At 39.7% G+C, this 72,089-nt stretch overlaps 2 protein-coding genes across 2 annotated transcripts in view; both read right to left on the bottom strand.

The window, feature by feature from the left end:
• LOC122644575 (ubiquitin C-terminal hydrolase 22-like) overlaps positions 1 to 1,217 on the bottom strand; it is a 2,905-nt gene extending 1,688 nt beyond the window's left edge. The window contains exon 1 of the mRNA XM_043837953.1: positions 421 to 1,217. Coding sequence (XP_043693888.1) covers positions 421 to 1,190 — 770 coding nt within the window. The 5' untranslated portion in view covers positions 1,191 to 1,217. The remainder of the gene's footprint in view (positions 1 to 420) is intronic.
• A 22,011-nt stretch (positions 1,218 to 23,228) lies between these two features.
• Positions 23,229 to 44,880, bottom strand: LOC122646141 (monogalactosyldiacylglycerol synthase, chloroplastic-like). The gene is made up of 8 exons (XM_043839634.1): positions 44,138 to 44,880; positions 43,866 to 44,038; positions 26,386 to 26,547; positions 26,160 to 26,301; positions 25,411 to 25,635; positions 24,419 to 24,481; positions 24,260 to 24,334; positions 23,229 to 23,520 (listed from the first exon to the last, which is right to left on the bottom strand). Exons 1-8 carry the CDS (start codon positions 44,630 to 44,632, stop codon positions 23,281 to 23,283), a joined length of 1,575 nt encoding a protein of 524 aa, XP_043695569.1. The 5' UTR covers positions 44,633 to 44,880; the 3' UTR covers positions 23,229 to 23,280.
• Between the last annotated feature and the right edge of the window lie 27,209 nt (positions 44,881 to 72,089).

Raw genomic sequence — 72,089 nt, 5'->3', positions numbered from 1 at the left:
GTCAAGTTTGGTTTCAATCTTCTAATGCAATGGAAAGAAACAAACGAATTAAAGACCAGTATGTTGAATTCTTGTGAAGAAGTAAGAATAATATTCTGCAAAACAACTATATCACAGAGTACCGAAGATCTGCAATTGAAGGGTTTCAATTCTTAAAACAATACATTACATGCAATGCCACAAAGTCATTTTATTACTAAATAAGCTTAATTATTCGATAGATGTATCAATCTAATAATTAAATTCTACATCAGTAAGGACTAGAAAAAAATCTTATAATGCATAAGAGATTTCAAAATCTCACAAATCATAACCGATGCTACAATCTATCTTATGTTGGAATTGATCACCCAAGATAATGAAATTTAGAACTATTAACCTAATACTATGAGTAATGGCATGAATAGATTAAAGCTTCACCTGTAAAGAAACCGAGCAGGACTAAAAGGTGTCGGATCCCCAGAATAGACAGCAGAGAAAATGTCGATGATGTCGCAACGCAAGCACGGTTTATCCAATGAGCTCTTCCGAGAAGTTCTACATCTATGCCGATCAGTAAGGAAGTAATTCCTCAAAGGGGGTGCATGGAGCAAAGCTTGCAAGACTGAATTCATGAAACAGGTGTTGCCAAGATTGCTCAATCCCCTCAAACCCCAAGGGAAACACGAATTCGGTCCCCGACCCAATTTCAAAACCAAGTCTTTTGCATTCATATAATCTCTCACAGCCTTAGAGATCACCTTCCTCCTCTTATTGCAATTCTCTTTATCACCGCCATTGCTGTTTCTGGGTATCTCCATGGTCTGTTTAAACATAACCGCCTTATCAAAGTCAGGATCATATACCTGATCACAGCATAGACAGCAAAAGAGCTCTGCTCTTTCCATGTCCACAGCAATCTCATGACCAATCTCAGTTTGGGAATGTAAGAAGGCGTGGTTTGAATCGGGTAAATTACAACATGAAACAGTGGAACAGATCAAACAGAAATACAATCTCCCTTGATATCCAGAACAAAAACTGCATCTGGGTATCTTTGTTTGGCTTCTGTCCATGGCTGTTCTTCCATTTGGATTCGTATTGAGGCTCTTCTGGAGGGAATTGTAACCACTCAATCCATGTTTTAGCTTGTAATCCGCTAGATGTTTACAGGGTTCTGGGTTGGTATATGTGGGGTTTCTACCTGACATATTGATACAGATCGATAGACACCTCAAAATTGGCCAGAAGATGATTACGTTTGAGAAAAGGAGATTAAAAAGAAACGATTTTGAAAACGTAATTATGGGTTTCTGGGTGCACAGAATTCTGGGTTCAGATTGAATCGAAAATCAAAGAACCGCAGAGTTCAGTTTTCAATCTCTCGTAGTGTCTTCGAAGGTACCTCATGAGTTACAGTAAACCGACTATGGGTTTCTACATATGGAATGAAGCCATAGAGGACAGGGTTCTTGTTCATCAAATGTGGCAGAAAAGTACTGTTCTACTTCTACAACAAAGGGTTCCACAAGGTGTGGGACAGGGATCTAGACCGTTAATTTTGTGCCACGTGTCACCATCTAAAACATGTTGGATGAATCAGCTCACTAACCTAACCATAGAAGGACCATAAAAGGACGAAAGTTTTAGCTAATGGTCAGAGAAAGTGTGATACTTGCATCTGGTCAACCAAAATGAACGGTCTAGATTGAAGAAGGTAAGCAAAGTAATAGATAATCACTCCACCCAATTCCATAATCTAACCTATAGTTTTAAAAACTAGATATGCCGACCGGAAGATTGAACCCAACTTCATAAAATGGTTAGAGGTTCGGACCACAAGAAAGCTCAATTTGTTCAGAATTGGTCAAACCAAATTGTTCAACCTTAATGGTGGAGAGTTTTGGGTCAAACTAGACCTGTTGAATGGTCTGAACATGTTGGATGAAGCAGTGTTGATCCATGACTGACACAAACCGGGTTGACGGTTTGCATATCAGATCGGGTCTACTTTACATTATAGATTTTCTTAAAGTGATCTCAGGTTTGAGTTTGGAAACAATCTTTCAACGAAAGCAGGGGTAAGAGCTGAACCCACCCAAACCCTACAATGGTGAGAACCTCGTAGCCCTTAAATATTTTAACAACTAAAGGATTGCAGTTGAATTTTTTTTTTTTGGTAAACTAGTTTGCAGTGGAACTCAGTGTGCTGCTTTAATGGTTTTATTGGTATTGTCAGCCATCGGCATGCGTTAAGCATTTCATTCATGTCCGAACTCTCAATTGGGTAATGTCTTTAATTTCTATCATGAATGGCTTCTTGTCTTTAATTTCTATCATGAATGGCTTCTTTTACTTTTAACCCCACCCCCCACCCCGAAAATAAAATGCCTCTTCTTTTTTTTTTTGGTATTGATACTAAGCCATTTGAAAATTTGAACCAACCTCAACGCTTTCTGCACATGCCCTCAATAGGAAGTCATCAATCCGTATCTTTAAAGTGAAGATTTCTTGGGAGAAAGAATGTTCTTTGTAGGACTGCAATAGGGTCACATTAGGTTGAGCCTTTTAAAATCCTAACTTAACCCAGAATCCCCTTAGCTGGGCCCAAGCCCGATCCGGCCCTGACTCAGGGCCAAAAAGACTCAACCCTGATCGGGCCAGGCTGATTCTGATTGGCCCTGATAGCCAAGTTGGGAAGGGAGATGCATGTGTTGGCCAGGCTAAGAAAGGGAGATGCATGGGCTGGCCAAGCTGGTAAAAAGAAGAATAAAGGACAAAGAAGACGAAGAAGAAGAACAAAAAAAAATAAAAAATAAAAATAAATAAAAATAAAATAAAAAGAAAGGAAGAAAGAATAGGAAGAAGAAGACAGGGCCGGGCCTGGCTTAGGCCGAGGCCTCAATCCTGACCCAGCCTGGCCCTTGACTCAGGGCCAAAAATTCCCAATCCTGCCCAAGGCCAAGGTATCTCAACCCAAGCCCTGTTCAGGCTTAGGACGGGCTTGGGCCATCAGGGCCAAACTTGCACCTCTACTTCCCCGGCTCTATCTCTCTCTTTCTATTGTAGGAGGCTGATATGTCATTTCATAGGAGGGAGAAGAGACATAGACATAGGGAGGCACTAGGATACATTACTGTAGAAAACAAGCACTTAAAATGATGCAGAAAAGAATGGAAATTACAAATAATAATCACACAATCAAGCACAAGGATTATACGGTTCGACAAGACTACCTACATCCATGGTGAGATGAGATTTGCTTTACTATCAATAGAGGGTTATAGTCGCTCATCCTTACACCTCTCTCAAATTGCATTTAAATCATATATAAAATTTTTACCGAAATATACCATACGGGTTCTTAACAACCCTTTGAAATCAACCCACAAATCCGAACAATGGACTACAAGACATCACGCCCCCAACAACTACGCATCCTTCTTTTGACCAAATTTCATAGGTTTAGTCTCAAGCCATCCAATCTTCTTTTCTCTCTTTTGGTACTAAAAACCGAAAGGGTTTCAACATGAGAACTTCCATCCATTTGATGCATTGATGGTACAAGAATAATGAATGAACCCACCACCATAGTCATCCTCTACACTGTACACAATCAGTCTGGATATAGTGAGTTCGTTCTTCAAGGGTTCAAAATTATAGTAAAAGGAGACTTCACTATTAGATCAACCCCTCATCCCGAATTTTTATCCTCTCCTGTTACAGTGCTGTAACGCATCGTGCAGTGCTGCAGAGGCCATGTGGCACATCACCCCCATTACTAGGAGAGACCTTGTAAATGGAGAGTCTTCATCATCAGCCTAGTTTAATGTATCAAGCTACTGAGTATACAGATAAGGTCACCCAATCAAGATCCATGGGTGGAAAATCAGGGCAATGGCCGATCTCGTACAGCCGTTATCCGGGGATCGAATCGAAAGCAAATTGGTGACAATTAAGATTTTTGCACATCGGAACGATGCTAATCATCTACTCAATATGGAAAAAGAATCTTCATTTGATTGATCTAAAAGTGTGGGCAATATCAGACGGTTTTAGAATCATTCCAGTCAAATGGATTAACCAGATCAGGTTAGAACAATAGACAGTAATAGCATGTTGTTCAACATAGTTCTGAAAACCAGATGAGACTGAACCAGGCATCTCATGATCTCAAGGGCTTGCTTCAAGGCAAACCCAGGTTTGATTAAAAAAAATGGAAAATCCAACCAAAACCAAGCCAAATAACCATTTCTTAACAGGTTTAGTCATGGGTCATTCTAGAACCTGCCCTTTAGTGGTTTAACTCCGATTAAATGATCCAAATTACAACACCAAGTCAGTAAAGTAGAAAACTAAGCACAAAAGTCCATAGTCCCATTACTATTCTATAAACAAGCTCACCTCCAAGAGGCTTTTGCTAATCTTGGCTAATGAATAATGAGATTTGGTCCTACTGCAAATAGTTTGATCTCTGATAGTAGCTCATCTCAGTATAGAAATCCAAGATGGAAGCCAAAAGAAGGGTTTTCTTGGATTTGAAGCAAGAAGGGAACACATAGTATGTTCCCAAAAACCAGTGCCTCCTGAACTTTTCCAGGTGATTTACATGCTTCAGAAGTATCATTAGAAATGATTTCACAACACAACATGCTTATCCATCATGCATTGCTTGCAATCCATATCATGATACACAGCCTAAATTTTACAAACAAAATGATACTCCATGAGCACTATGTGTTGGAACTAGGGGTATCCCACCATCTCTACCATTTTAAACAATGGGCAGCCTGTGAATAAGATGTTAAAGGTGATGATTTTCACAAATTATTCCCCCCCCCCCTCCCAAAAAAAAAAAAAGTAACTATAAGAGTAACTGAATTACAAAAATTTACAATATTAACATTAAAGTAAAGCATAACAGGAAAAATGTCATTGATTAGGTTGATCATTCGGAGTCGTCCTGCTGGATTTGATGGTAAAATTGGATCATAGCATCACTAGAAAGTTTGTTTGGTTTACTTTAGATGGAAGCCCGCCAGGAAATGAGCAGTAAGACAATGCATTGGATTGGGAGGGTTGGAAAGAAGCCATACTCCCTAATTGTACTATTTATAGTCTCAAACATCCTAAGGGAGAGGCAAACTGATATTCTCTTTTACAAGCGAACTGCTCATAATGTGTTGCAGACCTAGATTGTGTCCAGGGACTCTGTTTTCCTCTAATGTGAGAGATGAGCACAGAACCATGGTGACCTTCCTTTTCTTTTCCACAATCAGTTGTGGGTTTTGCCTCCCATTGGTTGTATCTTATCTGTACACTTCTCAGTTTGTCTCAATATAGAGCTGTTCTTTATTCTCTGCCATCTCACACCCCTCCCCCCCCCAAACAAAAACAAAAAAAAAAAAATAAATAAATAAAAGAAGAAATGATCTAGCAGTAAGTCGGACAGTATATCATCTGGTCTTCACAATCCTTAAGTCTCCATGCTGAAGCAACTATTTTTGGTGATGTTAAACTTTTCAAATCCCTAACCTGCTAACCATACCTGTTTTGCCTAGTGCTGTACCCACCATGGAGGTTAGGGACAGAATTTCTCCCCACAACTGCTGGAGGTGAACCAGTTCGAAACCAAAAATGCCAATCCAGACTAAGCCTTTGAAGTTGCAGGGTATTCATTCTGTAGTCTCATGTTCAAACTGAGCTGCTCATTCTTGTTCATAGAAACAATATAAGGATGTATGAAATTATTTCTGGACAGATAAAAGAAGTTAGTTGGTGAAGATAAGATTAGATGAACTGTCCCAAGGAACTATATTTATTTTGGGGAATTCTAATGACAATAGGACTGATATTAGAATTGCTTGAACCTTTGAATCTATTATACCAAATCTACCATAAAATGCAAATCTTTCTGCAGGAGGATATTTTAATCAAGCATAAGACCCTCTCTTGGATTGAAGTTACATACTGCAAATAACTCCTTCCACATGTGTTTCAGAGGTCTGCTCTTTAAGCATTTTCTCTGGACCCCTTCAGACCAACAACAAATAGAGTAACAGGCAGGAGGACAATTGCTAGTGTATTTGGTTGGAGCCTTGTGCGGTAGAGCGCAGGCGTCCAGGAGGCCGTGGGTTCAAGCCACCTGTCCTCCCTCCCCTCCCTCTCCCCTCTCCCCCCATCCCTCCATATCATGAAAAAAAGAGTAACAGGAACAAGAGCAATATCAGTATGCAGCTTCCATTCTTGGTACACTCAAGTAATTTTTAGAAAGTCAAAAGGGACATTTGCTTGTTTGGCAGGGCTAAGCTTCCTATTGATAGATTTTTGTGTCCATCAAACTCAATTTAAACCGTTTAAACAAAGAATTACTTGAATTGAATTTGGCCATTTGATTGTCTTTAGTTTATGTGTTACCTTGTTCGCAACTAGGGACAAAATTAGACACTTTGTTCATATGGTTAACGTATTGTGTGTTGATGCAAACGATGATTCCAAACACAAATGCGAGTACTCATAGTAAAGTATATCGAACTTGATCACTTGAGAGTCTTGCATGAATTATTATTAGATGAATGTAAAATAAAATTCTCAATAATAGTTTGTTTTGGTCCCTAGACCTGAGAGGTCCTTACCATTGCAGTCTAATATTGTGTGTTTTTGGTGTACTAACAGTTAGTGCCAGTGCACTTGATTCATGATGTTTGTCTGTGAATGAAAGAGATGCTTAATAAGGAATTCACTTTCAAATAGGATGAGGGTCATGAGAGAGATATCTGATTGTGATTGAACAAAATTCTTAGCTCGGTTGCTTGTTTTGTAAAAAATTTACAAAATATTTAAAATATTATTAATTAATAATTATATTTAAAAAATAATTTAGAAAATAGTTTTGCATCCAATCAGTGATCAAGATTCTCTGTAAAAACTGTTTGGATGGACTAGGATGGTGACAACTATTATTTCCATCTCCTGTAGGTCCGTTAAGCGATTAAGTGGAGGGACTAAAATGTAATGAAACTATTCCTTTGGAGGCTGTCATGTTATATCCAACTTTAGGTGTCCATGTTAGTAAATATCGTTATTTACTAAATTAAGTTGGATTCACATGAGGAGAAACCTTGGTAAGATAATCCAACAGGATCCCACCACTTGCCATGTTGATTACTACATGGATAAAGCAATCAAGTTTTATAAATAAGCAACAAACAAAGAAAGAGAGCACAAATCCTATGCAAGGAAGAGTTCTCTCTTCTCTCCCTTTGTCTGTGACTTAGGGTTTTGAACGCTAGTGAGTAAGAAATCTATCCCGTTGTATCTCATGCAAGAGTTGTTCAAGGAGTACCCTGTGGACAGCCTCTTGATCAATTGCTGATTTCTTTTGGATTGTCTGCGATTGTATACTATCAAATTAATAACCCTAAGTCCCCCTTATAATAGTTAGAATCCCCTAATGTTGCATGTGGTAAGATTTATAAGATTAAAATTTTAATTTGACATTTATTTACCAACACAAGGGTAACAAAATTAAAACTCACAAGGTATATGTTACTTGCAAGGATACCTTGCACTTATCGGATATTGTGATTAGTTATTTACTATTTTTATTTAGTTGTTGAAGGGAGTGGGATAACTTGATCGGTTATTGTAATTAGTGGGTCACTTGTCCTAGATGGATAGGAGTCGTGGAGAGTGGTAGGAGTTATCCTAAGTTGTAATTGCAGCAATATTTATAATTTAAATACCTATGAATTAATGAAGAGGACATGAGAATATTTACCAAAAAGGTCTCTATTGAGATAAGAGGATTGATTACCTCCAAACAAGTCAAACGTCTGACGGCTTCGTCCGTAAAGCCCCAAACTCTGCCATATTTTATCTCCTATCTTCTCTCTCTCTATCCTTTATTTTCTCTCAACAATATCCGTGCACTTATTATTACGTGCTTGGCAGAAGAGATGAGAGAAAATAGGAAAGGAGGGAGAAGAGATAACTTTTTTTTTTGGGTAAATAGGGAAGAGAGATAACTAAGGATAATATTATAGGTTGGCCTTATGGGCGAAGCCATGACGCCTTGGCTTTAATCAGGAAGTCGGACCTCCTTTCTTAGAGAGAGAATATAGGAACTAATTACATTCGGAGTCTACTTTCCAGTCCATCTCTTACCTATTTAATAGGATTTAAAACAGTTACAAACACTTATAACTCCTTCAATCCACGTACAACAATACTAACACTATTTCTTTTAACTCCATAAATTAATAGATAAGTCTAAATAAAGAGTAAACTTCTTGTACACCCCCTGAGGTTTGTCCTGATTACTTGTACACCCCCTTGTTTTTAAAACCTTACTTACAGATCACCTAAGACTGATGGTGTTAGTTAGGTGTTAGTTTTATAATAGAAAAGACCAAAATAACCTTTGTACATCTTTTATAAAGTAGCCAAAATTAAAATTACCTTAGTGCCCTTATTTCATCTCCAACCTTGAAATAAGAACGTTGGAGGATTAAAACTTCAGCAACCATTCGTGAAGGTCTTTATCTTCTACTCTCTAAGACTCTAATTACTGAAATTGAAGCTTTTGCACCTCTGTGTTAGGCGATTGAAAACTCCAACAACCCTTCTACTCTCCGATGACTGAAACTCTGACGAATAGAACTCCTACAACTCTTTGGCAAAATGACCACCGCACCCCAGGGATTTCCACAGGGTATGACGTTCATTTTGCACGCTAGTTTCTGGGCGCAGGGGCAACGAATCACACACGCTCAGGTGACGTTCTCTTTCCCGTTAAGTTAAAATCTAGGCTTCCCTTGGGTCTAAGAGATATTCTACTTACCCAACTTTTAAAAGTTACGTCCAATTCATCAGTTGGTGGGACTGTGGATGTCTTTGCAAATAAGATGAATTGCTCCCTAAACCATTTTGTTCACCCAAAAAACTGGTCTGAGTAGGTAGAAGTTGAGGGAGACCAAACTGGAACAATACTATAGTCTCTCTCTATTCTACCACTACTCGAAGAACTCTACATTGTTCAACTGTGGCAGAACATTATTGTTTCTAATGGTTGGCAAACCCCCCTGGTTTTGTGCTTCTCTATGAAGTACTGGAGGACCCAGATTTTTGTTTCTTGGTACTTCTGCTCTGCTATCTTCAGTTGAGCGTTTGAGATCCCAGAAGCTTCTTCTTCATCAACCATTGCAGGGAAGAAGTAATATTAGGACCCATATGAACTACCTGAAACTCCTGCAACGGCTCTACTTCAACTATCATCGATTGAAGTTGGATAGTTATTTAGGGCAAGCGGCAATGACTACCTTCGATTGTATAAAAGCCTTCAATTGAAAGGGGATAGTGATTTAGGAATCACTATGAATGGCAACCTTCGATTGACAGGGGAAAGTGATTTAGGAAAAAATGCAAAGTGATTTAAGGAAAAATTAAAAAGTAATTTAGGGGCAGGAACGAATTTCTTGGTTCTTCCTCATGGCAATTGCTACCTTCGACTGAAGCGGCAATGACTACCTTCATGCGTCAAAGGCTACCGTAGCAGTAGAACGAAAGAGGAAAGAAGTGGATGTACATAAGGGTATTTTGGCCATTTACTGATTTATGGCCTGCTGACATCATCACTTTACATGTTCACCCTAACGGAATTGGTATTCCGTTAGTCCCAGGGGGTCTGTGAGTAAAGTTTTAAAAACAAGGGAGTGTACAAGGGATTTGGCTCTTATCCTGCTGTGGTGGGAGCTGGAGCGTCCAACACCAATCTAAGATCCTGCCACGTGGACAGGAGACCATCCAATGGTAAAACTTATATTTTCCTTACTTTAACCCATTTGGCGTTGTTCGTCCTCTCTCACCTTGTTTAACCCGACCCGTTTTGTTTTGGAATTTTGAAACCTAAACGAAATAACCCCTTTTGTCTTCCCACTTTTCGTTCTTCCCTATTTTCTCCGTCCAACCTCCCGACGAACCCTAGCCAGCGGCGACACCTCATCTCTTTGCGACGAACGGCGGCAAGCGACGAACGACAACGAGTGACCTCGCGACGAACCCTAGCAGCGGCAAACACCTCATCTAGTTGCGACAGAGTGGAGCTCCACTGGTTGAGCGACGAACAACGGTGAAAGGTTCTTCACAGACAGAGTTATTCACGTCTCTTAATCTTCTCCTGCAAACTTTATATTATTCATGCCTTCACAGCATTGATCGGATGTGTTTGAAGAGTCTAGTAACTTGTGCCAATTTCATTAATTAATTGTGTGATATTTATAATACAACAGTGGAGCTGAAACAGAATAGAATAATCTAGAATACAAGAACCCACTTGACCCACTTGGTCAGTTGCAACTAAACAACTAACTGTCCACATGGGACGCTAATGTGGCTTTCTCCTTTACACGCCCCCGCAAGAGTAGCGGGTCAGAGATCACAAGCTTGGAACGCAGCGTGAGAAACCGTGCAAGTGAGAGAGGCTTAGTTAGAACGTCAGCCACTTGATCAACAGTGGAGAGATAGTGAACCACAAGCCGTTTAGCAGCCACCAATTCCCGAACAAAGTGGAAATCAATTTCAATGTGTTTAGTGCGAGAATGAAACACTGGGTTCGCAGTCATGTACATGGCTCCAACATTATCACACCAGAGAGTAGGCGGTGTAGCCAGAAATACGCCTAACTGCGCCAAAAGGGAACTAATCCATACCAACTCAGACTGGTCGAGGCAACCGCACGATACTCAGCCTCTGTAGAAGACCTTGACACGTTCGTTGTTTCTTGGAACCCCAAGAGATCAGATGAGAACCAAGAAAGATACTATAACCCGTCGTTGATCGACGATCATCGGGCAACCAGCCCAAGATCGGCTCGAGAAAGCCTTCAAAGAAATGGCATTTTGTCTCTGGAAGAACAACCCCAAGGTGCTAGAACCACGTAAATAGCGCAAAATACGCTTACACCGTCCAATGAACATCGGTTGGAGCATGCATGAATTGAGCCACTTTGTTAACCGCAAAGCGATATCCGGTGTGGCAACAAGATCTCGTAGGGCTCCAACGCGTGTGGCGATACATAGTACCATCGGACAAAGGAACACCCGAGGTTACTTGTCAAGGCAACACCGTAGCCATAGGCGTGGATATTGGCTTGGCATCTTGCATATGAGTGGAAGCCAAAAGATCTTTGATATATTTCTATTGAGTTAATAGCAGGCCTTCATTGGTCCGTTGGGCCTCAATGCCAAGGAAGTAATGCAAGTGCCCAAGATCCTTAAGAGCAAATGCACTGGATAATGCCTTAATAAAATTTGTGATGGCGACCAAATTGTTGTTGGTGACGAGTAAGTCATCGACATAGATTAGAAAATATAGGACTATATCACCAGCCCGATATAGAAAAAGAGACGTGTCTGTCTGTGAGGCAACAAAGCCTTGAGAGATAACGAATGTGCTAAACTTGGTATACCAAGCCCGAGGTGCTTGTTTGAGCCCATACAACGATTTGTGTAGGTGACATTCATGAGCCGGAAAGGAAGAGTCAACAAATCCTGGTGGTTGAATTATATAGACCGATTCACCCAGGTCACCGTGGAGAAATGCATTAGACACATCTAGTTGTTTAATGGGCCAGTTGTGCGTGATTGCCAAAGATAGAATAATGCGTATCGTTACCTGTTTGACCACTGGACTAAATGTGTCCTCATAATCGAAACCAAGACGTTGATGGAACCCCTTTGCTACCAAACGGGCTTTGTAACGGTCAATCGAGCCATCGGGCTTTCGTTTAATCCGAAATACCCATTTGCACCCAATCACATTGTGAGTTGCACTAGGGGGAACCAACACCCAAGTTCCATTACCAAGCAAGGCATTGAATTCTTCGTGCATGGCATTGCGCCAATGAGAGCACCGGGCTGCTTGAGTGTAACATGTTGGAACTTCATTGTCAGTCATAGTGGTGACAAGATTAAGATGAACCTTGGAGGCTTCAAAGAGCTTGTACGTGATCCGGTAACTATTCGATCCATATGAACAAAGAGCCTTTGGGCTGGAAATAGTGACACGATCCATAGGAACAAGGGGCCCAGTGAATTGTGCGGCCCATTTAAAATTTCAGGTTGCCCATCCACTATATTATTAGTTACATCATTGTTTAATAAAAGTCCAGTGCGAGTCCATTAAGGATACATTTTCAACAACAAGATTGACATTTGGTGGATCACAAACATGTCCTGGAGCATGAGGCTGCAGCCCGGATGGCTCATTAGTCCGTCTCTGCGCACTATTTTCAACATCAATAGGCCGTGAACAATCGGCCAGTTTACACTGATTTCAAGAGCCGAGAACAGAGATATATGATCGGTGGAACCATAGGCAGCCAAGAAGAAATGGAAAAGGAAGAAGATGTAGGAGAAGATAAAGTGGAGAAAGGAAAATTGTTTTCAACAAATTTAACATGACGAGATATGTATATTTTTTGGTGGATGGATCAAAGTAGCGGTATCCAAGGTGGGTGGTGGAGTACCCAATGAAGATGCAAGGTGGGGATCGTGGTTGAAGTTTAGATTTAACATATGGCCGAAGCCATGGGTAGCAGAGGCACCCAAACACCAAGTAGAGCATAATCAGTGTTTATATGGACAATTACCACCAAGAATGGTTAATGGCATCCTGTTGATTAAGTAAAAAGCACGGAAGGCAGCCGTCCAAAACAGTTTAGGCATAGATGCGAAATAACATGGCCAAACCGGATTCTACAATATGCCGGTGTTTTCTCTCGCCACGCCATTCGTTGGGCGTGATGTGGGCAGGAGAATCGATGGGTAATTCCATGAGTTGAAAAAAGAGCGGCTAGTTTTAAGAATTCTCCACCTCCATCGATTGAAAGGCTTTAATAGGACGCTGAAAATAAGTTTCTACTAATGATTTGAATCGAGTAAAAAAGCAAGAATATCGATTTGAGTCGAAGAGGAAACAACCAACAATATTTGCTAAAATCGTCAATGAATACAACATAGTATCTAAAACCATCAAATGATGAAACAAAGCGGGGCCCCAAAGATCATCGTGAATAAGGTCCAAAGGACCAAGACTTATTGTAGGAGAAACAAGAATGGTAGCTTATGACTACTAGAGCAGTGGCAAGCCTCACGGTGAGACACCTTACCAAAATGGAATCAAAGTAGAGGAAAGAAGTTTTGAATACGTTTGGGAGATAGATGACTAAGGCGTCGGTGCCAATCCGTGAAGGTGGCAGCTACGAGAGAGATGGTGGAACGGGTGCTAACAGAATGCAACACCGTGAGTGGAACACCAAATAAACCGTTGCTACTCGGCCTTGGCAGCATCCTGCGTGTCCGGAGGTCCTTGATAGAGAAAGAATGTAAATAAAATTCAAAAAACACATGGTTGTCGAGACAAAATCGAGAGATGGATAGCAAATTGTAGTGTATATTAGGAACATAAAGAACTCCAGACAAAGAGAAGGTAATCCCAGAAAATTCAGCTAAAGTAGAACCAAAGTGGGATATGGAAAGTGAATGTCCATTACCTACAATGACATTGTCATTACCTACAATGACATTGTCATTACCAGTATATGGTTCAGAAATAGCTAGGTTAGAAAGATCTGCAGTTAGGTGATTGTTAGACCCACTGTCTAGAAGCCAAAAATCAGAATTAAACGAGGAACAAGAAGAAGCAAGACTGAAAGCAGAGGAACCAAGATTAATACCAAGGTAAGCATGATTGAATCGCTGAGGACATTGGGATGCAAGATGACCATCTAGGCGACAGATCTTGCAGCTGGCCCTCTGAGATTGTAAAAATGTGGAAGAATTATAACCATTCCCAGACTGAGAAGCTTACTGGGACGAATTATAACCAGGTGTTCCCTGAGTTTGATTTTGCCTACGATAACCAGTATTATATCCTCGATGCTGAGAGTCACCGGAATCAGCATAGGACTGTGAAGAACCACCATTATTGTATCTCCTATCAGAATGATTCTATCTGCGGTCCTGATTGCGACCTTGAGACCAAGAACCACTATTATGGTAACCCCGATTGCCGCGATAAGAGCGATTTCCATGGGACGAAGAGCCATGGGAAGGTCGTGATCGATCGAGGAACCACCATAACATTGGCGGTCAAGATTTGCAAAGGTCGCCAAGCGTAAGATAGCATATAAAATTCCCGATTAAGCGAAAGTCCGGAGAGATCCAAGAATGACATGGTCTCGATCGGAGACGAACAGAGAGTAGAGAAGTCGCGATATTCATCGCCTAGACCACGAAGCACAAGAAGGATGAGAACTTCATCCGAAACAGACAATTAACAAAGTGCATGCATCCGCACTGATCGCGCCTCAGAAGATACTGCACACCATGTGCGGTTCCTCGCAGTAGAAGAAGAAGGCGATCTTTGAGGTTCATAATTCGAACGAGACGACGGAGCAAACACTCTATTTAGGGTTTGCCAAGCTTCAAAAGAAGTTTGAGCACCAATAATGTGCGGCAAGGTTTCTTCGATAAAGAAGAAATCATCCAACCGAGAAGTAATCGATCCCGCCTATCCCAAAGATCACAAGCAATATCAACGAAGATGGCGATGAATCTGCAGAGAGAGCAAGCGGGTGAAGGTCGAGGAAGGTCCCGTCGACATAGCCAAGAAGGTTATGGCCTTTGAGAAAAGGAAGGAACCGTGTGCTCGCGCAAGCAAGAAGGTTGTTGCAAGAGCTTCAATGGTAAAGAATGATGAGCAGAGAAAACCGGAGCGAGAGAAGAACCAAAGGAGAGAACCCCGGATTGACCTTCTAAGCCATGGAAGATGAGAGTCAAAGCAGAGAAAAAAGGAAAAGCTAAGAAAGAAAGACAAAACGTAAAGAACTCATTTGAGCAGAAAGTGCTCGATACCATGAAGAGTCTAGTAACTTGTGTCAATTTCATTAATGAATTGTGTGATATTTATAATACAACAGTGGAGCTGAAACAGAATAGAATAATCTAGAATACAAGAACCCACTTGACCCACTTGGTCAGTTGCAACTAAACAACTAACTGTCCACATGGGACGCTGATGTGGCTTTCTCTTTTACAGTGTTATGCCTTCCATTTTTCCCTTTCCCTTTTCGTCTCTTTGTTTTTTTTTTCTAGTGTTTTGCACTGTTACTGTCATTGGGCTTCAGGCTGAGTGAGGCTGAGTGAGAGAGAGACCATTTTGTGCAGGAAAAAAAAATGATCTAGAAAGGTTAGGAAAATGACAGAGACAATTTTGCCTAACTGCAACGCTGACTTATGGTTTTGTCTACTTGATATATCTTCTTTTTGTTGTTCCTTCTTCTTTTATCACAGCTGCTCCACCATTCCCAGAAGCTAAAATCCTGCTGCCCTTCCCCCACCCCTATCCACCATTCCTAGAAGCTAAAACCCAAATGCATGGCTATAAAGGATTAATGTGTATTGCATAAGAAGCTGTATTGCTTGTTTGTGTCAGTATAGCTGTAGAACCTGTCTTCCATGTTCTCTTTAAAACTTAGAGTGAACAAAAGTTGCAAAGGTGTTGTTGATTGGTTTTAATTTCTGTAATAGCTACTTAGTAGTACTAAACATGGATTATAAACAGATAATCTGGTTACTAATTATGGTTCTACCTTGGCTGTTGGCTAACACAAAGGTCAATAAACCCAAATGCATGGCTATAAAGGATTAATGTGTATTGCATAAGAAGCTGTATTGCTTGCTTGTATCAGTATAGCTGCAGAAACTGTCTTCCATGTTCTTTTTAAAACTTAGAGTGAACAAGCTTACATGTTTTAAATGAGACAGTTAACTTGAAAAAGGGCTTTGGAAACAGAAGTTTTTTTTTTTTAATATCAAAAGGGTCTGTGCAAAGGGTATAAGAAAGGCTTAAGAGATTGGATATTCTCTTAACAAGTTTGAGTAATGATAGGTGAGGCCGAAAGTAGTGTGTGAGATGTTGGTTTTTTACTTGAAATACAAAGAACATAAAACCAAGGACAGTGGTCTTCTGGACTTTAATTTCAAGATGGAATATAAAGAGAGAAAAAAAAAAAAAAAAAGGGAGGAAACTAGTCCTTTGGACAATTAGAAACAAAAGTTTTGAAGGGAAAAAACAAAAAAGAAGATCCAAAGGAGGTTGGGGCGGTTTATTTATTTAATTACTTATCAATTGGCTTCTTTACCATTTGTCGGTTTTACAAATTAAAACTCTTCAAATTCCACTTATTGTATGTTATTATTAAAATCATTGATACTCATTTATATTTTTTATCATAAAATAAAATAGAAATAATTTTTACTCAAATTCAATTGCCTCCATTGTTGAGCTTAATTCTACCATTGTCTCCAAAATTCAATTTTAGTTACCAATTCAGCCATTTCTGAAATGTATGCATAATGTAATTAGATCGAGCTATTTCAGTGGTAGTAAATAAACTGCCACCAAATTTATTTATTTTTTGGAAGAGGGTTGGACACACCGCTTGCTTTCATGGAGCTAGCGGTTGTGCCCAATGGAGAGGGTGGGAATGGGTGGACACGGGAACATTTCCATAGGGGGTAGGAGAGAGACAGTCTCTGCTAAGTGCTCCACCCCAGAAGATGCTTGATCGGGATGGGTTCTGGGCAAATACAATTCATGGATGATTCAAGTGTTAAAAATATATTGATACCAGGATTTTACATATTTACATCTGTTCATCTTGCTTCAAACAAAATGCAGTAGCAAAACTCCTCCTGTTGTGGCACTCTCATCTCCTCCTATTTACATGGATCATGATCATTTATTTGTTTCTATTTTGAAAGCTAGTAGATAATCAGGAAGATCTGATCAAGTAATTGGAAACCATGCACCAGGAAGATGTATATGATATAAGTTTGATCTCGTGCACATGGATACTAAGAAAAATCATATGCACAGGATTGCAAATGGTACCAGTCAACCTTAAGCAGAACGGTAGGTGGCTTTGTAATTTCATTGCCCATCAAGGCTTTTGAATCAGTTTGCACTCTAGTGTGTCATTCAGTGAAAGGGCTTTCAAACCCTGAGCAATAGCATCTGCTGGGGTGTAAACGGAACCCACTTCCCATCTCAAATCCTAGATAACAAAAGATTGACACTGTTTGTTAGAGTAAAGCACATGAGCAGTTCTTTGGTTTAATTAAAACTAAGAAATATAAATGACAAAATAGAAGATTGGACTTTAAAGCCACTTCAAATTTGTAGGACTTGTGAGTACCTAAAGTTTACGGCCAAAATGCAGATTTGCCTATTAACCTACAAATCAATTTATCTCCTATTATTCAGGAAAAAAAAAACAATATTATAAATACCTTCTACAAATGTTATTGAAAATGCTGAATTGCTTCTAATTCTTAGCAAAATCTTTTTCTCATCTGTTAACACTATCTATGGCTATAGCCTACAGGTAAATCTACAAGGTGGACATTTTTTATTAGAGGCATATCTAAAGTATCTAACAGTAGAGTATGTGCAAGTATTAAAGTTGACATCAGCGCTTATAATAAGTGCAACGGATAACTGGAAACTTGTCACTCAGTAGTTTGACTTTCCCTTGAATATTTCCTAGCAAAGACCGTTGGTTGCTAAGAATGGATTAATCAGTTCTGTGCATATCAATGCCAAGGTCTTGCATCTATTCTTTCCAGGATCTCACAAGGAAACTCACCAAAATTTGATAAAGATGTGCCTACCATCACAACGAGATGAGGTGTTCGTCGCTGCTAGGGTTTGTCACGAGGTCGCTCGCCGCCGTTAGTCGCAAAGAGATGAGGTGTCGCCGCTGGCTAGGGTTTGTCGCAAGGTTGGACGGAGAAAATAGGGAAGAACGAAAAGTGGGAAGACGAAAGGGGTTATTTCGTTTAGGTTTCAAAATTCCAAAACAAAACGGGTCGGGTTAAACAGGGTGAGAGAGGACGAACAACGCCAAATGGGTTAAAGTAAGGAAAATATAAGTTTTACCGTTGGATGGTCTCCTGTCCACGTGGCAGGATCTTAGACTGGTGCTGGACGCTTCAGCTCCCGCCATGGCAAGACAGGAGCCAAATCGGTGTACAAGTAAACGAGACAAACCTCGGGGGTGTACAAAAAATTTACTCTTAAATAAATTAAACAACATTAATTCCTAAATACTTGCACGTAACAATATATATCCATAAGCTTATGCAAATCTGAGTCCGGTGAATCTTCACGTACATAAGCGTATGTGAACGACTCACAGACGTTCAGATGGAATACTCTCACAGATTAGATTCCCTAGGCTTCAACGAAGGGATTTCATATAGCGGGAAGATAGTCCAGAGAAGAGCTAGAAAGCAGAACTTTCTTGCAAAGAAAAATACAAAGGGAAAAGTCCTACTCTAAAAAATGATGGGATATTCTAAATTCTTACTAGGGTTGATATAAGTATTTACCTTCATATGTTGTATGTGTTGCGTGTGAAAACCTCCGTCGCCCGGTTCACCCACGAATGAGCCTGCAAAAACTGAGTTAGCGCAAGAGAGTCAATGTAGCTCCGGCCAAGGAATCTCCGACGCTCAAATCAGGTCTCTAGTGCAACAGCGTAACAGCTAGTAAAAAAGTGAGATGAGCGTTTGAGCTCCAAACCTGAGTATTTATAGAGTGAGATGAGGCGGTTGGAGGAGTCCTTGTATGGTAAGAGTCCTCTATTGGTAGGGCTCTTCCGCGCGGGACGGAGTGGAAAGTTATTTTCGGGGTCAGACTCTCACTAAGGTAAGAGTCCTTATTGGAGTGTAACTCCATATCGCGGTGGGGATTGTAGCTCGATTCTTATCCCGTGATTGTCGGGGCGTGCTGGCGTGGCTCCATGATCCCCGGTGGGCCGTTATGGTAGCTTCTGTAGAGGGCTCGGCTTCTGGCAGCCCTGGCCTCAGTGCTCAGTCCTGGGCGACCGTGGCCTCAGTGCTCGGCCTTGGCCTCGGCATATGTGGCAAGGGAGTCTCCCCTAGTCATGTGGGAGCTCGGCCGAGTAATGGTGCCCAGTCTTGGGCCGACATGTATAGGCTCGGCTCAGGGCTCGGCAGGCCTGAGCCTCAGCCATGGAACTTGGCCATGTTGAGGGGATTACATCTTTGCTCTGTACTTGGTGCAGCTCTGCACACCGGGTGCTCTGCCCGGTCCTTGACGGGCTAGGTGTTCATCCTCGGAGCTCGGCTAGGCCAAAAATGAAGTGCAGTCTCTTTCTTTGGATGAGCGGTTCGGCCCGGCCTTGGATGGCTCGGCTCGGTCCTAGGATTTGATCTCAGCACGTCCACATGGTGACCTCTGATTGGCTGGGAGATCTATGACTCATCAGTATTTACGCTGGAACACTAGAAGTGGAATCTGATAGAACATGCATTGGAAATATCAATTTATCCCAAATTCCAATTTTGTTATCTTCTTTTTCTAGTTAATATGATTGGAAGTTTGTCCATAAGTAGTTCAAGATTGTGATATATTCTCACTGATTCAATGGAAGAAGTGGTGTTTTCTTCATCTTTATCTTTGTTAGCTTTGCACAATCTTGACTATTAAGTGGAACTAGCAATTTCAAAATGACTTTATGCCGACATATGATTATACTTTTGCTAGTATTTGAATTTCTTTATGCAGATTTTTTTAAGTTGGAATGCATGTCTTGTTAATCTTCTTTACCATATCCAGTACATGGTAAGATAGAATTACATCATTGGTGATGAGGGAGACCAAGGGAAGGCTTTTTGTTGATAACATTTGCACCAAATAGATAGTTAACTTGATCAACATACTGAACATGTGGAGTCAACAAAATCATAAAATGTCTTGAGAGCTGCAGCATTGAAAAGGTTGTGTTCCTCAAAGTAGGAGTTAAATGCTTTGCCCTTGGGGAAAAAAATGAACTGGGGGCGCAAGTATTGCCCTAGTTGATATAGTTTATAGAGATTTGGGTTGCACCCAAATTCCACGCCCACAAAGAATTGGGAATTTGAGTAACTCAAATCCTGAGCCGCATAAGAATCGGGTGGGGCCCACCCGCTGGGTTTTGGAATTCCCTATTCGATCCCTCCTCCCCCTTTGTGTATTTAAGGAGGCAGTCGGGCACAGTGTTGTTGCTCGATGGCTGCTCCATCTTTGTGCAGCTCTTCTTCTCTTTAGTCTGCGTCTATCCCAAATTGTGAGTGAGTGTCTCCAAGGATCTCCATTATTATCCTTGGATTGGGAGGGTGAATTGTTGTGAAGAATCTTCTTCCCACAACCTAGTGAGATCATCGTGAAGCTTAGAGCCCGCGTGGATCGACGCGTAGAGCAATTAGATCCTTTCTACTGCGCCGCGTGGAAATCAACATCAAGATAATACCCTAACCCATGTTGTTTCCGTTTAACATAAAGATGGATAATTTGTGTTTTTTGAGAAGCATTCCTCAAAGCATTCAGAAGCCTTGACTACAAGTTTATATGCAAGAACATTTGGGCCCTGATAATAGTTGAGTTCCCTTTCGAGCCCTCCCTCTAAAGGTCCATCATGATAATTGTGTCCTTCTAAAATGCCTTTGCCTATCAGAGTCTTTGAAAATAAGGAATTCCGCATGTAGGCAATCAAAACTTGTGACTAGAATTTATAGAAAGAAAAATAGTAGTAAAGTGATACAATATCATTTCACTGCTATTTTTCTCTCTAAAAATGAACAAGCAACAAAATTCTTGCTATCCTATTCAAGTCTCCAATGAACAGACAATAAGAACATATGTGCTTTAGATCATTTGATCCAATCAATCTGAACTAAACTTCTATTCATTTGCAATAGACATCAAACTTCTGACTTGTGAAATATGGAAGTGAATATTGAACCGAATGAATTATCAGATTTACAAGAGACGCTACATATATAGTAGCGTGGGAAAGAAATAGAAACGAAAGAGACCAAATCGGTGCTACCTCTTGACACATGTGATAATAGAAAGTTGACTTAGATTGGGTTTCTATTTTCATATGTGATAAGGATAGAAACAAGGAGATTTTCTACCAAAAAAAAAACAAACCAAGGAGATTGATATAAAGTAAAACATGGAAGGCAAGCTGGTGCGAGAGGCGTGCGGATCTCTTCTAGTAGATCCTGCTAATACTCCCCCTCAAATTGAAGCATGAAGATTATGAATGCCCAACTTGGAAAGAATAAATAGAAATTGAAACCGACCGAGAGGCTCGGTGAAAATACCCTCAAGTTGGAGATTAGCAGAAACATGAAAAGTCTATAGCCAGCCAGATTGACTGTGTTCCTGAACGATGTGACAATCAAGTTCAAGAGACGCTACATGAGTCCAAAGGGTACAAGATACCAGTATCATCTATATTTTTTTTTTCCTTTTTCGGGATGGGTTACTGTAACATGTTCTTGATTAATGCTTAGTTCTAATAGCTTCTTTTTAAGTCGAATAAGTACTGGCTTTTGATTCTGCCATGTTATTACATTCAATTTTCTGGTCATAAAAGAATTGTCAAATCCTTCTAAAATCTTGCAGCATAAATGTTAAGACTTAGATTCAATGGTCCAAAAATGGAGAGAGAAAACGATTAGCTGCTGCAAACTATGGTTCTCAGGTTTGTAATGACCTCTTGGGGGAAAATATCAAGCTTTTTCCCCTGTTTCATTTTAAAGCAAGCGATGGATTGATGTCTAAAATTGGCTGTTGCCCGGGTTGCAGCGATGTTCCTGCTGCCCCAATTAAAGGCGTCGATTTGGAATCCAAAAGACTATTTTGAAAAATATTAAAACATAAGAGGGTATTTGTGATCACAAAGGGGAAATGAAATATTCCAAGTTTGTGACTACTAATATGGGCAGCAGAAACATAACTGCACAACCCGGGTTTGTAGAAAGCTTTATCTACATGTGATATAATATATGCTAATGGATTTGATCTATATGCATCACATGTTTCAAGCACACACAGACATCTCTCCCTTAACCAGCTTGGTTACAAACAAAAAATAGCTTTAGTTAAATGGAGTTTCTATTGAGATCTTCCTTATTAAGTATATTTATTGGGCACATGACGTTTGTTTGTAATGGCTAAATGGCTTTGCAATTCCTCCACGTTATAACATTAGGAATCCAAGGTTTTTTTTTTATGAAAGTGTAATCACACAAATCACACACCAATCCCAAAGGGTTAACCAACTTTTAGGACTGTGGAATGACGGTTATACACAACATGTACACACCACACTCACACACCCGATGTAGGACTAAACCCACACACCCCTTCTTTTTTTTATGAAAGTGTAATCACACAAACCACACTCCAATGTTAGGAATCTAAGTTGGTATTGTGTTACAAACTCAAAATGGTGCATAACTTTTTAAGATTAACTGACTTATTCTCTCTGACGCTGTCATCTTTTTAGTTAAATTGTCTCAAGGAGTTGGAATATTACGCCATATTTTTATCTACTCTATTTCCCAAGTTCCTCTAATAGAGGGCTACCCCCTATTAGAGGAACTTGGGGAAATGGTCCCATATTTGCTAGTGCATACAGGAGTGCATGCAAGCATCACCGTGGGCAGGATCTTTGCTTTTCTATGGGTGCAGCACAGTACTTTCACGTTTTTCTATGTCTAGGCTAGCAAGAGCCTCGCAGACCGCGTGACCAAGTAGCGTTCTTTTCCCCTACTTATATATAGAACTTGACACCTTCACTTAAATGCCCCTTGTCTTATTTGCAAATGTTGTTGAAGATATGGGTATAAAAGAATTTTCAAAAATAATTTGAAAGTAACATAATTATATCATTGTCATACACATTTTTTGAATATACATGTGAAATAACACTATTACCCTCATTAGAAGAAAATTTTCTATCATAAAACAAATATCAATATTGCGTGCAACTCAATTTACATAGATTCCATGTCATGGCGAAGAGGAGTATTTTGCAAATGGGTGATTGAAACCTCATCTTCTTTAATTAAATAATATTGAAGCTTACACTCAATATTATGACCCTCCCAGACCCGCAGTGGAGAGAGCCTCGTGCACTGGGTACACCCTTTTGAAGTTTACACTCATCGGTTAATCAAACTGAACTAAATTGCAAAATGCACCAATATTTCTGAACAAATCATGTGCACTAAGAAGAAAAATTGCAAGGGTTTAGGGTAAAGGTCACCAACTAACATAGCTGAAAGGCATTGAAAGCTTGATTCTCTCAAACAGAGGCACATAAATTTAATTTTCCAATAAAAGCATTTTATCAAAAGCACAGCAAAATTGATCAGGTTAAGATGTACAAGAATACTGAGGTACAAGTAAACTTCTTTGCCTTACCAACTCATGCATATCATGAACTATCTTAAACACTGCATCTGGTCTAGCCAGCTTCAATGCATTCTGAGACATGACCTGGAGCTCATACGCTTTTGGACCAAACCATTCAGCAACAATTTTTGCAATCTCTTTTGGTGACTTAGAGAACTTCCCACATCCATTTTCCACCACATATGGCACATTCCCAACCTCCTGCAATATAAAATTCAACTCAAAATAGTTAAATGATAATTAAACAGGAAAAATTTTTGGTAGATTATTCATAAGATCAGGTATACAGTGAGGCAAAGCTCATGGTTGTTATCTTGTCAACCAAAATCTTTCTAATATCTACAAGATCTTAGACACAGCTTTAAGATTGTCCTCAACTCATTCTTGTCAGTCAAAATTTATGTAACTGTGCTCTAGTTCTGACAGTAGTTGGATCCTCATCTTTCATTATTTTTTCTCTTCTAAAAGTCAGCTAATTGATAAAAGTTATGTACATGTGAGATCATGAAATTTTTGTCAGTTAAGAATTGAGCATTAGTGATAAAGTAATTCAAAAAGGAAAACAGAAAGATTATCATCAATGAGATATTTGTTACAATTCTCTATAATTTAGAGAAGTTGAAATGTATACTCATCTTCCTTCTTCAACTACAACTATGGCTTATGGAAAATGCTACTTTTTTTTTTTTTGGTCAAAGAAAATGCTACTTATTATAGTAATAGTTTCATCAGGGGTTAAACATTTATACACAGGAAAAATTACAAGATACCATGAACACTGGATTTATTACAAACATCATTGGAGTTCTTCCATGTCATATATCCCAATTCATTATTTTTTGCTGGTGGGTGGGGAGGGGGAAATTCAATACTGAAACCAACAATCAAAATTGGTTGGACCTTTCATTTCATTAACAGTAACAAAACATAATAAATTTACCTGTCCAGCAATATAATCATTCAGTATTATAGGGAGGCCCTGTATCATCGCTTCTGCAATGGTCCCTGGTCCTGCCTGCCAATATCAGCTCATTGATTTCTTTTAGAACATCATAATGCAAACCAGAAAAAAGGTACAACCACCTCACAATAAAGTTACCTTCGTAATAATGCAATCACAAGCACCCATGCATTCTTCCATTTTAGTGATGAATCCCTTCACCTATAAATTCGAATGAGGAAAGTTATTGCACAAAAATAAAGAATACAAGGAAAAAAAAACTATTTTAATGAAAGAATGGAAATAAGATTTATCATCCTCAATGTGCCTTGTTCCATTTACATGCATGTAACCCAGGTGTACCATTCAGATCGGTATCCCACCCCTTTGGAGGAAATTACAAAATTCTGACAGATGTCTACAAGGCCATGGAATTCTACATCCAGCTTAAGCAAATAGGATTTACGGTAACCTTAACAAGAATACACTCTTTTAAGCTCATTTTCATACCTTTGTCCCTAAACAGGTTCTCTATAAAAGCAAATATCATCAATAAAAGAAAACAACCTCATAATTGCAAATAAGAGCAACAACTCTTGATTCATTCAGTCAACCCGCCTGAAGGCCCTGAACCTTCCCACTCTTTTCCAAGTTCAGGATGACTAATCCTAAGCTGACTGGGACATTTTTAGCCCAGCTTCAACCACCATTTTTTCAAAAAGCAAAACCAGTTAAACACCCTTTTGTCCAAGTCCAGTCAACCACAGTTGTCTTGGCTCCAAGGTGAGGCCAAGGTGCAAAAGCCATAATCCAGGTAGTTTCCATATTATACGTTTCCTTCCTGGTATAGGTCTGGGCACATTAATTCATAATGGGCACTTGGTTGCCTTTGACATCAAAGGCCAGCCTTGTTTTCTAGGCGGCACCTTGACGACTATGCCGTCAACTAAAATGAATTGTGTTTAAATTCTGATTTGTTCAAAACTTTCCATTTCCTATGTCAAGTTGACTAGACTAGACCAGAACTATCATCTTTATTTGCAATTTAAAATTGAATTTGTTCTGTTTCTAATAGGAATGTGGGAATTGAGTTTGAACATGGAAAGCATATAATCAAGGTTGCAAATGGAAAGTAAGCTCCGGGTGAATACCTGAACAGGAATCTTCCAGTCGATTGAAAGCAATCTGTTGGCAAGTTTTTTATTGCGGCCACAAATCACAAGAACCTGACCTATTGGCTCACCAGTAGACTCATCATGCAATGTATTGCCAAGTGCCCGAGCTGTAGCCTCAATGGGACCCATGCCTTCGCCTCCTCCCATAAGTAACACAGCAGGAAGATCCTCATCCATTCCCAACTCTCTCCTTAATTCAACCTACTTATAGAATAGGAAATTGATAGGTGACAGCATATACTCAATCATACACAACAGAACAATCAAACACTGTAGAATAAGGCAGGAACACATGGAAAGGGTCAAAGAAAACCAATAAGATGAAATGCAGCTATGCATGAAGCAAGAAACAACATTCAGTGAGTCCCATCCTAGGAGGTCTACAAAGTCAAAATCAACACAATCAAATTATATTAATTGTCTCAAATATGTCATAGTGGGATTATATCTTCAACATAAAATTCTCTCTTGCCTAATAAAGAATGGGACCAATCAAGTGGGAAGATTCTGGTTGATTTGGCCAGGAGAACCTCTCAGAAGAAGCATCAAACGAGGATCCTGGTTTATATGATTATATCCATTGTCATTCCCATACTATATTCTTCTTTTGATGCAAATCCAAGAGGTAACTTGGGTTCCCTCATCAAACATTGTTGGTGCCAAATGAAATCCCATATGACATGTAAGAAAAGAATATGAAGGCACTCAAAAATAAAGAGAGCTACCTTAGGTCGAACAGGCTTCACAAATGAAGGTCGCACTGGGAGGCCATAAACTTTGATTTGAGAAGGCTGTAGTCCAGCTTTTGATGCCCTTTTTGCCACCTCAGTTGTCGGGCAATAGCATCTAGTTACAAGTTTATGAAACCTGAACAGCAGAAAAAAGAAAATTTACCAAATTACAAAGAATATTAGGGAAGAAAGGAAGAGCGATGGCAGAAGCAGATCATACCATGTAGGATGACAAGTGCTTAAATCAGTTATAACTGTGGTAAACACGATCTTCTCCAAAAGACCCTTTGCCCTCAATATACGCAGTGGAACATGTTGCATAAGAGGATGCACACTGATAATAATATCAGGCTGGTATTTCATCAGCCCCTTAGCAACCTCTCTGATAAATATACAAACATTGAAAGAGTTATGTTGCTTCACTATTAATTATTAGAGAGAGAGAGAAAGAGAGCGAATGCTTGTGGAGATCACCAATTTCTGAAAGCTTGATGTACAGTTTCCAACAGATGTAAGTACAGTCACACTATGACGAACAACCTACTTGTCTGATACTTTTTTGTATTTCAAAAGTTCACTGGAAAAACAATGGAAGAAAACTATACCACCAATGGATATTTCACTTTGGGAAGTTATGGAAAATTCAGGGAAAGTTTTCAAAAAGATAAAAACAATGGAAGAATAGCAAAAATTAGGGAACTATAGAGAAAATATTGTGGAAAATATGAAAACTTTCAACAGAACTTCTGTGAAACTTAAAAATAAGCTTATGTATACACTAAGAACTCAGAAAACAAGTAAGAGAAAATTAAGGATTAGCATACACTTTTTTATACAGCATACTTGTTTTCGATAGGGTATAGTTCATAATGACCCAACATAATATTTTGAAGAAAAAAAAGAGGCAGGTAAAATTTATAAAGGAAAAGCATTTGAACATATGTCTAACCCAAAAACAACACTTGAATCATGTTGTATTATTCTCAAAACCACAGCATTCAGAGTTTCCTAGAAGACATCATCTTTATCATGAATGGAGTCCACTGTACCTAGTTATCAATGCGGCAAGGTGACCAAGGCATTGGAGTGGGTCCAAAATAGAGGAGAAACCAACAAAGAGGGCCAAGGTGTCCAAGGCACTCGCCTAGGCACCCATGGCGACAAAGGAGCCTGGATGCCTAGGTGTTGCCAAGGTGATGCCTTGATAACTATGCACTGTACTATTGCTCCACATATCCACATCCACAACACTCAGGCCAAGTCGTCATAGTATGACATTGCCATGTATTTTTCTCTCTACTTATTCTTCCCATAACAATCGATAATGTAACCATTTTTTCACGCTTTGAAATTTTAAAGGATATTAGCAATAGGGAATCTAGTTTCCACGGCCCTCACGCTACCCCTGACACAAGCAAATTTGCAAGAATATCAGAGAAATATTGTGGAAAAAAATGATCAACTGCAGCAGAATATCATCTGCGTATATTTTCAGTTTCTAAAGTTTCAGTTGCAAATTAGTGATCTTTACAAAATAGTATCACACCATACAGGAACATAGTCATGGTTCATTCTGTGTCAACATTGTTTATGCACATTATTGCATGAGAAAGGGAAAAAATGAAAAGCACCTGGTCCAATATTTTGCCATTTGACAGCTTTTAGTTTGGACTCTGTAGACTTGGCCTCAGACAAGTTCTTCAATTTTGCTCATAACAAGGATTTGAGGCAATAGAAATGTAAGGGAGGGTATTGTATACTGTTGTATATTTTAAAGGTTTTAAAATGAATTTAGATTCGAAAACCCCTCCAGTTTTGTTTAGTTTTTAATCCCCACAAAGTACGCGCATGCTTTCATTCTCATGCATTGTAACTGACCCTCGGACGTAGTCCCGATCGACTGGTGTGTGCCAGATAATGTTTTTTGAGAGCAGCGTTGCTCAGTCAATATAACCACTGGGAGGAGCCAGTCAACCAGCAATGGCCAAGTATTAAAAAAATAATGCGGCAGTCACCTCCTTTAGGGTGCTCTGGACAGGTGTGTCCAGGGACACTTTCCCTCTATAAATAGAGGACAAAAATGGTTGTTGAAGGCAATCTAGGAATGCTCTCTTGCTCCATTTGCTCTCAAAACACTCTCTCTTGTTTCATCCCCTTGTTGTTTTACCTAGTTTTGATAGTATCGTTAGAGATTAGTGAGCACTACTCTTGAAGTCCCAACCATAGTTGTGAAAGTGCTAGGCAATCCAAGGCGTTTGAGGGCCAGCCAAACACTTAGGCGACAAGGCGCCCTCCTAGGAGTCTAGGCGCTTTAGTATTTTTTAATGTATTCTCATAAGACTTGTCATCATCTCAATCTTATAATTGTCCAAAAAGATTTTGGAACCCTTATACATTAATTTTTTACTCCTATTCCTTTTGGTTATAATAAAAATAGAATATTAATATATTAATAAGATACACAAATGTCTTATTAAAGAAAGGGTGGAGGGGGGTAGAGAGAATTAATATATAAAATAAGATAAACAAATATCATATTATAGAAGGGGGAGTTAAGGGCATTTTCGATCGATGGATTGTAGAAATGGGGACTGGAGGGCCACTGGGCCAGAGTGAATAGCAGCGCAAAAACCACTCGTCCACCCGGAAACATGCTAATGCACAACGTCAGAAGAATCGTGACTCTGTGGCTGCCTGTTCACGATGAGGCTGCGACAGCGTTGAAGGGAATGGCAGCGGCGCTAGAACTCAAACAGGTACGCTCCTCTTTCTTTTTCTCCTTTTTTTAATTTTATGGTAGCAATGATATAGTGGCGGTGGCCACTGCAACTTCTCTTCGTCAGTGGCAATTGTTGTGACTGCCACTGCTACTGCTTCTCCAATCTTCTTATTCTTCCTCCTCCCTCTCCTTCCATCTTCATCTTCTTCTACTTATTAAAATGCTACTACTGTTGCTATGGCAGCAGCAGTGTTTCTATTATTGTTTCCTTCTTATCTGGGGTGGGGGCGTTGAGTCGCAGGGGGTGAGCTTGTGCTGCCGACACCAAAGCACCTTGGGCAATAAGGCGACCGCTTGACTTGGCCTAGATTTTCTGCCTGGATGCCTAAGCGGTGCCTAAGCGACACTTTGACAATTATGGTCTCAATGTGGCCCAATAGTTGAGTGCAACAACGGCTGGTAGGGCCTTATTGGGCTGTTGTATCTTGGAAGTCAATTTACTAGAACCCGGTTTGCACCAAAAGAGGGAAACTACGATTTTAAGGAGAGTGACCGATGACATGCCTCAACCACTCTCACTAATTTTGTTGTGCAGTGATGTGATCGTAGGTGGTATATAGACGAACTCATCAACAGTACGTAGTCAATTCAAGTTTCTCAATTGGACAGTATAAGATAAGTCCTATATCTTAATTCCTTTTTGGTATATATTACTACAATTCTTAAGATCGTCGTCCTTGAGATATTAGGAATATGGCTTCTCAAAGTACCCCGAGTGCTACTGTTGCTCCACCAATGGAAAACTTGAGGATAGTTTCTGATTTTGACAAAATAGAGTCATTCAATGGTTCTAACTACAAGAGGTGTTCTGGACCCTCCATATATAGAAGAAAAAAAAGGGTTGTTGAACGGGTTGCTCTCTCTCTCTCTCTCTCTCTCTCTCTCTCTCGTTTCATCCCCTTGTTGTTTTACCAAGTTTTGATAGTATTGTCAGAGATTACTGAGCACTACTCTTGAAATCCCAACATGGTCCAATAGTTGAGTGCAACAATAATTGGTAGGACCTTCTTAGGCTGTTGTATCTTGGAGGTCAATTTGGTAGAACCTGGTTTGCACCAAAAGAAGGAAACAACGATTTTAAGGAGAGTGACCGTTGCCTCAACCCACTCTCACTAGTTTTGTTGTGCAGTGATGTGATCATAGATGGTATGTAGACAAACTCATCAACAGTACACAGCCAATTCAAGTATCTCAATGGGACAGTATATGATAAGTCCTATATCTCAATTCCTTTTTGGTATATATTACTACAATTCTTAAGATCGTAGTCCTTGAGATATTAGGAAAATAGCTTCTCAAAGTAACCCGAGTGCTACTGTTGCTCCACCAATGGAAAACTTGAGGATAGTCTCCGATTTTGACAAAATAGAGTCATTCAATTGTTCTAACTACAAGAGGTGGAAGCAATGATTAATTTGCATTAAGTCAATTGATAGTGTCTTTTGCTTTGACTGAACCACTACCGATAGAAAGTGATGATCTTGCTCCAAAGTAAAGAGAGAAGCTTGGCTACAAGTGGATTACCAATGCAAAAACAGAATTCTGAATTCATTGTCTAACGAATTGTAATGCTATGCTCCTTATGAATATGTAAATACTATTAGGGCTGCACTAGAAAAGAAGTATGCATTGGAGGATGCCGGTAGTAAGAAGTATGTTGTATCAAACTTTCTTGATTTCATTATGAAAGATGATATGAATGTGACTACTCAAATAGATATGTTTCAAGTCTTGATTGTTAAATAGGAAAAAGAAGGAATGGTACTCCCCGATAATTTCATGGCTAGTTCTTTTTTAGAGAAGTTGGTTTCCTAGAATAAAACTCAATATGAAGCATAAGAGGAAGGACCGGTCACTTGACCAAATTATAATCCGGATGAAGATTGAGGAGAGGAACCGGGAAAAGGACAAGGTTGAAAAAGCCAAGGAATTCAAGGCCAAGCTAATCTTGTTAATTCCGGAAAGAACGAGCAGTTCAAGAAGAGCCTTCAAACTAAGAATGACTTAAAGTTCAAAAAGAAAAAAGGGAACTGTTTCGTGTGTGGTAAGCCAGGACACTTCAAACGTGATTGCCAACTTCTCAAAAAGAAGGAAACAACAAAGCCAACGTTAACTTGACGGAGGCTAAACATATGCAGCAGTTGCGATTGAGGTCAACTTGGTCGAAAGACCAAAGGAATTGGTCATCGACATGGGTGCTACCAAGATCATTTGTGGGGACCAGACGATTTCTTTTATTTTTTTATAGAATGTTTTATAACGAATCTTTATTTTTCCCTTTATCGAATCGCTGAAATTTTTTCAATCCAATAAGAAGGCTTTCGAGGACGAATATTTACTCTTTCAATATCTGTTTCATTCGTAGGGCCAGCCCATGACCTCTCAGAATAAATGAATTGGTTCCTGGTTCGTTCCGCCATCCCACCCAATGAATCATTAGGATTCATTTTTAATAGAATCTTTTGCAGTCACAGGTTTCGTCGGTCCCATCGCTTCTCGATTAATGGCTAGGCCTGAACTTTACAATGGAGCTCCTTATGAAATTTGTTCCTGAGTCAATCTCCTCTAGCCTATCAGCTAGAGCCATCTTTCTTCTTTTTTTTTTCCTATTTTCCAGATTCATCCTTTATATCTCTCATGAGCTGTTGAAAAACTATCACAGAGACACGGGTCCTTCTAGATGTGCAAAGCAGACCTCCGTAAAGCCTATGATTCGATCAGATGGGAAACAGTCCTGTTAGTTCTTGAAGCCATGAACTTTCCTAGAAAGATGATTGATTGGATCCGAGTTTGCATTTCCTTTGCTAAGTTTTCCATCTCCATCAATGGGATCCCCCATGGTTACTTTACCAGTTCTCAAGGCTTGAGGCAAGGATTTTTTTCCATACTTCTTTGTGTTAGTTATGCAGGTTCTAAATGGTATTTTTAAGGCGAAGGTTGATGAGGGCTTGCTGAGTTTACATCATCGGTGTACTAATCCATTGCTTACACATCTGTGTTTTGCTGATGAAAAAGGGAACAAGAGAACACAAAGATTGAAAACATCGGCGACAAGCCTTTGAACAGTTCCGTTACCGTTACTCCAAAACTAATGCTATTTCATAGGCAGAAGAGGAATTCTCCGCAGAGGAAGACGCTGAATCTAAAGTCAACTTTTCCTCTCGGCCTCCCCGTTAGGTTTCATCGGTAAATTATATGGCGCTTGTGCGATTTATGTGCGATTTAGGAGGTTAGAGGGAGTGTGACGTGAGTGTCAACGTGGGGGGAAGCTTTTGCACCGAGCATCTCTACTACTCTAACTCAAGTTACACCCTCTACTTCCAATAAATCATCCAACTTTGGATTGGGGGTTTTCAGAAAAAGAAAGACGAAGCTTCGTTCCGAAGCAAGCAAAGAAAACTACAGGGGTGGTCCTAGACCAGCTCGACCGCTGGGTGGTCGTAAACCAGGGCTTTCTTCGTATGCTTCTTTTTCATCAGGTTTCATTCGATTTGTTGTGGATTGGATGATGGAAAAACCAAGAAGCAGCAAACGGGGCTTAGTCAAGTCAAGCAGCGACCGATCACTACTGCCCTTACACTTCTACGTGGGCTTACCTTTGAGCTGAACAGATTGCTTTAGAGCCTTTACACGGATTGCGCGTGTTTGCCTCAGGAACTTCTACTTCAGAAAGGCCGCCATCTTTCTTAGCAGTGGGGGAATTGGCGCAACTCGTCACGGCAACAGACTTGAATAAAGGACCATCTGGCAAATAGCAGGCTTGGAAAGAGTTGAGGTGCGAGTCAGAACTCTGCCACCAATCATGGTAAATTACTAGTGATGTGGGCTTATAGTCGTTCGGCTGAGTTTTGCATTTCACATCAGAGAAATTTGAGTAATGATCCCAAGCGGTGCGAATATCCTAGAAGGGCAGAAAAGCCTTGTGTGCCAAAGAATTGAAACTACTACCCATCATATTATGTCTGTTGTCCCGGTAGGGAACAATACAATCTTTTCCCCTATTGTATTGAATCAATAAAAAAAGAGGTCAGTGCTACCGGCCCCTATTGTTTGATCCAATATTGACCGGGGACGAGGCCCGACTTCCATAGGTCCTTGGTTTGACCTCCCGTAGTGGTCCTTGCTTTGTTGAAAGCGGAGCGGGGCCAATTTCTCATACTTGCTCACCCTTCTTTTAGCAGTGGTGAAAGGAAATTGTTAGTTGACAGGGAGACAGAAGAGAGGTAGTTTAAAGCAGAAAGTAGAAAGCCGAGCGGAGGGATGGAAGGAGGGTGGAAGGTTTAATCTACAAGCCACTTGCACTGAACTGCCCCATTTACTAGTAAGGGCCAACTTGACTTGCCTACCGACCGAGACAGGACTAAAGCGTCACGTAGGCCCTAAAGCACTCTCTCTCCCCAACCCTCTCTCAAAAACGTTTTAAGGTCCAAAGGACCTGCTCTTATAGCTCTACATAACATCCACTCTCGTTAACTTACCTACCTGTCGGAGAAGGAAAGACAGATAGTTTGAATCCATCATCCTAGGACTAGGGACGGACGGCATCGATTCTCTCATTCGTTTGTAACCGCTCCTAAGACAGACCCTTTCCACTAACTAAGGAATGAGTTACTTAAAGACAGTCGTGATCCGGGAGTCCCGTGTGGAAGGGCTCTCGCTCAACGGATCAAAGGTACGCCGGGGATAACAGGCTGATGACTCCCAAGAGCTCTTATCGGCGGAGTCATTTAGCACCTCGATGTCAATTCATCACATCCTGGGGTTGAAGAAGGTCCCAAGGGTTCGGTTGTTCGCCGATTCAAGTGGTACGTGAGTTGGGTTTAGAACGTCGTGAGACAGTTCGGTTCCTATCTACCGTTGGTTTAAAGGGAGAACTCCGAGGAGCCAACCCTAGTACGAGACGACTGGGTTGGGCCAACTTATAGTTTTTAGCCGGCAGCGCTTTGGGAGAACAGAACCACGCCCCCCCTATTAGTAAAGCAGGCAGACAACCCAACCCGGCATTGACTACCTAGCCCAATGTTTGTTGACGTGCCCAATCTTAAGCCCCAACCTACAGATACCCTACCTGAGCTAATAGAGCTACCATGCGGATGTAGCTAAGTGTCTGACTCTATTGGTCATAGTTCCCTACTGTTGCGGTCGGTGCTCGTTTGCACGCCCGTGAAACAACCCAACAAATAAGGAAAGGATGCATCTCGGGGCATCTGAGAATGATTCGAGCCGTATGAAGGGAAACTCCCACGTAAGGTTCGAAAACTCGGATTTCGGTGCCAACTCGGACCCTTGAAAAACCGAGTCGAGTCGAGATCTCGCCGAGTTGGTGCACTTTTTTTTTTCTCGACTCGAAGCCTCATCTCGGTGGGTTTTAGACCTAATTTGGGTCTGAAACTTGGTATTCAGCCTATTTTAGGCCATTTAAACACAATGACACTATCAGATTTTGCAAAAACAAAGTCCAAATAGGAGTTTCAGTTAGTGGGAAAGCAGGACAGACACTTAGTTATGTTAGAAACCAGGACAGACACAGGACAAACACACTTATTTATGCCTAATATCATTTAAGTAAATGCTTTTGTATTTCATTTACTTAAGATATTATTCATAAATAAGCAAATACCCCCCCTATTTGAATCCAATAAAAATAGTTAAAAAATCAAATTCCGAAAGGAAAAAAAATCAACCTCCCAGTTCAAGAACAAAAACTGGATTTTCGGCGGTAGGTGCAATTTTCAACTTTCTAATCCTGGGGTTTTTCTCAAATCTAAAAATTCCATAAATCTTAATATGATAAAACATTGCTAAAAACCAAAAGTGCGGTAAAATATTCATTTGTTTTGATGTCCAAAAAACTATTTTCATTCAGAGCGATTTTGACAGCATTCGCGCACACCGAATTAAGTTTGACCGGTACATAACTCTTTCAATATAAATCAGATTTTAGCAATCTTGGACTTGTTGGAAAGCTTTGTTTTGAAAGCTTTCCAACAAGTCCAAGATTGCTTAAATCTGATTTATATTGAAGGAGTTATGTACCGGAACAAACTTCAAAAGTCAGATGCTTAAATCTGATTTATATTGAAGGAGTTATGTCGCAAACTTAATTGTGTGGCGAATCTGCAAAAATCGCTTTGAATGAAAATAGTTTTTGACATCAAAACAAATGAATATTTTACCGCACTTTTGGTTTTTAGCAATGTTTTACCATAATAAGATTTATGGAATTTTAGATTTGAGAAAACCCCAGATTAGAAAGTTGAAAATTGCACCACGCCTAAAATCCAGTTTTTGTTCTTGAACTGGGGGGTTGACTTTTTTTCCTTTTGGAATTTGATTTTTTAACTATTTTTATTGGATTCAAATAGGGGGGTATTTGCTTATTTATGAATAATATCTTACGTAAATGAAATACAAATACAAAAACATTTACTTAAATGGTATTAGGCATAAATATGTGTCTGTCTTGTCTGTCTTGGTTCCTGGCATAGATAGGTGTCTGTATACCAAGAATTTCCAGCAAGATCTCAAGATCTGGAATTCATATAAAGGACCTATATGGGCATTTTTCCTATGTCAAACCGAGATCTCGGTGAGATATTGACATTTTGAGACTCGTAGGCAGTCTCGTCTCGGGATTTCGAAAAACCGAGAAACTCGGCGAGATCTCGCGAGTTCTCGAACTATGCTCCCACGTACAGCTTGTTTTGGGGGGGGAAGGAGCCTGACAGAAAGCACCCAAGCATCGATTGGGGAGGGGGGTAGCAGTGGTGGTAGTTCCCCAGAGCCCCACTGCCCCCGACCACCGATCGGGGGAAAGCGAAAACTAATGTTTCAACTATTCAATAGTTGATACCGGTAACTTCGTTTACATGGGAAACTCTTATACGTCTTGTGTCATTGGTAAGGACATAAAGTTAATTACGGGAAAGACCCTTGTACTTAAGGATGTGTTGCATGTGTTGGAGATTCGATGGATTTGGTGTATAGATCCCTTCTCAATAATACATGATTGAAACTTACTATTGAGGTAGAAAAAGTGATTGTCTTAATGAATGACGTGTTTGTTGGGAAGGGGTACTTGTCAAATGGACTTTTTGTATTATGTGTTGTTGAAGTTATTAATGAAAAAGTTAGTACTTTTTAAGTTTATACTGTTGAGTCTTTTGATTTATGGCATGGTAGACTAGGACATCGAAGTGCATCATATATTAAAAGAATATCTAATATAGGTCTCATAGAAGGTAACCTAAAACCAACTATAGACAAATGCTAAACTAATGTGGAGGCTAAGTTCACCAAGAAGCCTCATAAGTTGGTAGAAAGACAATGTGAACTTCTAGAGTTGGTGCATAGTGACTTAGGTGACTTTAAGTCACATGCGACGAGGGGAGGTAAGCAATATTTCTCTACCTTTATAGATGACATTTATAGATGTACCAAGATATATCTCCTAAGGACTAAGGATGAAGAAGAAAATGCTTTTATGTCTTACAAGTTAGAGGTAGAAAATTAATTTCTTACACAGATAAAGATAAAGAAATGATAGGGGGAGTGAATATGGAACTCAAAGTACTTCAAATTTCTATGAGAAAAATTGAATAGTCCATGATATCACAGCCCAGTTTCAACCCAAATCAACAACAGCAACAAAAAACTCAGCCTTATCCCAACTTAATGGAGTCGGCTACATGGATCCAAACAAAACAAAGTGGGGAAAACTGAGGTCTAAGCAAAATAGGGGAATGAAGAGATGGAGAAAACAGGGATGAGGAATGAGATGAGAAAAGAAAAAAGGAAAATGGCAGATGAATGATGGAAAATAAAAAGAGCGTGTGATACGAAGTATTTAAAAGTTTAGGGGTGTTTACCAAAAGTGGAATACCTGAACCTAAGAAGAGGAAACTAGGACCCAAAACGTGTGATTATGGGTTCATTAGGTATGCACATCATAGGACTGCATATAGGTTCTTTTGATTACAACCATAGAAAACATGTTTGATACGAACTTCATAATAGGGTCAAGGGATGCTGAATTTTTTGAGTATATATTTCCTATGGGAAAGGACTTGTCTAAGATTGTTATATCTGAAATTGATAATAATTGTAAATAAACAAATAATATTCAAAAAAGTTATGGGAGTCACCTAAGGAAAAGTAAAATAGAAAGAAAAGCCACCAATTTAGCGGATGATATGTTTGTCTATTTTGTTGACAAAGACACTCTTACATATCAATAGGCAATAACCTCTCCAAATTCAATATTTTGGAAGGAGACAATTAAAGTGAATTAGACTCAATAATAGCAAATCATACATGGGAATTAGTTGACATACCACTAGGTACAAAGTTGTTGGAATTTTAGAAAGAAATTGAAACCAGAAGGATCACTTGACAAGTTTAAGGTAACGTTAGTAGTCAAATGCTTTAAACAAATGAAAACCAAAGACTACTTTGACACGTTCTCTTCGGTGGCTAGAATAGTTACCGTAAGAGTTTTGATTGATGTTACTTCAATTTATAAATTGGTTATTCATCAAATGGGTGTGAAAACTACATTTCTAACTGGAGACTTAGAAGAGGTATTTATATTAGACAACCTAAGGTTTGGTTGTACAGGGACAATAACATAAAGTATTTAAGCAAGTTAAGTCCTTATATCGTTTGAAACAAACACCTAAACAATAGAATGAAAAGCTTGATACAATTTTGACAATAAATAATTTTTGTATAAATGACGTTGATAAGTGTGTGTGTGTGTGTGTGTGTGTGTGTGTGTGTGTGTGTGTGTGTATGTGTACAATAAGTTCAATAATGATAAAGGTGTGTTTATTATCTTATACGTTATTGTCATGCTTAAAATGGATATAAGTCTTGAGATTGTTGAGTTGACTAAGAACCTCCTAATATCAAACTATGATACAAAGGACATGCGAGAAGCTGATGTGATTCTTGGCATCAAAATCATTAGGAAACAAGATGAATTTGTGTTGTCTCAATCTCATTCTGTAGAGAACATACTCAAAAAATATGGATAGTTTAAACACATACTTGTAAAGACACCTTTGATTGTTGGGGTCATAATGTAGAAGGGGTTCAGCTATGAACCACTCTACAGAAAGATCGTTAATAGTTGAACCAGATCATCAATAATGGAAGCAAATCAAAATTAGAAGGTAACAAATACTAGGCAAACCAGCCAGCAGTTTGGTGTCAAACTGGGATCGAAGGAAGGTCTGACAGCAATAAGAAACCTCTCAAAATCTCAGCCTGATCTAGTCAATGGTTGCAGAGATATGAGGCAGACTTGAAAATAGAAGGTTTGATAAGATCTGGCTAACCAGCAGAAGTTTGGACTCCAAACCAGGGATCAAGTGGGCCTCCTGTAGGTCTGATTCAGCTCTCCAAACCTCTACTGAATATGAGCTCCTGTTGCAGAGATATTGATACTCAAAGTTGGTGGAGAAATCTGGGCAGAACAGCAGAACCATGGGGTAATCAATGTCCTCTGGCTTGATGCAGCAGCAAGAGCTGGACCTGAGAGAGAACTCGATTCTAGTCTTCAAGATGCACTCCAGCACTTGTAGCAGTCACAGGCAGCAGCAGCACTATTGGGAATCGAGTAGGGCAGGGGAAGAAGATAGGAAAAGAAGAAAAAGGGATAAGGAGATTCGGCTCTCAACAGCTAGGCTCTCTCAGCCCTAGGGGTTTTGGCTCTCACCAGCCAGGCCTCTCAGCCCTTCAACCACACAATAGGACAATAAAACTTTGCAAAAAAGGCATATTCTCATTCATCATAATCGTTGGTGGGGGGCCTCTAAGGGCATTACATATTTATGGGCAGCTATGCTTGCCTTACAAGTAAGAGAAAATTAGAAACTTGCAAGAAAAGGAAACAAACTAAAAGTAGTAACTTAAGGAAAATAGAAACTTCTAAATAAAAGATAAGCCTACTTTCTAAATCTGGAATTAGAAACTAAAGAGCTAAGGTTGCTTAATAGACAACCACAAAATATCTAAGAGAATAATTCTAAAAATAGAAACTAAACTAAACTCCTAATTCCCCCACACATAGACAAAATTGAGTCTTCTAATAAAGTTTTCACATGATCTGGTTTTGGGACCCACAAGATCTTCAAGTAGCATTCACACCAAGGCAATATAGGGGTTGTGACACTGTTTACGTGAACAGTGTTTTGGTCTCTTTTTCTTCATTTCAATCTACATAATGTAAGACTAGGTTAGGGTTAACCTAGCCCCAAATAAACCCACAAAACCATAATTGTAACAAAGGACAGAATTAGAAGGTTAGGGTTTCAACCAAACCAGCCGTGAGAATATAACCAAACTTGGATCGAAGGTTGCTTGTATGGTGGTGAAACAGTGCTGGAAGTTTCACTCAGTTGAATGGCTGAATTGTGAGATATGGCCAAAACACCAAATTAGAAGGGTTGTAGAAAACTTGCCAAATCAGCACTGCACTTGGCCTCCAAGAAGGATCGAGTGTAGGGCCTATTGAGGGAAGGCTATGCTGCAATTTTGGTGAGATTCTGATGGACAGGAGTGAAGATATGAGGATCGAATGAAAATAGAAGGTTAGTGGTGTAGAGCAATCCAGCCAGCAGAATAGGCCAAGATTGGGATCGAGTGGGGTGGTTGATGGTGTGATTCTATGCTCCAAACCTCCACAGGTTCTGATGGAGGGATGTGAAGTTATGGACTTAGCATTTGCAGCAACAATTCAACTTATAGGAGCAGCAGAAGGCTTCAATTGATGGTAGCAACAGCAGCAACAGTCTTGGAGTGTTTGGGGTTGATTGCAGCTTTTGAATGAGTCTTCACAACACTGGGATTGCTCAACAAAGAACAGCAGAAGCACAGGGATTGATTGCAAGGAAAAGAAGAATAGAGAAGATAGAAAATAGGGGATAAGGACATTCGGCTCTCACCAACCAGGTGCTCTCAGCCAGGCCTCCCAGCCGTTCATGGACAAGAGAAAACTGGCTCAAAGCAATAATAATCAACTTCATTAAATCCTGGGGTGCCTCTATGAGCAGGTTACAATATATAAATAGACTCAAGGGGATGAATCAAAAATAGAAAGAAATAAAATTGCGGTCTCTTATATGGATGAGACTTGCTTTACAAGTAATGGGACCAAAATAGAAAGTAACTAGAATAAAAACTCTAACTCAGCTAAACAACTAAAATCGAAACTCTAATTTAGAAACAAATAACTAACAAAATAGAAACTAGATCTATGCTAAAATAGAAACTAAACTACTCCTAAATCCCCATGCATAAAACACCATGCAATCTGATCTTGGACCCCACAGAATCTTCTAATAATATTCCGGTAAAATAAGGGTTGTGACACTATTCATGTGAACAGTGTTTTGATCTCTTTTTCTTCATATTTAGATCTACATCAAGTCATTTACAAAGTCATGAGGGCAAACCAGTATCTTAAAAGAAATAATCTCAAATAATCGGTTTTGTGTTTTATCTAATGAACTATACAAGACCCAATGTAGTTGGAAAATTAAGTCAACATACTCACAACCCGGTTACAGAACATTGGAATGCTTCCACTATAGTAGCAACCCGGCAGTACTAGACGGGTATTGTGATGCCAACTGGATTGTTGATACAAGGGAACCTTTGGCTATTAGTAAATATGTATTTATACTAGAGGTGGGGGGATTCTTGGAAATAGGTTAAACAAAACTGTGGTATAGGACCATTATGGAGGCTGAATTTGTGGCTTTAGAAAAAGTCAGTGCAGAAGCCGAATGGCTAAGAAATCTGACTGTGCCATCTATATCACCACATGGTGTTAGTCAAGCTGCAATTGCTAAGGCAAAAGTAAGGTTTATAATGAGAAGAGGAGGCACATAGGCCTAAGGCATAATCTGGTGAGGCATTTCACAAGTGAAGGATACAATAGAATAATTTGGCTGACATGTTCACAAAGCCTCAAACTACTAAGATTATACATGACATCTAAAATAATGAGCTTAAGGCCTGTGACAAAAGTCATGTGATCGAAACACTGCCTAAGTGAGAGGAAGTCCCTAAAATTAGGTTTAAAGGGTAAAAACGAAGTCACCTTGTTTAATATTGCCATATATATCTCATTCTGGTTAGATGTTAATGTAGTACTCACCAAAAAGAATGGAGGATAAGAGTAAGATTCTTAAGCATCTATAGTTCACAAGCGTAGAGGTGTGTTAACTAGGTGCACACTATGATTTTGACCTAAGTGGTTGTAAGAAGTGAGGTGCTTCTAAAGGCAAATTCTCTAAACATCCATGATTCAGAGATGGGGACAAGGCCGGATAAAAATAACCACATATTCGAAAGGGAAAACATAAGATTGGATTGGTAGGATATGGTTGGTAAGCTAGTCGGCTACACGGATGAGGAAAGGTTCAAGAAGTTTGACTTCACTCATACTTTGTAGTATGGTTTATCAGATCTAATGTAGATTCAAGTCCAAAAGACATCTACAATAACGTGGTATTTTGAATATTTTGGGGAAACTATTGACTGGTATTTTGAATATTGTGGGGAAACAATAACGTGGTATTTTGAATATTGTGAGGAAAGGTTCAAGAAGTTTGACTTCACTCATACTTGTTCTAATGTGCTCAATAATTTTAGGTTTTTATTTGACTGGTATTTTGAATATTGTGGGGAAACTATTGTATATTTTAAAGGTTTTAAAATGAATTTAAGATTTAAAACATCTCTAGTTTTGTTTAGTTTTCAATCCCCACAAAGTGCATCCATGGTTTTTGACTCTTGGACATAGTTCCAGTCAACTGGGCTGGATGGGAGGCAAGCATGTGCCAGACAATGTTTCCCGAGACTCCGAGAGTAGCATTTCTCAGTCAATATGACCATTGGGAGGAGCCGGTCAACCAGCTAGCCTAGGCAATTGACCGACAAAGGCCAAGTTTTAAAACAAAAATAATGTGGCAGCCACCTCCTTTGTGGTATTCTAGACAGGTGTGTCCAAGGTCCCATCCATATATAGAGGACGAAAATAGTTGTTGAAGGCAATCTAGGAATGCTCTAGCTTTACTCTCAAAAAACTCTTTCTCTCTTGTTTCATCCCCTTTCTATTTTACCATGTTTTGATAATATTGTTAAATTTGGTGTGATGCAGATCCAAGCATCCGCAAATAAAACAGCCCTAAGATTAGGCCTTAGTTATTTATAATCTTAGTTTATTTTCTGTTTTCCATACTTAGTTTTTTAGCTAAGTGTTTTTTTTTTATGTTTTAAGTTGAACCAAATTGGTTCAACCTTTGGTTCAGCTTTGGCTCAGTTTAAGTTATGTTTTCTATTTTTATTGGTCCTTAGAGGATCTTGTATTGCTATTGGTCCTTAGCGGATCTACTTAGCTTGTATTAGGGTTTGGGCCTTTGGCCATCATATTAATAGCTAAGAGAATCATGGGAGGCTGCCCACTTTTGATTTGTTAAAAAACTGAATCATCTTTTGTTGTTGTGGCTGCTGCCATGCTCCCTTTGTGAGTGTTCCTTGAGAGTTACTTCAAGAAGGCCTTGTGGATCTCAAGGTAAAGGAATAGGTGGACTCCGATTGACTCTTTGCATCTGTTCAGATCGGGAGGTTCTCTTCTACAGCTTCTAGTTGTTGTTCTACAAATCCAGTAAGTGTTCTAATTGCTGCAATTACTTTCTAGCTTATTCCTCCATTAGAATCCATCCAACTTTCAGTCACAGCATCCCTAGACCATTCCCCTCACTCGATCCCAATTCCAGCCCCATCCAATTTCTGAAACCCTAACTCCCTTCATTTCCCCTTAAACTTAAGAACCTCAGCTGAACCATTTCCACCATTAAACCCTTTTAATATTTCAACCACAGCTCCTTCATATCAACCCTTCCACTCGATCCTAAGTTCTGTCCCATTTCCTTCCCCAAAATCACCACCTTCTCCTTCCCAAAAATCACCACCTTCTCCAACCCCAAAACCCTAGATTTCCACTCAGCCATTTCCAACCACCCAAACATTACCCAACCTTGGCCGAGTGCTGTTCTTAGTCTTTGGGAAACTCGATCCAAACGTTGCATCAAACCCTCCATTAAAAGCCCTAAAATCTTCATGTTCTTCCTCAAAACCTAAAATTCGAAACCCTAATTTTCTGATTTTTAATTTCTTATCCAAATCTGGTTCATTAGCCTCCCCTACACCGGCCCTGCTTTACTACATAAAAATCAACCCCCAATTCCCCAATCCTAACCCTAGTCTTGACAAATTTACCCAAACCAGCCCGTCCAAACCAGTAGCTTAGCAGATCCAGTTTTACATGGCTCCTAGTAGACCCCTTGTCTATCTAGGACTATATTATGGTGAGCACTACTCTTGAAGTCCCAACGTGGCCCAATAATCGATTGCAACAACTGGTAGGGCCTTCTTAGGCTGTTGAATCTTAGAGGTCTATTTGCTAGAACCTCGTTTGCACCAAAAGGCGGCAACTACGATCTTAAGGAGAGTGACCGGTGGCATGCCTCACTTCACTATCAATTGCTTCATTGTGCAGTGATGTGATCATAGGGGGTATGTAGAAGAACTCATCAACCGTACCTAGTCAATTCAAGTTTCTCAATTGGAGCAGTAAAAGATAAATCCTATATCTCAATTCCTTCTTGGTAGATATTACCACATATACTTTGACAATCTCAATGATCTTCTAACAACCAGGGACTTCGAAACAATGCAGCAAATTGAATTGCAGTATAAGGGGATAGTAGTGGGACTTGGTTTCCTTCCAGTACAATAGGTAAACATGGTTTCATTACATTCACAAGAACACCCCTCCAGAATTCCTGGAAAATTCAAGTAATAAAGAGAAATAGGGGTAGGGAAGCAAGTAGAAGGAAGCAGTGCCTCACCGAGCTATAAATGTTGAAGTAGCAGCAAAGTTGGATTGATGCACCACACGAGGAGCAGACCCATAATATGTCAATTTCCAGAGAGGACCATGTTTCACCAAGAAGTTATAGCTCCTGGGCAATTGGTTGAAGGGCCAAGGCGTGTGATCCGACCACAAATCTGTAACAAATACCTGTGCCATACACTCTTAACACACAGAACATGATCAATAAAAAGTGAAACAAATCCTAGGTAATTGAAACGCATTCCGATTAAAATCCGTTGGACTGACCTGATACTCATCTCCAAATTCTTCATTGAAGGCAGCTTTAATGGCTTCAGCTGAAGCTCTGTGACCACCACCAGTGTCACTCATCAAAATAAGCACCTTCTTCGATTTCTCTGCTTCCACACCATTCAAGTTCAGATTTTCCTCGTCCAAAACACCACAGCCATTTTCTCCCAATCCATTCTCTCCCGAAGACACACCAACTGAGGCAAACCCAATTGGGATCCTTTCACAGTGCAATCTAACAACACTATTGAAGTTACGCCAAATCCTCTGAATCCTTGAGGCACTTCTGCCCAAACCCAAAGAAGCCACCACCTTGGACCTTTGCCTCTTCTTGCCAATGGTATCGACTCCATCAAAGCGCAGATTCGACAAAATAGAAGATTGCCCATTAAAATCCAAGTGCCAAGAAGCTTTAGAATCGAAGAAGCAGTCCCATTTGGATAAAGCATCGAACAGACGGATGGGTTCTTGAGTTAAGCCAGAAGTACGCATTGTTTTGTGTTGCAGGTGAGATAAGTACTCGGTCTATATTAATCCATGGAATCGTTATCGTGGACAAGAAAATATGGGTTTGCTCTGTACAGCAAGAAAAACCAAAGGAACACAAGAAAACAAGCGCGAAGTGAAATGGGTTTAAGAGGAGAGAGGCTACTCTTTGGTTCTGGTAGGGAGTGACAGTGTTGAGATGAAATCTTGCGGTGGATTTGGAGCCACAGGTGATGATTTGGGATGAAGAGGGGAGATTCCTTTGATTAGTAGGAAAGTACTCTTTTCTAATCTGACGAAATTCAAGGGAATTTTCAGTTCTTCCCACTATTGCGTGGTTTGTGAAAATGAATATAAAACAGGGTAATATGGAAAAAGCAGTAGCGTACAGAATAAAGGGTTTCAATTAAGAACCAGAACCGTAATCGAAACCGGTTGTTTAAAACCAAATCGAATTGAACCAAAGGAAATTGGTTTGGTTTTGATTTCAAAAGTTGGAATTTTTTGGTTAAATTTGATTTTATACCTAAAATCGTTAAATCGAACCGACTTATCTATTTTCAAACCGGATAAATCATATTCTTTTTTTAACTTTACAATCAAATGTGGATGATAAATTATATTCTTTTTAGTGTTTGGAACAGTTTATTTGACCTTAACACTAATAAATAAGGGGGTTTTTTTGTGAAAATATAAAAAATTGTCCTAAACACTTAAAATGGTACATAAACCTAATATGAAATCAAATTAAAATCCACTAAAAAACCGTATAAAACAGAAACCAAACAGAACCAAGTTGATCCGTTTTTTGTTTTTAAAATATGTTTCTATTTTTGGTTCAGTTTGATTTTGATTTCTGTATTTTATTTCTTGAATCGAACTGAATAACCAAAAACGAACCGATTAAGACCCTTAGACTAGTACAGATCAGTAGATGCTCCTATGAAAACTAGTAGAAAGGAATCTCTTTTTATGAAGATTGACAAATTAGAATGACGCATCCAGTGCAAAATGTCCATAGGATTGAACCTTGTTTTGCTATACCTGTTGTAGGTTACAAGTTCTACAGTCTACAGCCAAAGATGAGGTTTCCCTCATAGACCCCACCACTCTCTCTCTCTCTCTCTCTCTCTCTCTCTCTCTCTCTCTCTCTCTCCAAGTATGGTGAAGATGTTTTTCATAAATAAAGGAAGAATATTCTTTGTGCTGCAGCACAGCCTGCACACACAGGACAGCCTGTGGGCAGGGGGCATTGCAGGGAGGCCCAGGTGGTCAATGCGGGCGCTCGGGCTGCGGCACAAAAACAAAGCGCTCCATAAATAAATAAATATTTAGGTGACCGAAGAAATTGTAACCTTGTAAAATGGGTATTTGATGCCAAAAGAGAGATTGACACTGATGGGTCAACCAGGATCCAAGATCCACCACTCAGGCCTTTAGTCCCAGTGTTGTTTATGTGTCCCAAGTGAAGTATAGTTATTTTTGAGAAATGGAATTTTTATGTCATCATGGTTCTTGCATTTTGTTTCACATAAGAAAACAATATCAGGTTTTAACTTTTAAAGGTGATGAGTAGTAGGGATCATCTACCTCATGTGGAAGCAAATGCAGAAGAATCTTCTCAAACCACCATGGAGATCAGAGGAGGATATTGTCTTTTTGTTCTTCAGAAGAACATTCCACAGTGAAACACCCACGTTCATTGCAACGTTGCAATGGAGAGTGCGGCCTTGTAGATGGTAGTGGACATGGTTCCGGGGCCTAAGAGTCAAAGACTCAGCTTTCCACAATGAAGAAGAAGAAGTGCTACGTCGATCATGTTTGTCGTGGGCCATTCCAAGATGGACGCTGAGGGCTGGAGCGATGATGGGATCCAGAGTGTCGAGAAGCCATAGAGAAGTGGGGTGACCCTCAAAAATTATTTAAGTCAAGGACAAAAGGTATTCTCAAATAATTTGAAAATGACTTCTCATTTTATAATAGGAAATCTTCCGCAACACTTTGGGGAGTGAAATAGTTCGTCTCACTATGACTTTTTCACCTATTATTTTTATTCATCTTGCAATATTTTGAGGTTAATTATTAGAATTTTACACACAAAGAAAATTGTACCAAATCCCTACATTGGCTCACCCTCTCCACTCCTCTCCAGCCTCCCCTGCCTCGTCTTGCCCTCTGCATCTCCCTCCCCCGCCCTGCCCTGCCCTGCCCTGCCCTGCCTCGTCTCTCTTTCCCTTGATATGAATCTTGTAGCCCAACCCTCATTCCGTCTCCCCCACTTCTTGTAGCACCCCTTCCAGCCATGGATTCAATTGCCTTCACAAGGCTGCCAAGAACAGAGATTCCAAGCTGAGATAGGCCAAAGAATGTGCATGTGTTAGGGTTTCATAAGGTTGTTTCGATTGCTTCATTATTTCAAGCTTGAATTGAGTTCGATTAGAACTAGGGAATAAGAGTTTAATTCAACTCTGGTTTTTAAACTTTATATCTTTGTAATCTTCGAAATCATGCGTATGAGATTTATATTTTAAAATCCCATTGAAAACCCATTTGAACCCTAATGTGATACAACAAAGAACGTTGGAGAGTGTTGCCAGAGAGAGCTCCCTTGAACTCAATCTATTTCTACTTGAGAATTTGTGCATAGATCGATTTCCACATAGTGACCAGAACTGTGAAGTTTGAGGCAGTATGGTTGAGTCTATCAAGGAACCTAACTTGCATTTCAGATCTGGTTTGAACAGATCCACTATGTCCTACGCCTGCAGATGACCATGTCTCAAATTTTGCAAACTAAAATTAATTGCCAAAAGAAACAGCAGGTTTGCATCCTTTGTAAAAGGGTTGATTTTGTTCTTAAAATAAGCTATCCGATTTGTGATTACAACATAATGTGGAAATGTTCCAACCCTAATCTCCATCGCCATTGTTTAAGGATTTTAGGAGCGACGTCCGAAGTCATCATTTTCTTCAGAATGAGGGCGATTGAGATGATAAGAGAGATGGGAGAAGACAAGACAGGCATGAGAGTTGTTGATCTAGTCATGGAAGAAGAAGACAGCGGATGGATTACAACAATGGCATGTGGGGATCCCTATGTTTTTAGATTAGAGATAGAAGGAGGGGGGGGGTTTGCAAGGCGGAACCCATACAGTATTCCATTATAGGTGAATTTACAAATTCTATCCCTCTACTTCAATTCACCAAATCAATTTAAAAGGGTAAGTAAAAAAATAGTGAATGAAAACTATTTCACTCTTCATAGTGACGTATAAAGGGATCCAGCATAATTTTCAATAATTGTCATTGTCCATGTGAAATGACATAATTTATCCTAAGCTCCGTTTGTTTCGGTATAAAATTTTACCTGAAAATTTTTCCTTGGTAAATTTTACTGTGTAAATATAAAATTTTATATGTTGAAATTTTTTTCAGTGCCTTTTTTCATCAAAAAACAAATATTGAAATATTTTTCAAAATGTAAAATTTTACATTTCAATTTTTTTAAAGTGAATTTTTCAAGTAAAATTTACGCCGAAACAAACAGATCCTTATGAAAAAAAAGAAATGTGTTATACTAAGAAGAGAAAAGAAAAGAATATTACCTGGTCACGTGGCCTTTACGTCAAGACACAAAAATGAATAAAAGTACCGTACTATCCCATCAAAAGATAGAAATCACACTCATGACGATGCTTGCACGCTCTCCCATTGACCAATGCGTGTCGCTTCTAGAGGACCAGAGAGCTAGGTATACATGTATATGGTTAAGATGCCAAAATGTCAATAAATTAATTAAAAGTCCAGAAAAATGTTCACGTGATGAATGAGGAAAATGCATAATGTTATAAAAGATCAAATGCATTTGGTGCCACCAATGTGGAAAGCATAAAATGGGTCCCATGGCCATTACCCACCTACCATTCAAGAGAGACCCCCATGTGTAAATTGTACTTCACGCTATGAATGAAGTCTGAATAGAATTATAATAGATCTATGCTTTCTTCCTTGCCTTGGACAGGTCAGCTGATATGTAATTCCTCCGTGGTTGGTTACTCGAACTGTTATCATTCACCTCTCTTGACTTTTTGGTATAAAGGACACCAGGTTGTGCGTTGGAACCCTAAAACCATAGCTTCACAAATTGGTCCAATGTAAAGGGGGCTAAAATTTCTAATTATAGGCTTAATTAATTACTGGATTAGTCACTTAGTAGGAGTCTACACATGAATCAATTTAGTCCGTCACACATTGATTAAGGCCAATCCAATTCACTGTGGAACTGAATTTAAAGTTGAGGCAGTATTATATATACTTGTCTTGAGTCCCTGCAACCTTTTGTAGGAAAATTCATGGGATCATCTCTTGGGTTCACAAAAATTGGATAGATCAAATAGAAATCTCTGATCACCTCCATGGGTGCCCATAAGAAACAATGTATAACCCAATCAAGATCTGATATAAAAAAAATTTATGTCAAACCATCTCTTTTCTTGTCCCATAAAATTTATGGGATCAAATTAAATAGAGAAAGTCATATCTTTTCTATCCCATGGAAAGAGGGATCCATCCCATACCCGCATGCGTAGCGGAAAGAGATCGATTCAGGTTTTTTTCACATCCCATGATTACCAAATAAATAATTAAAACTTAATGAATAAAATAAACATTAAGATCTGCTAACCTATATAGCTTCAAGTGTTGCTCTTCCTTTAGATAATGGTTCTTCTCCTAATGAGCATTTCAAGAAAGCCCAAACTTGAATAACCTTGATGGAGTAGAAGATCAATAAGCCAAACCAAAACTTTTTCTCCAAAACAGGATCTAATCCAAAAACCTAGAGTTTCCAAAACCCTAACAAGCCTCACAACTCAATAGAGCAAGAGAGCAAGGGACAAGAGAGAGAGAGGAGAGAGAGACGATCACCAAAGGGGGAAAAATTCGACTAAGCATGTTGGTCGTCCCCCTGGTGTGTTTAAATAGATGGGGCTCTAAAGAGTCCCCTCAATCCCAGTGAGAGTTGGACACTCTCTCTCCTATTTGACTTCATGCCCTAATGGGCTTCTAATTAGTGAAGAAACAGAATTTAAAAGGAAAATAAAATAATTAAAGTTTTAATCTATAATGGATCTTTAACTAAAAATTGCATCAAGCCCATTTAAGATTAAACAGATTAATTATTAGTTAGCAAATCCCAGAAATACACTTGCATAACAATTATGCACTAACCCTCCACTAAACAACATCACCGTCATTCCTATACATGTGCCCAAAAACCTGGGCTAATTTGAACTTTGGTTGTAAGTCCTAGCCCAAACCCTGACCCGAATCCAATTGTAGGTCAGGAACTCGAAATCATAGCCTCAATACATTGTGAAATATTAATTGGGTGATCAAACGCAAAGAAGGGACCCCAGTTGTGGGATTCCACTTGCCGATAATCAGATGGAACCATCGTGTCAATACGTTATATGTCGATAAAACGACAGATACATCCCCTGTGCAATTGCAAGATTCACCATTAAATGTATCATTCATGGTGAGCAACCCTAATCGGCTAATCCTAACTATATACTGGGTATTATGGGCATAAATTATGTGAGAGTGTGTTCATACGAGAAAGCACCGACACTCGGGGTGTCCCAGAATAAAACCAGCAAGGACAGCACACGCTGGTTGACGACTTCATCAACCAGAGTTTCTGTCATAGCCGATCTCTGTCCCGGGGGTTGCGGGGCCCAATGCCTCCAGTCGAGGATCTCGCCGCTGTGTCTCAATTACCTAGTAGGAATGTTCCCCGATAATTTTTGGTACGTGGGACCCACGTATTGTCCCGTGTACGTGAATTCGGATAAATAACCTGATTTTGGGCATTTGGGCTCTAGCCAAACGGACCATAAACCAAACCTAAAGCTAAAGACCCTTTTCCCTATTACAATCGTTGGAAAACAGAAAAGAGGAGAAGAAAATAGAAAGGAGGAGAACAAAAGAGAAAGAAGAGAAGAAGAAGAAGAAGTGGACGCTTGGAGTTTGCCCCAAATCTAAGTTGAGGTAAGAATCCCCTCATCCTTACCTTCTTTCCCTTTGAATTAGTTCTCCTCATTTACCCATTTACTGATTTAAACTCATCTTCCATTATTTAGCTTATTTGGAATGGATCCAAGTAAGAAACCATCAATTTAACTCCAAATTCAGCATAGGAGAGTACATCCCCTCTATCAACCTTATTTTCTCCCTCTAATCTCCTTACCAAGACCTAATACCATGTATCAACTCTGATATGGACATCTGAGTTAAGCATCTATGAGTATTCATGTTAAATTAGCTTGAATTTTGGTTTATCTAACCCAAAACCCCTATGCATGTCCAATCCTTACCCCATAGCCTAAACCCTAGCCTGTATTAATCTAATTATTAACCAATTCACATCTCTAATGCTTGAATTGTTGCATTGAAAACTATTTCCAGCCATGTATGGCTGATTTCTTAAGTTAGAACCCAAATCCTATGCATGCACCCAATCCCCATATCAAAACATCAAATTACCCATTTACCCTAGCCAAATTAAGCTATATGGGCTCAATCCCATGTGTAGCTACTATTTTGATAAGCAATTGAAGAAATCAAGCCAAAACCCACCCAAAACCCCTATTTATGCTCTTAAAATTCGTGCTGCAAAATCTCTGGCTGATGTCCCGGTCGACTACTTCATCGGCTAAAGAATGCGGTCTCAGTAAAAAATTATAACATTCTTACTTTATCATTCTGGATAATGACCCGGTCAACTATTTCATTGACCTGAGTTACTATCAAAGCCATGTTGACTCTTAGATTCAATCCAACCTAATCCTAAGGCAACACTAGGACCTCACCTGCACTTGAACACCTTCTAACTCATGTGTATGGTTTCATAATCATAGGACATAGCTTATTAATTGTCAAAACCTATCGGCAACCGGCTCTAGAACTAATCCAACATCGCGATCGCAAGTACGACAAGGTAAATAGACTTGAATTAATTTGGGAATGTTTGTTTCATTTAGATTGTTGTTAGGAATCATGCGCATGAATGAATGCTGTCATTATCTGGAGATGATTTATTGTTCAGGTGGTTTATGGCTTATGGATATGGCACTATGAATTGGTGTTAATGCGATGTGGAATGGTTTGAAATGTGAATCTTTGTGATAGAATATATGTCAGAGTCGGCTTGGAAATGAGAGGTATAGTGCGTCATAGTATGGGATGCGGGAGCACTGTTCACCTCGTACTATGCTATTTAGATTGCATATAGTTAGGAATGTCATTCCTTGGTGATACAACCCTTACCAGCAGGGTTCAGGTGTTGGATGATTATAGCCCCATGTCGTTGAGGAGTGTGGTGGTAAGCCGGGATGGGGTCTAATCTATAATTATCGGGGTCTACCCATGGGGAAGTATTTATTATTACTACCGGCGTGGGCTCCATACAACAATTGAAGTTACATCTCGGGGAGGTTTAAAGGAACCGAGAATGTTTTTCGAGTTGTTGGAGTAGCAAAGACTTAGAGACTCAGACATTGTTTATTAGGTGGAATTAAGATTAAAATTGAATCCATGCATCTAGGATTTTGTTTTGTATGTACATTGTGCTTGTATGTGGTTTATCCTTTACTTGCTGGGCTCGGTGGAGCTCACCCCTGTGGAACCTTTTCTTTTAGATGATCTTGCAGGTGGATGTGATGGTAGCGGGGAGAATTACTTCGAGGCGGAGGCTGATGACTATTGTGAATATGCTAGTGTGGACCCAGAGGAGCGTGAACCCTATCACACGAGTATTAGGGTATCCTTAAAGAATAGGGACTAATGACATGGAGTTATCTTTTTTTTTGTTTCTTTTGTTAAAATACTATTTTTTTTTATGGAGGAGTTTCTACTGTAAATATTTAGAATAGTTTCAGTTTGGCCGATGGTTGTGAACCTTGGGCTATCGACTATTTGGGACTTTAATGTAAATGATGTACATAAACTTGTGGGTATTTACTTTTCGTGCACTCTGATTAATGAAACACTTGTTATCTCGATATTGTGTTATGTTTGTGATGTGTAAATACTGTATTAGGATGCTTGTGATGTGTAAATACTGTATTGGGATGCTTATGACATGTAAATACTGTATTGGGATCCTGGAGGTCTTCGAATACTTCAGGTAGTCAAGTCAACCATTGAATCCTCCCAGAGGGGTGGGTTTGGGGTGTGATAAAATGGTATTAAAGCGTGATACTTTATTTACACTCACAAGCGGCAGAAGCGAAAGTAACAAGGTCTAGAGCCGAAGAAATAAAAAAAAAATTAAATAACATAAATATAAATGAAAATAGAAGAATACCATAGGAGACTAGCTAGGTGCAAAAGCCAATAATATATCATAATTCAAGATCATAAGCTTTTACATTTAGATTTTCTTGCACATAATAAAAGGAAAAGAAAATACAAGTAAAGGGCAAAAGAGAATAAAACACAAACATAAACTGAGAAGTCCTAAAATTCTAAAACCTAGATCTAGTCTTGAGCTAGATCTTGCGGAGGCTGATGCGTATACTAGATAACTTTGAAGTGAGCATCCCAAAAGTCTAATCTTCGTTCAATGGTACCCACTCTACCACCCAGATCTGAAAGGTCCTGTTGCATTATGGTGGAGATCTCCCTTAGCTTGGTCCCCATGTTGTCAAAACAAGTCATCATCTACTGCCAATCACAATCTCCAGCTGACAGGTGTGATCGCTATGATGATGAGGCCCAGTATAGCCTCCAGCGGTAGTATCAAATCTCAACACTCTAGCATCCATAGGATCATCCTCGCAAGGCTCATCCCCCACGTTACTCCATGAGAGGTCAGACATCTTCATCCTCTTGAGGGAAGCCTTGCTAATTAACTCTGTTCCCTCTCCACTTGTCACCTTCCCAATGGGATCAATCCTAAAGTGTTGGAAGATTTGGGAAAGAAGTCTCCCATAGGGAAATTACCGTTACTTGGATTCTGGGCATGGCACATCATAGTTTTCATGATAAAGAAGGGCAAACAAATCTAGGGCACTCCCATACCTACTCGATACAAACAATAAGTAATGTAAACCCTCTGTACAACGACACTACTCTTATCGACCAGAGACAGACAGAACAATAATTTTAGAAATTAATTTTAAACTACTTTGTAATAAATAACTAAAAACCCCATTTATAAAATTCACTCATGTTCCCACATGTTGATTCACGCTCACCCCTTCGAATCACGTTTTCACATACTAGAAGTATAGGAGCATTAGCTCATACATGCAATTGATGTAAATGCTAAAAAAAAAATTATATGAACTCACTAACTAAATATTTCCTTGGGGGTCAGGAACGACGACGCACATCATCAATGAATTAACGCCGCAAGGAGATTTATAAATGAGCTACACCCTAAGACCAATCGAAGAATACCGTTATTATGATAACGATGTTCATTAGCTGAATAACAAGCTCGAGTCGATGCATAGTGATCATAGGTATCTTCAGACCCAACTATACCATAATCGAACCTTGTCAGCCAGGGACTCCTGTGTAACTGAAAAGAAGAATAGATTACCTCCAAGACCAAACCACCCGTAGTAAGAACTTACTCAAACAATGACTAGACCAAATCCATTGCTTAAATTAGGACATACAGGTGCATATCTTACTAACTCTACCTCATGATCACTGCACCCATTCATTTCAAACTTCTTATTCCAAATTATTTCATTCACATATTTCAAGTACGTAAATGTTGTTCCAATATATGAGATATGTCGAATATTCTTATTGCATCCAAATAAGTATAAATTTTTAAATTTCTTTTCAGAGAACAATCATGGTTCAAACTCGATCCAACAGAAAAGTTCCTCATGAAGCATGTCCTCCAATTATTCCTCCATTCCATCCTCTCAATGAACCCATTGCTCAGAACATAGAAGTTTTTGTTTCTTTTGTACGTGTACTTGAGGTTCCTCCTGCAATCATACCAGAGGATCTTCTAGCTTATGCACTTGCACCTCCCCCTATCATGATCGCTAGTGAAATGGCTGCCATCATGGTCAATATGATGCAATCCGTGCAACAACAACAACAAATCCTGTTGCAAATCCAACAGCAACATCAGGAATTACTAGCCAACATGAGCACTCAGTTTGTGACCATGATGCAACAACAATAATAATAATTCATAACTTGCATGAATGCACAATTTCAAGCTGCGCAGCGGGCACAAGTTGTACCAAGGATTTCTCCTGTATATGACCGACCACCTATGCTCGAAAAGTCTGTGGAAGACGGACAAGGAGTTGAGGGCGTAACACGACAAGTGTGTAAGAAGAGACCTATGACCTCACAAGAGTCTGGACACCTAGTAAGGCTCCCAGAGGACCTTATTCTGATTTGACTTTGGCATACTCTGACGAAAAGGATGCAAACCGACCTAACAATCGACACTGTTCATAGTTGCATCATAACCACCTAGTGTGAACATTCGTTGTTTCGCCTGTAGATAGTTGGGACATATGATCAGGACTTGCCCGTATTTACATGTCATTCACCCCAAGTAGCCACAACTGGACAGTAGGGCAGAAGTGGATCAAACTTTACAGCCTCCTCGCCCAACACAAAGACAAGGAAGTCAAACTTCTTCTCAGCCTATCCATCCTGCACTTACCCATTAATATTTTAGACCTAGCCACTGTTATCCGTGCAAACTGCTTGGACACATGTCTAGAGATTGTCCTCATCATAGATTTCGTGCACCACGCCGAATTCCACCTACCACTCGGCCTTCCTGCCCTAAGGAAATAGAGTTCGAGGGCAAGTATATACCTTGACCATAAAGGAAGTTGAGACGACTTCGGATGTGATGACAGGTACCCTATCCATATCATCCTCACCTATTCGAATATTATTTAATTTCTATACATCACACTCATTCGTTCCTACTACTTTTACTGGTAATAGAAATATACCCTAGAAGAACTTATAACACGAATTAATGGTTAGCACTCCTACTAAAAACATAGTAAATTTTAAAAGAGGTGTATGGACCTTATCCATCAGAAATTCCTAGATTCGTACCTAGATCTTAGAAAGACGGTGAAAGACTGTAGACACATAATTAAGTCTCGATAAGGATATAAAATCGCGAACCAAATGGATAGAACATTTCAGGCTGGATTCAAGTAAGTATGAAGTATACCAAGTAGTTGGTGGTAAATAACAAAAATCTGAAAATTTAGTAATGGATGTTAGTATAGCCAAAAACGGCCGAGAACAGAAAAGAACTAGAACTGAACGATTTTTTACCAAACCTTGCTCAACAATAGATATAAGTGGAGTAATGGGTCACCGAATGTCCCCTCCATTATAGGGAGTGAACAATAGTGATTCTATTAATATTCCAATTCATTCTAAAGTTGAGTTAGGTATTGATGAACCAGAAGTGAAAGTCTTTATAGGAAAAGTCATGTAAGTAAGGCAATATAGACTTATACCATATAACCCAAAGCTATAAGAAGCATAGATTAGTGGGTGAAATACGTGGGGATAGTTTGACCAGTTAATTTCTTAAAATATACGTTTGGGGTTCGATTTTCCCTTTTGGGTCCTTATAATAAGTAGAGCCTTAGATCAACCAAACCCGGGTCTGATTTAGATCACTTGTTAAGGAACAGATATTTAAAAAGTGAACCTTGGTAGCTCAATTAAAACAAAATAGCCATGCCGATACGAGATAAAAAGATACTATGAAGTAATTGCCCTGATCAAGGAACGTCTGGGTAACGAAAAGATGAAAAGCGGTTGAGGTATCCTCACCTATAGTGATTCCCAGACAAGCCAAATTTCGAGGATGAAATTGTGGGAGGTATGTTACACCCGTGCCCAAAAACCTGGGCTAATTTGAACTTTGGTTGTGAGTCCTAACCCGAACCGTAACCGGAATCCAACTGTAGGTCAGGAACCCGAAATCATAACCCTAAAGCATTGTGGAATATTAACTGGGTGATCGAACAAGAAGTAGGGACCCCAGTTGTTAGATTCCACTTTTCGGTAATTAGATGGAACCCTTGTGTCAATACGTCACATGCCAGCAAAACGACGGATACTTCCCCCGTGCAAATGCAAGATTTACCATCAAATGTACCATTTATGGTGAGCAACCCTAACCGGCTAATCCTAACTATATATGGTTATTTTGGGCATATAAATTATGTGGGAGTGTGTTCGTACGTGAAAGCACCGACACTCGGGGTGTCCACGCACCAAACCAGCAAGGACAACACACACTGGTCGACTACTTCATCGACCAAAGTTGCTACCATAGAAGATCTCTATCCCAGGGGGAGCGGGGCCCAATGTCTCGAGTCGGGGATCTTGTTGCCGTGTCCTAATTACCTAGTAGGAATGTTCCCTGACAATTTCTGGTACATATCTCATCAATAGACTACCAACTACAGTATTGAAAAGCAAAAGTCCATTGCAAGTGTTGTTCAATACTAAGTCGGATTATTCTTTGCTTCGAACGTATGGTTGTGCTTCCTATCTATGGCTAAGGCCGTACAACAATCACAAGCTTCAGTACCGTTTGACTCAATGCATCTTTGTTGGCTACAGCACGCCACACAAAGGCTACACGTGTGGAATACAAGCAATGGGAAGACCTATATTTCAAGACATGTAGTTTTTTATGACTTCACTTTCCTATGTAAAAGTTCTATACACTACCAAAGTGTAAAACCCCCCTCTATCTCTCCCCATACCCCCCACATTTATCAACACTAATGTACTCTATCCCTGCCCCCCCCCCCCCCCCCGTAGAAATGTTAGGGCTGTAATTTCCCCACCCCAAAACATACAAACTCCAATCCCACTCTCAATCCAACCTATAATCACCAACCCCACCCCAATGGGATCTTCAATAGCCCAAACCACCACATCTTCGGCTCAACAAGAGCCCCAAATAACTCCAATCGAGTTATCACCAACCAACTTGGGAATCCCTAAACAATCTCCACCAAGCTTAAACCAAACCACCCATGTACCTTCAGTGCCTAATCCACCATCTCACCCTATGGTAACCCGTTCAAGAGCTAGTGTAACCAAACTAACCATAAAGTTGAACTTGATGGCTACTAGGTATCCTCTCCCTCAAGCTTATTTATCCTTTCTTCCTACTCAAGAAGAAGAGCCTACATTCTATACCTTAGCTAGTAAAGAACCCAAGTGAGAGCTACAGTGAGTGATGAATTTGATGCCCTAACAAGAAATGGGACATGGAAACTTATACCACGCTCTCTCACCTATAATGTTGTTGGCAAAAAATGGGTCTTTCGAATAAAAAGGAATGCAAATGGGACTGTTACACGCTACAAAGCTCACTTGGTAGCAAAGGGCTTTACATAATAGGAAGGAATTGATTATTTCGACACTTTCAATCCCGTTGTAAAGCCAACTACCATAAGGACAATAATAACTCTAGCAATTCCAAAGGGGTGGGTCCTACGTCAACTTGACGTCCAAAATACATTTCTTAATGGAGCTCTAGAAGAGCAAGTATATATGACTCAGCCTCAAGGTTTTGTGGACCCAGCTCATCCAAATTATATTTGTTATCTTCAACGTGCTTTGTATGGTTTGAAGCAAGCACCAAGAGCCTAGGCTCATAAACTTGGGTCGTTTTTAGTAAGTTTGGGGTTCAAGTGATGCCAATCTGATGCTTCTCTTTATGTTCATAACATCAAAGGCTAGCTCATCTATATTCTGATTTATGTAGATGATATTATCATCATAGGGACACAATCCAAAGATATTCAGCGTACCATAGATCAGCTTACAACAGAGTTTGCAATCAAGGATCTTGGTAATTTGCATTACTTCCTTGGAATTGAGGTTACAAGGTCATCTCAAGGGTTATATCTATCTCAAACAAAATATGCCCTTGATCTTCTAACAAAAACAAACATAGAAGCTGCAAAACCGATGCCCACACCAAGCTCTATAGCATATCTCTCTCGTACAAGTGGACAATCTTTTTCAAATCCAATGTTTTACCGCAGCATAGTAGGCGCACTCCAATACCTAACTTTGACTAGACCAGACATTGCTTATTCGGTCAACAAAGTTTGCCAATTCATGCACTCACCAGCAACAGAACATTGGGCTACAGTAAAACGAGTCCTGCGCTATATCAAGGACACCATAGAGCTTGGCATTCATCTTTGATCTTCATCATCAGTACAACTTAGTGCTTACACAGATGCAGATTGGGCCGGTTGTCCTGATGATGGTAGGTCAACATGTGGATACTACATCTATCTCAGTGACAATCTAATTTTGGAGCTCCAAGAAGCAGCACACGGTTGCACACTCTTCTACAGAGTCTGAATACAAAGGATTGGCAAATGCTTCAGCTGAATTAATATGGGTATGACAACTATTAGTTGACCTAGGTATTTCTCCATATGTTCCGGTGTTGTATTGTGACAACATTAGCGCAATGTATCTAGTGGCAAATCCTCTATTCCATGCACGAACAAAACATATCGAGATCGATTACCATTTTGTTTGAGAACAGGTCGCATCAAAGAGTCTTAATGTACGTTTCCAAGTCAAGATTAGATTGCAGACATCATGACAAAGGGATTGCCAGGACCAAGGTATTGTACTCTACGGACCAAGCTCACCGTCGTGGATCGGCCGTTTCACTTGCAAGGGAGTGTTACGGATAAGATAGAGGATTCAAAATCCAATTCAAATTTGAAACCTGTCAATGGTATAGCATGTTGACTTGTTCCATGCATATATCACACATGGTTCTAACTGTTTTATCTCTTCCTATCTTCTCTCCTGATGATGTTGTAAAGAGTTGCATAGTTACGCTCTAACTCCTTTGAATTTCAAATTCATTATGTGTAGCTCACATACATTATAAAAGAAATCACTCGTGAATTGCAAAGGCACGGTGAACATTTATCCCAATCTCTTATGATCTCTATCTCTTCTGGTTTCTATCTTTACACCACAATTATTTCATCTGAGGTTGATGCTATGATCCTCCCTTCTTCCCTGTTTTGGATTTTGATGTGTGAATTGTTTTATTCCTATTCTTTTAGTTGTAGACATTGGAGTTTGGGCGGCAACTGCCTTCTTCTTTGATCTCGGTTAACCCAATTAGTTAAATGTGAGGTTTGTAGATGATTATAGATAAAACCTTAATCAAATTCAGGTTTTTCTTGAAAATTAACAGAATCATAACCAGTACCAATTTTTCTGATAGTGTTTTTATGTTTCTTGCACACTTCCTGCAAGTAGATATTTTATTGATGCAATATTTCCATTCATCTTCCCTACTTTATTAGCTTTTTTGTGGCTGTCTTTTCCATTTCTGACTCTAGCAAATATGGATGGTCCAATGGGCTCTAAATTTTGAGGGGTTTGAGCTACTATAGTAGTTGTTAAGAAGGCCAAGTTCAAGCAGTTTCAGGTACCAACCAACTCATCACTCTTGATGGGTATCAAGCATGTTATAGTATTCTCTATCATAGAAATGAATTGACCGTGCTCTCTCTCTCTCTCTCTCTCTCACACACACACACACACACCCACCCACACATACATACATTTTTGTCCATATGTGCAACTTTACTAAACAAATAAAAGAATTAGCTTCCCTCTGATTTATTGTCTGTTCGAATGGATACATGTTACTGTGAATTTTGGGTTTCTTTGCTCTATTCAATAGACCTTATAATGATGAGTTGCCCACAAAAGAAGCAGCAGTAGTCATAAAGATATCCTCTTCAAGGATAGCAACACAGTCAGAACGACTCGATTAAGAATTTGCTAAATGGTTAGGAGTGCGCACTACACAAGTTCTGTCTTCCACTTCAACAAAGGATGCAACAGAAAAAGCAAGGGATGTGGCATTATCAGATAGAGACGAAGTTAGTCAAGTAACATGTTCAGAGTTGTTGGAAGCTCTTGAATTGTGTTAGTGTCTTCTTCCGATGAAATGCAAACAGATCCTAATCTTATAGTGGTTAAGGTTTGATCGGGGCTTAATTATTTATAATAAATGTTACATAATCTAAGTTTTTAATTGATTATCTATAAATAAATTAATACACTTTTATTATTTATTTTGATTACAAGATTCCAGGGTTAAGCTAGCAATTTGAGAAGAATTAGAGTTAATTATGCATCAAAGTAGATTGTTGGGACCTACAAGAGTTCGGTTTTCCCTATGGCACAGATAGAAGAGTGCAATGAGGGCAAAATTGGTATGTCACAAAGAAGGTTGCATGAAGGGTAGAAGCAGAATTTCCAGAAAAAAGATTGGTCCCCAAGCTAATCGATTCTAGCTAAAGAATCGAAAAGAATCTTTTTAATTGCTAATGTGAAGAGGAGTTCTAGTCGAATGCGATTTCTTAGAGAAGGAAGGAAGCCATCATGGTTTGGGAGTCGGTCCTCACCAATCACTTTTCTCCCATCTCTCCATAAATCTCCTATCCCCGACGTTTCTCTCTCGTCACACACATGCTGCCCACGGTCTCACATCTCCTAAATGTCCCTCCTTCCTAAATGCTCTCTCTTCCCTATCTTCTCTCTCCCATCTCTCACTCTAACCCTTGCACCAATATGAGGGCAAAATTGGTATGTCACAAAGAAGGTTGCATGAAGGGTAGAAGCAGAATTTTCAGAAAAAAGATTGGTCCCCAAGCTAATCGATTCTAGCTAAAGAATCGAAAAAAATCTTTTTAATTGCTAATGTGAGGAGGAATTCTAGTGGAATGCGATTTCTTAGAGAAGGAAGGAAGCCTTCATGGTTTGGGAGTCGGTCCTCACCAATCACTTTTCTCCCATCTCTCCATAAAACTCTTCTCCCCGACGTTTCTCTCTCGTCACACACATGCTACCCACGGTCTCACATCTCCTAAATGTCCCTCCTTCCTAAATGCTCTCTCTTCCCTATCTTCTCTCTCCCATCTCTCACTCTAACCCTTGCACCAATATGAGGGCAAAATTGGTATGTCACAAAGAAGGTTGCATGAAGGGTAGAAGCAGAATTTTCAGAAAAAAGATTGGTCCCCAAGCTAATCGATTCTAGCTAAAGAATCGAAAAAAATCTTTTTAATTGCTAATGTGAAGAGGAGTTCTAGTCGAATGCGATTTCTTAGAGAAGGAAGGAAGCCATCATGGTTTGGGAGTCGGTCCTCACCAATCACTTTTCTCCCATCTCTCCATAAATCTCCTATCCCCGACGTTTCTCTCTCGTCACACACATGCTGCCCACGGTCTCACATCTCCTAAATGTCCCTCCTTCCTAAATGCTCTCTCTTCCCTATCTTCTCTCTCCCATCTCTCACTCTAACCCTTGCACCAATATGAGGGCAAAATTGGTATGTCACAAAGAAGGTTGCATGAAGGGTAGAAGCAGAATTTTCAGAAAAAAGATTGGTCCCCAAGCTAATCGATTCTAGCTAAAGAATCGAAAAAAATCTTTTTAATTGCTAATGTGAGGAGGAATTCTAGTGGAATGCGATTTCTTAGAGAAGGAAGGAAGCCTTCATGGTTTGGGAGTCGGTCCTCACCAATCACTTTTCTCCCATCTCTCCATAAATCTCTTCTCCCCGACGTTTCTCTCTCGTCACACACATGCTGCCCACGGTCTCACATCTCCTAAATGTCCCTCCTTCCTAAATGCTCTCTCTTCCCTATCTTCTCTCTCCCATCTCTCACTCTAACCCTTGCACCAATTCCGATTTCTTTTTAATCTCTCTCTTTTCCCTCTCATCTCTCCATGTCTCTCTCTCTCTCTCTCTTGATTTTCTCTCCATCTCTCATGCTCTCTTTTCTTTTTCATATTCTTCATTTTAAGAACAATTCCTCCCTCCTAAATCGCTCTCCAACATCCACGACCGAGGACAGTATCACTCACCATCGTTCCATCCTTCTTCTCATCGTCTCCTCTTCTCTTTTCTTCTTCTTCTTCTAAGGATTTTTCTAGATAGCATTCAGCAAGAAGACCAGCCTTACCATTGAAGCGCTCCAACTCTCTACCTGTGTATCACGTTCATGGAAGATCATCGTTGCTGCCCCCTGTCAATTAACATCATGAGTGGCTAAGTTCCCTTTTGTAGTTGAACCTTTAACAATTGTTATTTAATTTTTGGTTTAAGCATACTTGATTGTTTGATGTTGAGACTCCATCCCTTTGTGGATGATTTTAATTGAATTATTTAGTTTAGAGAATGTGCTTCTGTGATTCATATTTTCTATTCAAATAATAGCTTTTATCGAAATTTTTGTTGCATCGATGATAGCCTATAACTGATTGAACTCAGCGTGTTAAGCATATGGGAAAGACGATGGTGCTCGACAAGATAGGTTATAACTAGGATGAACAAAAATTATCATTGTGTGGTTGCATTAGGCTTGTAGCTATATTGAACCAAAATATGTACCAAAGTTAAATAATCATGTCAATAGGGATTTGAAACCTAAAGGCTGTTTTTCTCATCAATTCTCACTTTTGTTAATTAGTTGTTAATTTAGTTTTAAATTTTACAAATTACTTTTCAAAACCACTTTCATATCATCTTAGTAGATTTAGCTTTCCAATTCCTTGGGGAGTCAATCCGTTCTTACCGTTATTCTAGCAGTAATATAGGTTTAATTTTAATACGATAACGACTCGATCAAATTTTGGCACCGTTGCCGGGGACCGAAGCACGGTTTGCTAAGATTGATTTAATTATTTCATTCTATTTTGTTTTAGTCTTAATTTCAGAATTTTTTTAAAAATTTTTTAAATTTTCTTCTTTATCTTAATTTTAGTTTAGCCTAAGTTGCTTTTATTTTGTTTTGCAGGCAGCCTAGTTTGCAGAGCAAGGAAGAGTGCGCCATTTTCAGTCCAACTTGTTGAATTTGTATGCAACCCTCCTGCGTATCTTGGTTGTGAGTCTTCTTATCATTAATTTACTTTCTTTTTGTGGTTTTTAGTTTAGTTGATGCATGATTGTCGTTCCTATCAACTTGAATTGGCTGATTTAGACCCTGAAATTGAGAGAACTTTGCGTTTAATTCCAAAAAAAAAAAAAGAATGGGAGAAAACGTACCCAACCAACGCCCGTTGAATGAGCACTTCACTCCCTCGACTTATACGTCGACCTCATATAATAGGATTTCTATTGTTTAGGCAGCCCAATATGAAATTAAGTCTAGTGTTATTCAGATGCTCCCATCTTTTTATGGACTTAACAACGAGGAACCGTATAAGCATCTGGATGATTTTTTAGAGATATGCTCAACTGTTAAAATCCAGAATTTTTCTGAAGATGCTCTTAAATTGACCTTGTTCCCATTTTTCCTCAAGGATAAAGCCAAACACTGGCTCAATTCCTTGGATGTTGTAGTGATTACTAATTGGGCATAAATGCAACATGAGTTTTTGAAGAAGTATTTTCCTATAGGTCAGAGGAATCAAATTCGGTGTGTCATCACTAGCATTTCGCAAATTGATGGTGAGCAATTTCATTAGACCTAGGAAAGACTTAAGGATCTGATTCGAAAGTGTCCCCATCATGCTGTACCTAAGTGGCAATTATTCAATGTTTTTATGATGGACTGACTGATAGACATAGGCAGATGGTAGATGCTTCTTGTGGAGATACTTTCATACATATGAGTAAGAAGGAGGCATGGCGAGAGTTTGAGACCCTTAGTGAGAATTCTTTATATCATGTGATAGCATCTAGAACGGAACCCTCCACTACTGGACCCCAAAAGAGAAGTGGCCTCTATGAGGTAGTCAATCTGTGGCCTTAACCACCAAAGCGGACATGCTTTTTGAAAAGTTAGATTGTTTATTGTCCATTAGGCAAATTCTAGGCAGTCCACTCAATCTCAAACTTATCAGGAAGCATGCACTCTTTGTGTCAGTCCTGCTTATTATATTAGGCAAAATTCAAGGCAATCCACTAAACCTCAAACTTGTTAGGAAGCATGCACTCTTTGTGCCATTGCTACTCATTATATGAGTGATTGTCCTTTAGTTGTGCAATTCCCTGAATATGTTCAAGAATAAGCACAAGCTGCCCAGAATTTCTTTAAACCAGATAATGATCCATTTTCTAATACCTATAAACCTGGTTGGAGGAATCACAAAAACTTTGCATGGAAAAAACCCACTATTTTCCCAAATGTACCCTATAGGCAGAATTTTTCCAATCAGCAGAATGGGTATAGAGACCCGCAACAACCACTTCCTCAACCTCAGTTTAATTCCGTATTAGAGGAAAAAGTGTTGCGAACTCTAAGTGGGTTGGACCAGAACACTCATTACACTCCCATACTCAATCTCCCACTATTCTAGAAACACAATTAGGTTAGTTAGCTGATGCCATAAGTAGGAGAGAAGAAGGTCAACTACCAAGTCAAGTGGTAGGAAATCCTAATAGTCAGCCTAATAACTAAGTTTTCCATGAACAAGCTACGCTAGTCATGACTTTAAGGAGTAGCCGAGTATTGGGAACTCTTGAACAGAGTTCCCCTGTAGAGAATTCTGAGAAAGAGGTGAGTCCAGAAACCAATCTTGAAGCTTTCCAAGCTTCCAAGGACCATGAGATTGAACAATTTGGGAAGGGTAGTATAAGTACCGTGGTCCTCGGGACGAGGGTTCCTCAGCCTTATGGCGACAAAGATTGGGTTCGATGAATAACAGTGTAACGTTCCGATATATCATCATGGGGATTGAGATCATACTTTATAAAGAAATGGAGTCGCCACCTGGGATTAGGGCCTAGGATCCAATGGGTGTAGCCCCATTCGGGGTTAGCGGAAAGGGCTACGTGATTCCATATGGTCAAGTCAAAGATTCAGGGTAAGTAGTCAGGTTACGAGGGTCAGAAGGTGTTAGGCACCCACCTCGCCCGGATAAACCGGTCTTTCTATTAGATGCTGGTTTTTGAATATTCTCCCTTAATAATATATCTTATACTAACATGTAAGGCTAAGTTATGATGCACTAATTATGACAAAGAAAGAAAAATCATTTACTATGTACACTAAAACGAGTTACTTTAATTGTCTACATTATGCCAAAAATAATGAGAGGGGAAAGAGACAGATACCTGTCTAGAAATGCAAGAATAAATGAAAACGTACTGAGGGCGAAACATGTGATGTCTCACGGCTCAAGTGGAGACGGACGATCGGCTTGTCTCTCTCTTATCGGATAGAATGAGGCTATACGAGATGAGTTTTGTCGCTCAGACTTCGGGCAGAGTAACGACTATATAAGAGATTCTCGTTATCTGTATATAGACAGAATAACGGCTGTGAAAGGGGTTTTTTGTTATCCGTACACTGACGGGATAACAATACCCAAGAGCAGAATCGCTCTATGCTTGGATGGATAATCGAAGGATCTACCCAAGTCGAAGAACTCCACTCACTCACATGCTCAAGAGGGAAAGACGGAGGAAAAAAGGGTGAAAAGGGGCTACACCCATCTAGATGTGGGGGGTCTCCTTACCCGAGAAAAGCTTAAGAAATGAGGGGGGGAGACCCTCCTATTTATAGGGCCCCCTCTCTCTCCTCGCTAGATAAGTCCTCCACGGCACCGTGGAGTTGTCCATGGCGCCATGGGGGACTTTTCCACGGCGCCGTGGGTGATGTCAGCAGGCTGATGTCACACCCCCTCATGGCACCGTAGAAATCCGGTATACATCCCCACGGTGCCGTGGGAAGGCGTCCACGGCGCCATGGGAAGAGTCCACGGTGCCGTGGGAAGAGTCCAAGGCGTCGTGGGAGCGCAGTGCCATTTTTCCTTATTTTTTGGGTTTTTGGCTCCCTTCTGACTCTTTCAGCATTTGATAAAAGGGTCTTATAAGTCATTTTAAGGATGTTAGGGTGATTTGGTTTATATGTAGGGACAAGAGTCCTTCTTGAGAGAGATACCGATGTCTGTCCGTGTCCTGTTGTCATCATCGTCGAGGGGTGACAAAATTCAGTGTCTACAGGTAGCAACCCTAATGTTTACATGCCTAGAGCCCCTTTTCCCTCTTGTTTAGAATCTCCATCTTCTTCTGCATTTGATAAGAAGCCTACAAGAATGGAAGAGATGATGGAATTGTTCAAATAAGTCCAAATCAACCTCCCCCTTCTAGATGTCATCAAGCAAGTTCCAAATGCTAAGTTCTTGAAGGACTTATGCACTCAAAGGTGTAAGCTGAAGACCTACATTCCTAAGACTATCCATCTTACTGAGCAGGTTAGTGCAGTCCTGTCTAGTCAATTCCCCCCTAAGCTTAAAGATCCTAGAGCACCCCTTCTAGCTTACACCATTGGGAACCTCCCCATTGAATGTGCACTCCTTGATCTAGGGGCAAGTGTTAATATTTTGCCTAACTCAGTTTATGATCATTTTGGGTTTGGAGAATTGAAGCCTACAAAGGTTATTCTCCAACTTACTGACCGTTCCATTAAAGTGTCTAGAGGTTTCATTGAGGATGTGTTGGTTAAAGTAGATGAACTCTATTTTCCTATGGATTTCCTAGTCCTTGACATGGAAACACCAACTAGTGGAAAATCACAGTCGATTATCTTAGGACGTCCATTCTTGGCTACTACCAATGCATGCATTAACTGTAGATCAGGTGTAATAGATATTTTCTTTGGTAATAAGAAGATCCGATTGAACATTTCCAATGCTTCTTTAGGGCCCCAACATGAGGAAGAGTGCTTATCCGTTGATGTTATAGATGAGGTAGTAGCAGAGTGCACATCGGTGATGTTAGCAAATGACCCATTGCAGCAGTGTCTATCCTTCTCTAGAGGTGATGATTTTGATATTGATGCGTATGCTACTGAGGTCAATGCGTTATTAGATGCCCCTACTCCTCCAGACCTTCCTTCGTGGATTATCAAGTATGAGTTACTCCCTCCTGGCTGAGAAGCACCATTGAGTTCTATTGAGTCCCCACTAGTGTTGGAATTGAAACCATTGCCTGATTCATTAAAATATGTTTTCTTGGAATCAAATGAGACGCTACCTGTCATCATTGCCTCTAGCTTGACATCTGATCAAGAAAGCAAACTGTTGGGTGTTCTCAAAGAACATAAGGCTACCATCGGATGGTCCATGGCTGATTTGAAGGGTATTAGCCCATCAATTTGTATGCATCATATCTACTATGATGATGGAGCTAAACCTTTTCGGGATCCGCAAAGGAGATTGAATCCTAACATGCACGAAGTTGTCAAGAAAGAGGTGATGAAATGGTTAGATGCAGGTATTATTTACCCCATCTCTGACAGCAAGTGGGTGAGTCCCACTTAGGTTGTGCCTAAGAAATCGGGCATCACTGTTGTTGAGAACGACCAGGGTGACAAGGTCCTTACTCATACAACCACAGGTTGGCGGGTATGTATTGATTATAGGAAATTGAACGTTGTCACCCGCAAGGACCACTTCCCTCTCCTTTTCATAGACCAAATACTTGAGAAATTAGCGGGCTAAAGCCACTACTGTTTCTTAGATGGCTATTCAGGTTATAATCAGGTGTCTGTATGTCTAGAGGACCAAGAGAAAACCACTTTCACATGCCCCTATGGTACATTCACTTTTAGGCGGATGCTCTTTGGTCTGTGTAATGCACCAGCCACCTTCCAGAGATGCATGATGTCTATATTTTATGACATGGTGGGGGAGTTTCTCGAAGTCTTCATGGATGATTTCTCTGTATTTGGCTCTTCCTTTGATGCCTATGTCTCCAAGTTGACTAGAATTTTGAAACATTGCATGGAGACAAATCTGATTTTGAGTTGGAAGAAGAGCCATTTCATGGTTTAACAAGGGATTGTGCTTGGACACATCGTGTCTCAATGTGGGATAGAGGTTGATAGAGCTAAAGTTGATTTGATTTCCAATCTCCCACCCCCACTTTTGTTCGACAGGTCCTTTCCTTTCTAGGCCATGCAGATTTTTATAGGCGGTTCATTAAGGACTTCAACCATATATTGAGACCCTTGTGCAATCTGCTTGCCAAGGATGCACATTTTGTCTTTGATGATGCCTACCTCCAAGTCTTCAATACCCTTAGAACTTCATTGTCTGCAGCACCCATAATCCATCCCCCGGATTGATCGCTGCCATTTGATATTCTGTGTGATGCATCTGACTATGCAGTTGGAGCTATGTTAGGACAGAGAGTCGACAAGAAACCTATTGTCATATATTATGCTAGTAGGACATTCTCAGAAGCCCAATTGAATTATACTACCACTGAGAAAGAGCTGCTAGCTGTAGTGTTTGCTCTTGATAAATTCCGGTCTTATCTCTTAGGATCCAAGGTTGTGGTGTATTCTGATCATGCTGCTCTTAGGCATTTACTTGCCAAGAAAGACACCAAACCGAGATTGATTAGATATATTCTTTTGCTGCTAGATTTTGATTTAGAAATTCGGGACAAGAAAAGTTTCAAAAATGTGGTTGTAGATCATCTATCTAGGATCTTAGTTAAGTCTCACTCCACCACTGAGTTGGTTAGAGAATCCTTCCTTGATGAACAATTGTTTGCGGTTTCTCATACTACTCCTTGGTTTGCACATATTGTGAACTATTTAGCTGTTGAAGAAGATTCCTACTGGTTGGTCTAAGCAAGAGAAAGACCGCTTCTTCTCACAGCTTAAGTTCTATTTTTGGGAGGACCCGAAATTGTTCAAGTACTGTCCTGACCAAGTCATTCGTCGTTGTGTCTCGGAGAGTAAGTTTAGTTGTATCTTAACCTTTTGTCACTCTCTTTCTTGTGGGGGACATTTCAGTGGCAAAAAAACCGCCTCCAAAGTGTTGCAAAGCAGTTTCTATTGGCCAACCTTGTTTAAGGATGCTCATGCATTTTGTGTTAATTGTGTTTCGTGTCAGAAAGTAGGGAATATGTCTTGTAGAGATATGATGTCTCTCAATCCTATTTTGGTTGTTAAGATCTTTGATATTTGAGGTATCGATTTCATGGGCCCGTTTCTTTCTTCATTTGGTTTTGACTATATCCTTGTTGCGGTAGACTATAAGTCTAAGTGGGTTGAGGCATTGGCCACTAGAACCAATGATCACAAGGTGGCAATTAAGTTTATACAGAGCCATATTTTTAGTCTCTTTGGATTTTCACGTGCCATCATTAGTGATGGTGGCTCTCATTTTAAGCATTGGAATTTTGGGACTTTACTGCAGAAGTACTCTATTACTCATAAGGTTGTCACACCTTATCATCCACAGACTTGCGGTCAAGTGGAAGTGTCCAATAGAGAGATCAAGCGCATTCTTGAGAAACCGGTTAGGCCTGATAGGAAAGATTGGTCTTTGAGACTTGATGATGCATTGTGGGCCTATCGTACTGCATACAAGACTCCTATTGGCATGTCACCATACCGCTTAGTGTTTGGTAAAGCTTGCCACTTACCGGTTGAGTTGGAACACCATGCTTATTAGGCTATTAATAAGTTCAATTTTGACTTGGCAAAAGCAAGTGCCAACCGTCGTCTCCAAATCTCGGAGTTAGATGAGTTGCGCAATGAAGCATATGAGAGCATACAAATTTACAAGGCTAGGACCAAAGCATTTCAAGATAAACACATTGTCTACAAGTCTTTTAAACCCAATCAGAAAGTGTGGTATTTCAGTTATAAATTACGCCTTTTTCCCGGTAAGCTGTGTTCTCGATGGGATGGTCCCTTTGTTGTCACCCAGGTGTCACCCCATGGTGCTATTACCATTCAAAATCAGCAAACAGGGCACACTTTTACAGTTAATGAGCAGCATCTGAAGCCCTATGTGGATGGTATCACAGATAGGCAAGTCATTGAGTCTGTTGACTTGATTGACCCAATTTATGAGTTTTCTTGAGTTCCCACTCTTTGTCTGGCTGACGACAGTAAACTTAGCGCTGGTGGGAGGCAACCCACCATTTTACTTCAGTTTTTGTTTTTCTTAGTTTTTCAGGTAGACAATAGATAGCTATGGCAGACGCAGATTCATGGTCATAGCGCTCCACTTTACAAGGTTGTATTGCTCCTTCCCTTTTGTTTTTATTTGTTTCCCCTTGTTTTATGTTGTCATAATCTTTTGCATGCCATTGGGGACCATGTCATTTAAGTTGGGGAGGGAGAACAATGAGAACAACTCTGATTTTTTTTTTGTTTGTCAAATTCATGTTTAATTCTTCACCTTTAGAGCACTTAAAGTTCTTGTTAAGAGTTGTAGCATGTGATTCTAGAGTTTGTTGATGCTCTCAACAATTAGTTAAACATAGAACGCTATTATTCTTCCATGGTCTGTTAAGTGTCCACATAAAAAAAAAAATTTCTCATCTTTTGTACGCTAAGGATGATTCAGATGTATCTATGCAAGCGTTAGTTTAGAAAAAAAAAAAAAAAGAACATGCATTTCAGATCTCTTTCTTAGTAACCGGGCCTCTTTGCCACAAGCATTGAGTTTTGCATCAAATGGTTGGAATGTCTCGAAAGAAAAAAAAAACGATGAAAGAAAACTTGCTCTTTAGTCCAGTCTTATCTTGTAGCCTATTTGGTTCGAGTAAGTAAGCCCGAGGGGTGTTTTACACCTAATTCCTTAAAGCCATCTAGTTTGAGAGTAATTGGCCTAAAGCTCGTTACAAGGCCATCTAGAAAGCTTAAGAGGTCAAGACATTGCACGGACTGAGTAGCATGTGCTGAAAAGAAAAAAAATAAAGTGCAGAAATGGTTGTATAAGTGACAAAAGAATGAACTTAATTGTTTAATACATGGACTCTAAGATGTAACTTGAGATGAGTAAACTTAAGTGTATAAGTACTGGACGGTAATTGATTGTGGGAGAATTTCTTGTTCTTTATTTAGGTTTGTGTTGAATGCATTGACAATCTTTGCGGTCTTTGTTATTGATTCATTGATAGAAATTTTATATATTTTGAAGTAGTTGAATTAAGCTGAATTTTCGAATGAGCAGAGTAGTTTTTATTTTCTTTCACTCGGGACAAGCAAAAGTGCAAGTTAGGGAGTGTGATCGAGGCTTAATTATTTATAATAAGTGTTACATAATCTGAGGTTTTAATTGATTATCTATGAATAAATTAATATACTTTTGTTATTTATTCTGATCTTAGGATTCCAGGGTTAAGCTAGCGATTTGAGAAGAATTAGAGTTAATTATGCATCAAAGTAGATTGCTGGGACCTACAAGAGTTCGGTTTTCCCTATGGCGCAGATAGAAGAGTGCAATGAGGGCAAATTTGGTATGTCACAGAGAAGGTTGCATAAAGGGTAGAAACAGGATTTTCAGAAAGAAGATTGTCCCCCAAGATAATCGATTTTAGCTAAAGAATCCAAAAGAAACTTTTTAATTGCTAATGTGAGGAGTTCTAGTGGA

This window comes from Telopea speciosissima, chromosome 11 (genome assembly GCF_018873765.1).
Source record: "Telopea speciosissima isolate NSW1024214 ecotype Mountain lineage chromosome 11, Tspe_v1, whole genome shotgun sequence".
In the NCBI taxonomy this organism is placed as follows: Eukaryota; Viridiplantae; Streptophyta; class Magnoliopsida; order Proteales; family Proteaceae; genus Telopea; species Telopea speciosissima.
Note: the sequence above shows the minus strand (reverse complement) of the source record. Positions and strands in the feature narration are given on the sequence as shown.

Coding starts and splice junctions, on each gene's coding strand:
- LOC122646141 (XM_043839634.1), bottom strand. CDS start 44,632: ATGCGTACTTCTGGCTTAACTCAAGAACCCATCCGTCTGTTCGATGCT. Junction 25,636..26,159: donor TGAAGCCTGTTCGACCTAAG/GTAGCTCTCTTT, acceptor TTCTATAAGTAG/GTTGAATTAAGGAGAGAGTT. Junction 24,335..24,418: donor GTGATTGCATTATTACGAAG/GTAACTTTATTG, acceptor TGATATTGGCAG/GCAGGACCAGGGACCATTGC.